Here is a 72089-nt window from a genome sequence, read left to right as displayed (position 1 = left end):
ATGTCGTTACCATCGTTTCGGTAATGACTAAGAAGATTGTTGTTATTCCGACCCTAGTGGTCATATCGAATTGAGTCCGACTAAGACGAGTATGTTACATGGTTCAGAGAACCAAGTCCGATGTAGCATCTGACTTAAGCTAGAAGATTGAAGTGAAAGACAATCAAAGCGATCGGTAGATGTATCGTGATAGTTGCTTGTAGCTAGAAATGCTACCATTTAAGATATGATTAGAACATGAAGGAAGGTATAGTCTATTCTGGAATTTGACTCTAAAAGACCTGAGTCCAAGCAATGCATCATACGATGAGAGGTCATTAGAACATGACCCATCGGTCTATTATGATAATCGAAGGAAGAAACTTATCTCAAGTTTGTTAAAGAAGGAGTCTCCAATAAAGATCGAGATCGTGACATGAAGATCATGATTGAAAGTCTAACATGAGATAGAGAGCGGGTCCAAGATCGGGCACCGCCTGCAGTCAGGAAGTCTTAGAGTTAGATACTCGTTCGAAGAAACATCAAAGTTACAGTTATTACTTAGGTTGAAGAGATAACGTATGGAGTCATCATGTGAGCCCTGTTTCGTTGATGATTCCGGGACGTAATCATCTTAAGGGGGAGATAATTGTAACGCCCGTAGATCTGGGTTAGTCAATTTAGAGATAATAGGGGTCGAAAACGACTTTTTGACAAAAGATTATTTAGAATAAATAATCTTAACTAAGTTGTAGAATATGTCTCAAGGGTTTCGTACATATAAAGAACGCCGAAATCCGAGTTATAACGAAGAAGTTATGGCCCGTCGAAGTTTTTTGGCAAAACCGGCACGGCACCGGGAGACGTAAATAGTGAATTTACGATAGAGCGACTTTTAGCCTTAGTGATCTAAACAAAAGTTGTAGAATATGTTAAACCGAGAACATCCATTAAAACAACGCCCAAATCTGACTTCGTATGATGAAGTTATGAATTTTCTAAGATTTGGTATAGCAGTGCATGGCCCGAAACTCAAATTTTAGTTCAAGCGGTTTTTGGCCTACGCAACCTAAATGAGAGTTGAATATCTCATTAATAGGAACTCAACGACAAAAAGATAGACGAAAACGGAGTCCGTATGTAGAAGTTATGAATTTTACGCGGACATTTAACAGTGTAGTCACCTTCTACTGTTAAATTTAAGATCAGTCGAGAATTAGCCAACAGAGTCAAAAGGAAAGTTGTAGATCTTATTTTTACCTACGCATGGATATAAAGAACGTCAAAAACGGAGGTCGTATGCGAAAGTTACGGATTTTAGAAGTCGGAAGTGTGTTGTGCGAAAATAGGTGATGTGGCACAATCTTGGCCATTGCTTTCTCCCCAAGGCTTGCCACCATATGGTGACATGTGGCACCAGTTCAGCCATATTTCACCCTATAAATAGAACCTCTCCCACTCTCATTTTCTTCACACCTTTCCCATTCTTTCTTCTCTCTACACTCTCTCTAAACCTCCCAAAAACTCCCCTAGCACTAAAAGAAAGCCCCAGAGCGCTCGACGGCTCCGAGAAGAAGAGCTTTCGGCTCGGAAGTCCTGCCCCTGCAGAGCCCGGCTTCTAGCCAAACCCCCTCGTAGGTAAGATACGCCTACCTAATTTTTAATATAGCTTTTATTTAAATATAGTAACGTTATTAGGACCTTATAATAATTATTTGAGCTATTATTATGGGTTATATAAGTGTTGTTATAATATCTTTTTAACCACTTGCGGTACGGGAAATCCAGTTTGAAGGGCCACCTGGGTTGTTGGATTTTAGAAGTGCTATATGCCAAAATGATCATGCTCTCCGGTGTTTCATGTCTGGCCCCTGTGTGTACATAGTGGGTGAAGAGTATTGTTTTAACGCTTATATAATAGTAATAATAGCAAGACTATTAATTAGTCTCGTTGAACATTAGACTAAACTCTAATGGTAATGATACTAGGTTTCCTCGAGGGAAATTGTTTTAAGACAACGAAGTGTTGTCCGAGTACCGAGTCACCACCGTATCAGGTGAGTGCATAGTTACTTTCATCTTACACATAGATATGAAGTATTTGATATAAATTACGTGTTATGTGTGCATATTATCTGTATACTTGCTATCTATGCTAGAGGAACGATTTTATACAAGTTTTATATGATTTAAACTGTATATGTATTTATATCTACATAATATGTTGGGTAAAACATGTGTAGATAAAATATGAGTTGGATGATGAGTTGAGAGGTGTTATAGACCATGAGGTAAGGGTGAGAGGTGGACGATGTGAGAAGTCTTTTTCCCAAATGATGTCCCCGTCATCTAGCAGAGTATGGATGACAACCATGAACGATTCTAGACAGTCCAGTGGAACACTAGCAGGCTCGCAACATGTAGGTGTTGTGAACGATGTGTTCACCCGGTGTACTCTAAACCCTGGCGATCATGCAGACTTGGTGCCTAAACCTTGGTGATCATGCAGACTTGGTGCCAAAACCGTGGCGACTATGCGGACTTAGTGCCTGTTGTATAAACACTGGCGACTATGCAGACTTTGTGCCTAAACCCTGGCGACTATGCGGACTTAGTGCCTGTTGTATAAACCCTGGCGGCTATGCAGACTTAGTGCCTAAAACCCCCGGTGACGATGGACTTCGTGCCGATTCCTTAGGATGATCCTTAGGAATGAATGAACGAGGAATAGTTGATTCTTAGGGTAGATCCTTAATAGTAAAGAAGATAATGGGGATGGGTAATTGGGTTGATTGTTTGATGTTTAAACATAATAATTATATTATTGTGGGTTGAAAACCCTATGTACTCACCAGGTTTTCCAACCTGACCCTCTCCAGCTTATTTCTATCACATGTGTCGATATGAAGTTACATTGCACTGAGAGATTTAAAAGAGATGTAGATCACTAGTGTAAATGAATGTAAGTTCTGTTTATGCTTATGTTTCTGTATTGACGATGACATCCCTAATGTTTTAAAAATGAATAAAAATACATTTCTTCGGAAATGTTTTGATAACGTATTTATAATGTTTTACTGGGAACAAATTCCGCAACATTTTTATTAAAAGAAGTACTCTGATTTTTATAAAGCATAAACAAAATCGGTCTTTTCTGGCCGTGAAAATAGGGATTTCACAGTATTTTTTGGAGCATTATATAACATAACACGATTTACCACATCACATCGATCATCTAACCATTGTAAAAGTACAAGAAAGTTACATTTATTATCTGAGTCGTCTGTCTCGTCACGACCATGAAATGTCAATCCTTGACGCAATAAGAATCTAACACAATCAATTGAAGCATTCAAACGAAGGGACAGAGGGCTCGTGGTACCTGCTGCCCACCCTTCCTCCTCTGCTTTGAACGATATTCTTTTTCTTGCAAAGTGATTTGTTTATCAAAAGCAGTAGTTATGGATTGCCTTTGGTTCATCAAATTTTGACACTTTTGGATAGTAATAATATGTGGAGTTCCAGCTTTATGATCATCTAGTCCTGATTTCCTATTCCAAGCTTTAAAACCAGATTTCACAAAATGATCTGATCTACCTTGGTTTGGTATATCGGATTTAAATAGATAACAACATAAACAAAATGCGGAATTATCTTTTATACTATATTTTAACCAATATTTATTGTCATCAAACCAAGATATATTGAATCTTCATTGTTTACCCTCAAAAACACCTTGTGAAAACTTATAGTTTTGAGGTTGGAAAGGTCCTTTTTGCAAGTATGCTCTTCTAATTTCATCTTTTTGATTCACATGATAATATTCCATACCTGGTTGTTCTGTCAGGTCAATAGGTAGTGAACTTAAATCAACTATCATATGTTTATGCTGCTCGTTATCTTCTTCAACTGTATTTTTATCACCATTTTTTAAAATACTTGAATAAAGACATTCTTGATTTTAATTTATGAAACAAACAACAATTCACAAACAACAATCAAATATTCAAACAAATGAACAACAATCCAATAATCAATTGACACTGAAAATTAGAAACAATAAAAAAAGCCTATTTAGAAATTAGAATCATGGAATAATGCAATCAAAAGTAACAATTGAGAAAAAAAAACCACGATATTATTAAAATAGTTGTAATCGGCAGTTAAGTAATTAACAATCCTAAAAGTGGAGCAATTCATGGGATTTGTGAAGATTTTTGATTTGGGAATTGTAAATCACCGATTAACCATTTGTGGTATTAGAATTCCAAAACTAAAAAAATTAATATATTATTCACAATTCAAAAAATGACAAAATTAATAAAATTGAGTAATCGAGTAATATACCTATGGTGGGCAAATGCCAAATGGGTATAATATGAATATATGATCGCCCCTTTGATTGAAGTTTAAGCCTTCATGCGTCTGTGAAAACTCTTCGGCTGTTCGTGAGGCACCTTAACCTTTTTTTTTTTTTTTTTTTTTAAATTTAATTTGTAATGGGCTATGCACATTGGATTATACCCTAAAAACATTGGGCTACTAAAACATAGAACAAATGCTCTAAATATCTAATTTATTATTATATACATTTTTGTCAAAAGTATTTAGATGGTTCACTCATATTTTTTAAGGTATGTCCCACTAATTTATTATATATAACTTGTAATATAAAAAAAAGGTGGGTCAAGCTACCCACCAAATATGTATACCGGGCTATTGAAATCTTAGTGACTTAACCGGAACAAAAAATAACGGTGTCAAAATCGCAAAAAAATAGGGGTGAATTTTGAAATAGATATTTGAAAGACAAAAGATAAAATTTTGAAATACGTAATCAAATAGAAGGGTTATAAATGCATATTATGTAAAAGGTTTGTTGAAATCTAAAAGTAAAATTTGACAAAATAAACAGAATCAAATCACCTCCTCACAGTTCAATTGGAATTTTTTTATCTAGAATATAGAGAAAAAAAAAGGTAAAAGAATCTCACTTTATGTAAGATAGGGAGCGCCGTTGTATTTTTTTCTCGCCATGCATGTTGTTTCCCGAAGTGTTTCTCGCAGGGAATGCTTATCTATCTTTAGTTTATGTTCTAAATTTGGAAGAGGGCAAATTTGCGTCAGTACATTAAGGTGAGTTCATAGATGGATGCGGGTCATACTGGCTATATTTGTGAAGTCTCTTTTTAAATTTAGGTAATTAGTAAGTAAAGGTAGACGACTATGAATCGAATGTGGGGATTTCTGGTGGTTTTGGTTTTCTTCAATGGATGTTTCCTTGACGATGTGCAGAGGCAGACATGCGTCCAAGCTCGGGTACAGGCTTCAAACTTCTGTTTTGGCATAAAGAATTAATGATTTCCTTTTGTTAACGTTGTGGAAACCCAGTATTTTATTATTTCAGATTTCTGCATCCAACAAGCTCAGGGATACTAATGTTCACTCGAGACCAAAAGTTGTAAAAATCGGGTCTGTTTTGGCCTTCGACTCGATTGTAGGCAAAGCTGCAAAAATTGCAGTACAAACTGCAGTAAAAGATGTGAATTCTGATCCAAGTGTTCTTAATGGAACCAAGTTGGAACTAATTATTCATGACTCCGGTTCTAGTGGCTTTGTGAGTATTATAGAGGGTATGGCTTCTAAATATTTTGCCCATGTACTTTTTCGCTAATGTTTCTATTTGTATTGGGATTCATAGACACAAAAGATACCGGAAAATGACTTACGAGGGTTGTGAGGCTAATGAACTTTTGATTTTGTTCATATTTAGTTACATTTTATCCTTGTGACCTTGTGACTGCTACCATAGGTAAAAGGATAATAATATCTTCAACAAGTCGAAAAGTATATATATACAATCATGATCCTTTTTTTTTTTTTTTTTTCTGTAATTGTAGAATTTTGTTTTTATATTTTCATAGATATTTACCGGATAACTAACTAAAATCAACTTCAAAACTTTGTTTTATTAATATGATGAAGAAGTACACGAAATTAGGAGATTTATAACACTTCCATTACGTATAAAATATCCATAACCAAAAAGGCAAATACATGAAATTAGGAATGGCAACAGCATCAAACGGGGCGAAAATAATCCCCCACCCCTGCCCTCTCCCTCGCCCCCGCCCCCGAATTCGCCTGTTTCCTCCTTTGACTCTAAATTCCCGGGTTTCCCTTCCCCCTACTACACCCTCGAATTTCAAAACCACCCCTTATGCCGATCCAGCCCCTGTTCCCCCGAATCCCCTATTAACCGTGTTTGGCCTCAAATCCTCTGTTTAATCTAATTTTCCATACTTTTAACTCGTTAATTTCATTTAGCTTTACATATTAAACTAATTATTCAAATACGGAACATATATTACACAATGACTACTTTAAGCTTAATATTTATTCTTTTAAATAAAATAGTTAAACCGTGGTAAAACTCGCGGGCGAACCCGAAAACATTGTAAAAGTACCCCGATACAGAAATGGGGTAACGCGGGGTAGGGGTCCCAAGGGGGCTTGAGATCGAGTCTGGAAATCAATTCCTAATCCACTGGTGATTATTGTTCATGTCCTCAAATTGTTTTCATTAATTTTGTTCATCTACACATTCAGCAACAATATTTACTTTAAAAGTTCTAACCTTATTTCCATTTGATGCAACAGCTTTGCACTTCATGGCGAGTGAAACTGTGGCGTTAATAGGACCAGAATCATCGGATTTGACTCTTATGATATCCTACATCGTGAAAGAGCTCCAAGTTCCTCTACTATCTTTCAGAGCCACTGACCCTACATTGTCTTCGCTTCAATGTCCGTTCTTTATCCGAACAACTCACAGTGACTTTTTCCAAATGGCCGCCATAGCAGACATAGTCGGGTATTATGGATGGAGACGAGTGATCGCCATTTACATAGACGATGATCATGGTAGGAATGGAATAACTTCATTAGCAGATCAATTCGCATCCAAAAGGGGTAAAATCTCCCACAAAGCGCCTATCAAACCCAATGCTACACGTAAAGACATACAAGATGTTTTGCTTCAGGTTTCGTTCATGGAATCAAAAGTTCTTGTTCTTCACACTAGCACGAACTGGGGATTAGATATACTTGATGTTGCTAAAGATCTTGGTATGATGGAGAGTGGGTACGTTTGGATCACAACCGATTGGCTTTCTACGATCATGGACATAAGCTCGCCATACCCTAGGAAATCTTTTGCTTCTATGCAGGGAGTTATAACATTGCGATCATACATAAAAGATTCAGAACATAAAAGAAAATTTATTACCAAATGGAAAAACTTAACTACGTATGGCGTGAGTACGTATTCTCTGTACGCATACGACACTATTTGGCTCCTTGCTCGTGCTCTTGATGATTTCTTTGATCAGGGTGGAAAACTTTCCTTCTCCAAAGGTCCTAATCAAACGAAGGACTCACAAGGTGGATTACTGAATATCGATTCATTGAGTGTATTTAATGGTGGGAAAATCTTGCTTGAAGACATCTTAAAAGTCAAAATGAACGGATTAACAGGACCAATGGAATTCACTTCCGATAGAATGCTGGTTTTTCCTGCATTTGAAGTTATTAATGTGATGCGTAATGGGTTTAGGAACGTTGGGTATTGGTCAAACTCCTCACGTCTATCCATTTCTCCTCCAAAACCACCCAAAACGAACCAATCTAATTCCACGCAGCTGCTGAATAACGTAATTTGGCCAGGTGAAACAGTTGATAAGCCTCGCGGATGGATGCTTCCACAGAATGGAAAACAAACGAAAATTGGGGTTCCAGTTCGAATCAGTTTTCAGGACATTGTGAAAGAAGTCCAGGGGACTAATAGGTACATGGGATACAGCATCGATGTGTTTGTTGCTGCAATAAACTTGCTACCATATGCTGTTCCATATCAGTTCTATCCGTACGGAGATGGTCGTCAGAACCCTAGTTACACTGATCTCGTGAATTTGGTCAATGCTGGTGTGAGTGCTCTTTTCTTCTTCAATCTTTTGTATTTAAAGCTATTATTTTTTTGGGACTTTACGCTAATGACTGTATAGGTTTATGATGCTGCGGTGGGTGACATTGCCATCATCACTAACAGGACAAGCATGGTGGATTTTACTCAGCCGTATATTGAGTCTGGGTTAGTTGTGGTGACACCGGTGAAGAAGCTAAGCTCTGGAACTTGGGCAATTTTCAAGCCATTCACTGTTGAATTGTGGGGCGTTATTTTGATATCTTTTCTAGTTGTGGGAGCAGTTGTTTGGATTCTAGAACATCGCAGAAACAATGATTTTCGTGGTACTCCTAAACAACAGTTTGGCACAACCCAATGGTAAATGTGTGTGTGTGTGTGTGTGTGTGATTGGTCTACACAAGTCAGCATACGTCCTTCTTTTGATTCTCTTCTCCCACAACCAAGCTGGAAAGATGAACATGCATACCCCTTGATTAAACACACTTCCAAAAAAGCAAGCTCCCCACTAATATGATCCATTAATGCAAATCATGTTTTGAAACATTATTCAACCGCATTAGCATTTGTATACTGCATACTTTGTTAATTTTTCACTAACAATTTGTGTTTTGTTCCTGTAGGTTTATCTTTTCTACCCTATTTTTCACCCACAGTAAGTAACTCTACATGAAACCAACTAAGGTGTAATTTATTTTTGACTTGATGGATTTAACTTATGAACGGGTGTTTCTATTTTACTTATGCGCTACATGCAAGGAATAACCACCTACTTTTACTTATTTGTTTCTTATAGCATCCTACTTCTATTTCTTATTACATAATTGTACCTTGAAACAAACTCTCCAATGATAGAAACATCATCCAAATACAAAGCAATTTTCATTGTTATACAGTTGGGAGATCTTTTAAAGTACAATGCCCTGATAGAATAAGAAACTAAAAGTGCAATGATATAATTTGGTAAATTTTTCAAAGTACAATGCCTTACATAAGAAAAATATAAAATATAATGTTGTAGCATAACAAATAAAAGGTTGATGTTTTTTATAAAATAAATGAAATTGCCTTGTTGTTTCTTGCATTTAGCCCTTGACTTAAATCTTTTGCAGAAATAATGACTTAAAAGAGAATGCCAAGGAAAAGTGGTTTTTCTGTTAACTCCTATTTTTTTACAAAATTTCCATCATTTATTGTTTTCATTCCATTTACCCAAGTGTTCCATAATTTTCTCAAATTCTTTTACACGTCATTTATCCAGAAGAACACTTGGGGGGTTTTTGAAAAGCCAATAAGTCAAAAAAATGTTTGATAAACTCAAAAACGTTTTTCAAAATATCTTTTCCATTATCTTCAAAAATGAGACTTTAAAAAGCAATGTAAAACCTTACTTTTTGAAACTCTTCATAACTTTTAAACCACAATAACTTCAAAAAAGTGATTTTAAACCAAACACTTTTGAACTTCTCAATTTATTGGCTTTTGCCACCACAAAAACTAATCCAAACATTTTTTCTAAAAACTTTTACCATAAGTCAATAAGCACTTTTGCCTAAAAACATTTTTAGAGATTAAAAAGCAATCCCAAACACCCTTTTAATTAATGGGGGAAAAGAAGCACATTGGCCTTAATAATCTTTCCTCCTCCCACGAGGGGCATTTTACCCCTTTTGACACACATTTTACTTCCTTTCACGATTTACTTCTATATGTTATGAACTTAACCATGGTTGATGCAGAACAAAACATGAAGAGTACTCTTGGTCGTTTGGTAGTCATTCTATGGTTATTTGTGGTACTAATAATCAGCCAGAGTTATACCGCAAGTCTCAGCTCAATATTGACTGTTCAAAAACTTTCTTCTCCTATTGATGGAATTGATAGTCTAATACCAAGAAAAGATCGTATTGGATATGGAGCACGTTCATTTGTCCGAGACTATTTAGTCAAAGAAATTGGCATTTCCGAAGCTAGACTTGTTCCTCTTGAGTTGCCAGAAGACTATGAAAAAGCTTTAATCGATGGTCCTAACAATGATGGTGTCATTGCAATTGTTGATGAACGTCCGTATATCGAACTTTTCCTTTCGACCCGTTGCCAGTTCAGCATTGTTGGTCCAGAATTCACCAAAAATGGATGGGGATTTGTAAGTAAAATTCTCATTTTCATGTTATATGATGTGTTTGACTTCTATAGTTAAACCGGATCATTTTTACACTTTAAGTTTCATATGAAGAAGTTGATAGTCCCGAAATCTTTTCTACAAGTTCAATTTCGTAAAAGTAACATATTTATTCATAAATGTTAACTTTCAAATCAGAATTGTTTTATGTTTAATCTCCATAGTCACACCCATGTATGTTTACCCATTTCATTTATTTGTATATTATAGCATCCTAATTTCATTTCTTTCTGTTACATCCCTTTATGTTCATTTTTTTTTTTAATTTGGCTATGTACTATGAAAATTCTATCAAATTATAGTGTTATATTTCCATTTTTTTCTTAAGAATTTAAACTTTGAAAAATCTACCCAATTGTAATGGTGGAAGTTGGTTTCTATTTTTATGACATTGGTATAAATAGGTAGATTGTTCAAAATAGGGTCCTTTAATAACTTCAATTTTGATATGAACTAGTTGATTTCCCACCATCAAATATCTCCATTTTTTGACCAATATTAGATTCAAATCATAATTTTTTTGTGTTTATGGTTCTTTATAGGCCTTTCAACAGGATTCTCATCTTGCAACGGATGTATCAAATGCCATTCTCAAACTATCTGAAACCGGAGAGTTACAAAGGATCCACAATAAATGGCTATTACGAAGTGCTTGCAGTTCACAAGGAGCAGAGTTATCAGTAGACAGGTTGGAGCTAAAGAGTTTCAAAGGCCTATTCCTTATAATTGGTTTAGCTTGTGTTCTTTCTCTTCTTGTATACTTAGTGCCCACCATATATCAGTATACTAAACGCAAACCAGACACATCTGTATCATCTGGACCAAGACACATGCAAACGTTCATTTCATCCATTGATGAAAAAGAAGATTTGGTTATTGCCCATTCCAATAAAAGGCTTAGAGGGGCAAGTTCACTTGGGAGCAACAGAGATGACGCATCTGTGAATGCCTATTGAATTTCTGGGAAAGAATCATCTTCAAACACAGTAAATTAGTCAAAACAAGGGCATTTATTTTATATACAATAAATGTGTTCATTCCACCTATGATGATTATAGGCCATGTCGGCGTCCAATTGGCACGAGTCAGGAAAGTTCCTTTCCAATGTATAAGTTGAGTAATTTCAGTAATAATAAACGTTTTATCATTCATATTGTTTATTGATTTAAAGTTCATAATATATATGGTTCGTGCACCATGGTTTGTGACGGTAAACTATAAGCCGTATGAACCTTAACGCCTTGTTCCCCAGTTTTTTTATGTAAATTCATTAAAGGAAAGGGAAGGAAAATTTTGACCGAAAGAAAGGGAGGGGAAGGAAAATATTCGTTATACCGTGTTCCCGAGTTCGAAGGAAATGAAAAGAAATGAAAGGAAAATTTTAAGTTTTTGTGTTCCCGAGTTAAGAGGAAAAAGAAAATAAAACTTGAAATTTTCCTTCCCCTCACTTCTTCCCAAATCCGCCCAATTTGGGAGGAAAATTTGGAAAGAAAATATGACTCCAAAATCTTTCTCATCCCCTCACTTTCCTTCCATTAATGAAACTCAGGAACACGATTTTCTTTCGACACCCCTCACTTTCCCTCCGTATCCTCCCATTTCCCACCTTAAGTAGAACTCGGGAATGGCAGAGGTTTTGAAATTTTGAGGTTAACATGAAATAAAATTGTCAAAAAAACCCTTAAGTTTACAATTTTTTTTACCCTAAATATATTTTTGAGTAAATTACACGAATGGTCTCTATGGTTTAGGGTAATTTGCGCGTTTGGTCCCTAACTTATTTTTTTAACTCGGAAGATCCCTACTATTTGTTTTTGTTACGCGCTTGGTCCCTGTCTTACCTAAAAGACTATTTTTTTTCTTGATTTTTTTTAATTTATTTAAATAAACACACCCCCAAACCCACCCCTCACCTTACCATACATACCCCACCATTTTTCTCTATTTAAATAATAATCTTTTTAGGTAAGACAGGGACCAAACGTGTAACAAAAACAAACAGTAGAGACCAAGCGTATAACAAAAACAAACAGTAGACCTTCCGAGTTAAAAAAATAAGTTAGGGACCAAACGCCCAAATTACCCCTAACCATAGGGACCATTCGTGTAATTTACTCTTTATTTTTTTATATTAAAGGTATTAATGCAGAAAAAAAAAGATATTTATACACGAAAAAAATGTTTAATTAAACATTCAATTTATGTTCTTTTTAAATGATATTTCTTTATACGCAAAAACTTTTCCTGTTTATACGATTTGAAATGTAAACATATATTTTTAGAAATATAAATACATATTTAAAAGTATATCAATTAAAAATGTGTTTATATTAAAAAAAAAGTATTAATACTTCTATAAACGTAAAAATACGTATTTATACTTCTATGTCAATACTTCCATAAACATAAAGGTATGTGTGTGTGTGTGTATATATATATATATATATATATACACACACACACTAGTGGCGTACCCGCGCGATGCGGCGATGCCAGATAGTTTCAATGATGTTATTTATTTCCTTTTCATGTAAGATAGTTCTTTTCAGTCTTTTGGCAGATTGTTTTGTGTCGAATAGTTCTTTCGACGAATAGTTTCTAGCTAAGCGTGTAGTCGTGGGAGCGAAAAGTTTCCTTTTCGCTATCATCTATTGCTATAATTTTTCATTTATGATTATTTAGTAGGGGCATGCCTAAAGCAAAAATGATATATATATATATATATATATATATATATATATATATATATATATATATATATATATATATATATATATATACACACACACACACACGATATGTTTTTTAAAACCAACGACCTTGTGTGGTTATGGGTGTGCAATGTGGCAGTGACAGTTAGTTTCATTTTGAAGAATAATTTACAAGCAACGATTACTCTCTCTTCCTTTTTTAGTAGGGGGGGGGGGGTTAGGGCAAGGGGTATTGTCCGGCCGTTGATTCGTTTCTTTTTTGTGGACAACAAAATGTTTGTCTTTTAGTGAAAACTTCGCTTCCGATTTTCGATTTGAGATCGGTTCATCCAGTTTTTTAGACCAGTTTAATTGGTCGGACCACTTGAACCATTGAACTGGTAAGATGCCCGACCTGATTTTAAAAACTTTGGTAAATATGATTTACAACTATCTGATTCTATTTAGAGTATATACCAACTCTAAAAAATCATCGGACATGAAAATGATAAATAAGAATGCCCCCAAAAGTGATTCTCATGCCACGAAAATATATTTAAAGTTATGTTTATATTAAAATGTATTTATTATATAATATTACTAATTCTAAGTTCCTCTTTAAACAGTTTTATGTTGTTATTGGTGGATTTTTTTTTTCAATGGGGTCCTTTTTTTTAATCTTTTTTTTATCTTTACCTACTGTTTACTATTGACGGCATAACCAACACACGTGTGTTTTCCTTTGTTGATCAGTGGCTTCAAAAATGACACATCATCGGGTTGGACGATACGTGTTGTGCCTCCATTCTTAGTCATTGTGACGCTGCCTCCCCCCACCCAATTACACCGTCAATCGAGTCCAAGATAAACACACACGCACACTTCCAGCTTCCTCCATCATTTCACTACCTCTCTCAGCAAAACACGAAGCCACCGATACTACCTCTGGCGGTCTCTCTCATCTGTCTGCTCTATTTATCATCTCCCTCTCTCTCTCTCTCAAATGCAATTCATGAAGCCACAGTCTGTCCTATCTCTCTGCTCACTCCGACGTACGAAATCAGGTAGCCACCCAACCACCTTCGACGATATTCCTGAGCGCTCTTTTGGTGCTCCGATCTCTACTGCTCTCTTCCCGTTTTGTCGCCTCCGGTCAAAAGTAACCGTCTCTCTCCCATGTTCCTTAATCTATGTCAAACACACACTCCCATACTCCATTTATGAATTTGTCAACTGAATAAAACCTCAAGTGTCGTTTTCAAATGTCAAAATTGGAATCATTTTCCCCATATAGTCAGATTAGGTTTTCCTTTTTCACAATCCATTCCTACATAGAATCTATAACTCGAACGGACTTTTGCTTATTTGGAATTCCGATTATTTGGAATTAACAATGGGTTCTTGAAGTGTTATTGCAGGATATGAAATTTGGAAGTTGATTTGATTTCTCTTACTTGATGGTTGTGGATTGAACAACTTATAAAGTTGAACCCTATGAGATACATGCCTATAAGGCGTTCAATGAAATGCCAAAGCCAATTAAGGTATTCATTCCACTTTACCTCATTCATTACTTTATTATATTTCATTTGGATTATCATAATTTCAAAATGTTCTTTAATTATTTCATTGAGATTTGTAACTACTTTATATTCTAGGATCTTGCATTTAATCTATCTCTATCTGCATTATTAGGAGACACCATGGGAGGAGAGGTCTGTACATAAGCATGAAAGAAACAAACTTTGGAGGAAAAGAAAGAGACAACGAATAAGTGAAATGCTTGCAAAAGTGATAGTGATTCCTCTAATTTTAATTTCATTTTTTTTCCTATTTTTTTATATTCATTTCTTACAAGGAACTCAATAAATTAGAGAAAGATGATCGAGAAAAAGGAGATTGCAAAGCGAAGGATAATATTGGAATTTGAGAGTAATCGTTAACTTAAGATTCAAAATCCAAATCTTAACCTTTATACAGTTATGTCATTATAATCTTAAATAAGTGGTTGAAATTAGAACATTTGTATCAGAATAGGGACATACTTTTGGAAATGAACATGATTAAGCCGAATTACGATGATTTTTTCAGTCGAAGTTGAGTTGATGCGTCATCCAGGAAAACAGGCCGGCAAATTGTTTTATGTGGTTTTTTTTTGTGTTCATCGATATCACCTAATGTGGCTTGCTTATTGTTATTGAACTATGACAGAATAACAAAATAAAGGGGAGATTGGAGTTTTTACTGCAACAAAAATAACCATTTGCTCATTTTGCCAAAAGTAACGCATCTTGAAAAAAGTAAAGAGAAAAATTGTATATCTTGGTGACTTCATTATCCAAGATATATGAGCTGCAGTACCTGCATCTTCATGTGCAGGTAACTATGTTAGTGCTAACTCATTGTTTTTTATTGCTTAGATAATAAACTTTACGCATGAATTTTGATTTTAATACTTATAATACTTGTATTAGGTTAAGGATGTGGAAGACTAATTGGCGAAATTACAGGGAGGGGTCACTTTGTTGAGCCGAAAAGTTGCTGACAAAACTTTTCCAGATGCAATCAGTCATTGGAGAAAAAAGAAACAAAATGTTTAAAGATGTGTGGGATACTATTACTGAACATTCACCCAAAAACCCAAACTAATTCAAGGTTTTGTATCTGTAAAAAGATATAAACAATACCCTTTTATGGTAGATGTAACATCCAGGATTTTTCCAGGTATTATGAGTATTTGCCTTAATTAATTTATGGGTTGTTTTGGTTGGGCTTTGACTTTGGGCCCTTAAGGGTGGGCTGAGGAACCTCGTACGCGAGGCGTACATTGCTATGTACGCTCAGCGTACTCAGGAAAAGGAAACGCGGAAGCCATGCACGTACACCCAACGTGCCAGGAGTACGCCCAACGTACGTATGCAGATCCTTAAACCCTAAAATTAGAGTTTGCTCCCTATATAAAGAACATAACCCCTGTTGGTTCAGCCTCCCTTCACTCTTACCCAGCCACCACGAAAAACCCTAGCTCCCTTTGTGTGCCTTTGTGTTCTAGAAGCCATTTGAGAGTGTTTGTGTGTTGTTTTAATGAGAAAAGAAGAAAGGAGCTTGAAGAAGAAGCAAGGATCCACCAAGAGCTTGTAGATCCAGAGGATTGACACCATTTCTGACTCCTTTGAGGTATCAAGTTCCATACTTGGCAATTGTACGCTTAGATTTGTTTATTTGGGGGTTTTTATGTCCTTTTGACTCCATTGTTGGGAGTGCTTGAGTATTCTTGGTTCCAGAGCATAAGAGTTGTCCTTTTGGACTCTTAAAAGCACGTAGGGTCATAAAAATCGGAGTTTCTATAAGGGTTAGATGGTCTTAAAGTTTGTATAATGGACCAAAATCATGTTTTGACTCCAACCATGCATGCAAGCACCTAAAGTTCGTAACTTTATGGCTTGGGAGGCCTTAAAGGACCTGGATCTACATTTTGAACGTAAAGACTTAATGGATTAAGTCAGAAGTGAAGTCCCAAGGAAACTGGGTAGTACGTTAAGCGTAAACCCTGGTACACAGTGCGTACTGGGGTGGTTCACGACCAGTTACCGGTTACGGTCAACCTCCGTTTGTGGCCAAGAGTACGCTGGGCATACTTGCCAGATACGTCGCGCGTACGTGTGCAGAATGGCAACCATGGGCCTTTGGGCCTTTGGATTGGGCCTTGAGCTTGAATCAAGCTAAGATGGGGGTAAGGTAGTCTTTACCCCAATCATGGAATTATGATTTTTGTGTTGGGACCCAATTATTAATTGGGTGATGTTTGATATTGACAGTTCGAGAATCTGTCAACCAGCAGTTGGGATTGTGTCTACGGGACTTCAGCAGTGTGAGGTGAGTTACCTTCCAGTAACGGTGGGTCTACGGCCACAATGCCAGCCCACTAGTAGGAGTTGTATGTTAGATGATTGTCTTTGTAATATTCATCTAGGTTTGCTACTACCTGATATGTTTATGTGCTAGCATGATATGTTATATGTGATAGTGGTAGTAGGAGGGGAATAGTCCCCAAGTTCGGTTGTTAGGACCGAAGGGTAGGTCGGGCACCCCAGATATGTCTGACAGTATGTTTATGCTATGATATTATGTGGTAGTAGTAGGAGGTGAAATAGTCCTCGTATCTCGCTCGTAAGGACCGAAGGGTAGGTCGGGCACTCCAGATATGCCTGACAATATGATTATGTTATGATATGTGTGGTAGTAGTAGTAGGGGGTGAAATAGTCCTCGGATTTCGGTTGTTAGGACCGAAGGATAGGTCAGCACCCCAGAATGGTTTGACACGGGTAGGTCAGCACCCCAGAATGGCTTGACACGGGTAGGTCGGCACCCCAGAATGGTCGGACCGTGTAGGGCGGGCACCCCAGAATTGCCCGGCAATATGTATGTTATGTGATTGAATGGTATGTGGTATGATGGGGGAACTCACTAAGCTTCGTGCTTACGGTTTTCAGTTTTGGTTTCAGGTACTTCGTTTTCAAAGGAAATGAGTCGGTTCGATCGCAGCGCATCACATTATGGCTTTCCGCACATGAGGTCTTTGGGATTACACTCTGATATTGTTTCATGATAACATGTTTTGATTATTTCTACTTTGTTTTTGACATGTCATGATATTATGGATGTTTTCTTATACTGTTGGCTTTATAATAACTTATTTAAAAATGAAATTTTTGGCCTTGAATTTTGGGATGTTACAAGTTGGTATCAGAGCCTTGGTTTGAGGGATTCGGGCACACTCTCGAGTGTGTCTGAACTCAAACTAAGGACTTGGTATGAAATTTTTCAAAAAGTAAAATAATTTTATAAAAGGCAGTTTGAAAAGAATTCGAAAAGAGAAAAGAACTTTGAAAAGAACAAGGTGTGTGATGCGTGAAATCAGCCGAGCTCAAGTAAGTTTTCCCCTAGATACCCATACATGTTATGATATGATATGATTATGAGAACAACATGCTATATTAGGGCTAAGGATCTAGGAAGGATGCCTTATATGCCTATTGTATGTGCTTGTAGACTTGAATGCTAGTACTGATCAGTCAGTGATAGGATAGCCTGCTTAGGTTATGCCTGATTATATGAGCCTTTAAATTGCATGTACAGATTCCTGATTAGAGGATAAAATGATTTGATTGGAATATGATGGTTAGATTTCCCATTGTCTGAATGTTGCATGCTTTGTGCTTTGTAGGACTTTTAGTGATGTGAGTTAGCTATTAAGTGAATATGCTAAGTCACATGTGGCACAGGCTAGATAATCTCAGAGTGATAGATTTGACCCTATTGCGCAGCTCTTGTTTGAGTCCAACCGTTCTAGGGATGGGTCTTTTACTCGAAGGATTATCTGATCTCTGTTGCATGTGGCTATATTCATGATGTAGCTAGTTGACGTTACTGGGAAACTTTCAACAGCTGAGGACTGAGTGGGTACGGGAACCTAGGAAAGCCTAGGATATGTTTCAGTGGGTTAGTAGTGAGGTTCAGTGAGACTTGGGGGTACCAGTTTGAGGAAGTGACTTGGAGGATTCGGGAGGATTGTTGAGGAAAGTATGGATAGGTGTGGAAGGTAGTATTGGGCCCGTACTACTGGAAGCACAAGATCCATACTCGAATCGGTGAGAGTCTTGGAGAATCTGAGAAGCTTCGGGGAGGAGTTTGTGACCCGGTTTGGGGACAGAGGATGTTCCAGTTGTTGCAGCTTAGCTATGGGCAAGTGAGCTAGTGAGCGTGACAAGGTGTCAGACCCTGAAGGATATGACTTCCAAGAGTTTGTAGACGCGAGATTGGTTTGGAGCGTCGTGGGAAGAGAGGGTCGTGCCAGGTGTGTATAGTAGAGGGTCCTGGGAAGAGACCCATGACTTCTGATTATCGGGGGAAAGGCCAGCGAGGCCGGAGTCAGTGCAGCATGTACAGGAAAGTGCACAAGAGAGTTGTCGCTCCAAGGGTTTAGGCTACTACAAGGTAGTGGGATTGGTCATGTCAGCAAAAGGTGATAAGGATTCTTGGGTATATTTGAATCCTTGGAATGTCAGTTCAGTATGGTGTTAAGCACCCAAGAATAACATTTAGATTCTGGTTCCGACTCAGGAGCAGGGCCTGGACCAGTCGATGCGCGATCGCAGAAGTTCATCTCATCGGAGATTACTTGCAGAGTTATGGGAATGGACCTCAGTGGTCTTTCGTTCAGCCAGGGAAAGGACTTTGGGAGTTCTCGGTAGTCGTATCGGGGCCTTTCGGGCCCGATTTGTCGCGGGGTAGTTAGGGGTTCATTTCAAACCCAAGGTCTGTGGAACCTTAGAATCCTTTGGGAAGGAAGATTCTATAATTGGTTCCTGTCATTAAGACCAGGATTTCGTCAGATGTTCGCTGGTATGTCATCTTCTGCTACTAGATGGATGTTGGGAATACGTACCACTTTGGAATTCTGATTGAGTTTGGGCAAGTTAGATCTCGGGTCGGTTCTCTGTCATTTTTTGGGTTATCAAGGATCATATATGCCATCCTGCATGCCGAAAAGTCCTTGATGAACCCACAGAGGGACGCATCTTGCGAAGTGGGTTCCGCGTGTACCGTTATCATTCTGGATCTTTGTCGGGATCGGTGTAGGAGTAATATGTAGAGGATACTCGGCCAGGGTTAGAACGATAGCTCTCTAGTGAAGTCAGCGTTTAGTGGTTCTATCATGGTTCGGGTGTGGTCGACAATTGTCTATGGATGAACTTTGGAGTTCAAGGCACTACTGTTTCTAGGAAAGGATCGGTAGCATGAAGATGGTAATGTCAGTTGTGGGTGTTAGATGCATAAGTGGTTGGTCATTGGATGTTCAAGAGAATTGTATTTTCGCATGGGTTGTGTTCGGTTAGAGTTCAGTGGTGCTGCAAGGTTGGAAGTGGGAATGAGGATTCGTCAGCCAGAGTGAAGATTAAGGCCTTCAATTGACAACAAGGTAGATGGACTAAGGTGTCAGACTGGACCAGACTTCAAGAGTACTCTTCGAGATTTCAAAGGATGGGCCGATCTTAAGGTTTGACTGGTAATTGATCGTTCACATTGGTAAGCTCAGATTGTCAGCAATAGACTATTAGGAAGTAAGAAGGATTGGGAATCCTTCAATTCTCACGTACCGTGAAGACTTATTTGAATCTAAGTGGGGGAGAGACTTTTTGTAAAGTTCTCCAAATGTGATTTTTGGTTGCGCGAGGTGCGATCTCTTGGGCACCTTGTCAACCAGAAGGGTATTCTGGTCGATCCGGCCAGGATAGAGGCCGAGATGTAGTGGGAGATGTAGTCAGATAGTGTTCGAGTGTTGTAAGTCTGCGGGTGTAGCCATAGCATTCACTAGCAGTCATATAGTATTAGAGTGTTGTAAGTCTATGGGTGTAGCCGTAGCATTCACTAACATCCAGATAGTGTTCAAGTGTTGTAAGTCTGCGGGTGTATCCGTAGCATTCACTAGCAGTCAGATAGTATTAGAGTGTTGTAAGTCTGCGGGTGTAGCCGTAGCATTCACTAGCAGCTAGATAGTGTTAGAGTGTTGTAAGTTTGCGGGTGTAGCCGTAGCATTCACTAGCAGTCAGATAGTATTAGAGTGTTATAAGTCTGCGGGTGTAGTCGTAGCATACACTAGCAGCCAGATAGTGATAGAGTGTTGTAAGTCTGCGGGTGTAGCCGTAGCATCCACTAGGTTGGTATATGGCATGAGTGTGATGTTAGAACGCGGAAGGAACAGTAGTAACCACCAGTTCGGGTGCAACAGTGAGGATAAGGAAATCCACGGGTTGGATTTCGGAATTACCCAGATGGATTAGATCTGGTTGAGCCAGTGATAAGGCCGTGGGAGCGCCACTGCAGTTATGGGATCAGGAAAGAAATGGACCGTATAAGATTCCTTGTGATGTAAGGCTACCATCGGTTAGGTGGCAATCAATTTTAGCCTTGGATTTGATGATGACAGGATTCAACGCATGAACCCGATCGGTTAGATCGGGAGGTTGTTAGAGCCACAGTGGCATGATAACTAGTGGCAACTAGTTCCAGGGAAGTATTTCGTTCAGAAGTCGTGTGATGCAACTAAGTGGGGAGTCCTTTGTCCCCGCAGCCGGGCCGGAACCCGGCATTTCAGATGATTGGTGAATAAATCGAGACCAGGAAGGTCTCGGTAGATTCTGGAAAGCAGCCGTGTGGCAACATACTGCTTCAGGAAGTTCATTGTTCGGACAGTTTTATCGTTTGGGCAATGTTAGTATTTGCGTTTCAGGTTGCAAATACAGACGGAATAATTGGTTGATTGGGAAGTGGCACGTCACTCACAGCGGGATTATTTGAGCCTTAGCCGAGTATAAGTGATATGAAGAGATAATTTGGCTTGTGGTCCTGATTTATAGTGGGAACCTCGAGTTATCAGAAGTTGGGTAGTCAGATGAGAGATGCCTGACCTACAGGAAGGTCAAGGACGAACACCAGAGGCCTAACGGCAAGACTCAGCCGTTGGATATCCCGCTGTGGAAATGGGAAGATATCACCATGGATTTTATCACGAAGCTTCCCAGGACCGCGCGGGGAGTGGACTCGATTTGGGTCATCGTGGATCGGTTGACCAAGAGCGCCCATTTCATCCCGATTCAGGAGAGCATTTCGGCCAAAAGGTTGGCCGACATCTATATCAGAGAGGTAGTAGCTCGGCACAGGGTGCCAGTCTCGGTGATTTCCGACAGGGATGTGCGGTTCACTTCCAGGTTCCTGAACAAGTTTCACGACGAGCTGGGTACTCGTCTGCACTTTAGCACCGCTTTCCACCCGTAGACGGATGGTCAGAGTGAGCGGACCATCCAGACTCTGGAGGATATGCTGCGGGCGTGTGTTCTGGACTTCGGAGGTAGTTGGGATACTTACCTTCCTATGGCAGAATTCTCTTATAATAACAGCTATCATGCGAGTATCGACCGTCCTCCCTTCGAGATGTTGTATGGGAGGAAGTGCAGAACCCCAATATGCTGGGGTGAGGTTTGTCAGAGGGTCATGGGGAGTACCTAGGTGGTACTCAAGACCACAGAAAGGATCCAGCAGGTTCGGAGCAGGCTCCAGACTGCTCATAGTCGGCAGAAAAGCTATGCCGACAAGCGTCGTGCGGACCTGGAGTTCCAGGTCAGGGACATGGTTCTCTTGAAGGTGTCGCCTTGGAAAGGTGTCATTCGGTTCAGGAAGCGGGGCAAGGTGGGCCCCAGGTACATTGGACCTTTCAGGGTTATAGCCCGGGTGGGCAAGGTAGCATATCGGCTGGACCTGTCATCCAAAATCAGTCAGATTCACAGTACTTTTCACGTCTCCCAGTTACGGAAGTGCCTGGTGGACGACTCGGCAGTGGTTCCTTTGGAGGATATTCAGGTGGATGACAGCTTGAACTACATTGAGCGGCCAGTGGCGATCCTCGACAGGAAGTCGAAGGACTTGAGGAAAAAGAGGGTGGAGCTGGTAAGGTGCAATGGCAGCACCGCAAGGGCTCGGAATGGACATGGGAGCCGGAAGATGAGATGAGAGAGCACTACCCTGAGCTGTTTTCAGCAGCAGCAGCGGACTTCGAGGACGAAGTCTAATTCAAGTGGGGGAGATTTGTAACATCCAGGATTTTTCCAGGTATTATGAGTATTTGCCTTAATTAATTTATGGGTTGTTTTGGTTGGGCTTTGACTTTGGGCCCTTAAGGGTGGGCTGAGGAACCTCGTACCCGGGGCGTACATTGCTATGTACGCTCAGCATACTCAGGAAAAGGAAACGCGGAAGCCATGCACGTACGCGCAGCGTACCAGGAGTACGCCCAGCGTACGTGTGCAGATCCTTAAACCCTAAAATTAGAGTTTGCTCCCTATATAAAGAACATAACCCTTGTTGGTTGAGCATCCCTTCACTCTTACCCAGCCACCACGAAAAACCCTAGCTCCCTTTGTGTTCTAGAATCCATTTGAGAGTGTTTGTGTGTTGTTTTAGTGAGAAAAGAAGAAAAGAGCGTGAAGAAGAAGCAAGGATCCACCAAGAGCTTATAGATCCAGAGGATTGACACCATTTTTGACTCCTTTGAGGTATCAAGTTCCATACTTGTCCATTGTATGCTTAGATTTGTTTATTTGGGAGTTTTTATGTCCTTTTGACCCCATTCTTGGTTCCAGAGCATAAGAGCTGTCCTTTTGGACTCTTAGAAGCACCTAGGGTCATAAAAATCGGATCTTGGTGGTTAAGCCAAAACCATGCAAGGGTTTGATGGGCTTAAAGTTTGTATAATGGACCAAAATCATGTTTTGACCCAACCATGCATGCAAGCACCTAAAGTTTGTAACTTTATGGCTTGGGAGGCCTTAAATGACCTGGATCTACATTTTGGACGTAAAGACTTAATGGATTAAGTCAGAAGTGAAGTCCTAAGGAAACTAGGTAGTACGCTGAGCGTAAACCCTGGTACGCTGCGCGTACTGGGGTGGTTCACGGCCAGTTGCCGTTTACGGTCAACCTCCGTTTGCGGCCAAGAGTACGTTGGGCGTACTTGCCAGGTACGTCGCGCGTACGTGTGCAGAATGGCAACCATGGGCCTTTGGATTGGGCCTTGAGCTTGAATCATGATAAGATGGGGATAAAGTAGTCTTTTACCCCAAACATGGACTTATGATTTTTGTGTTGGGACCAAATTATTAATTGGGTGATGTTTGATATTGACAGTTCGAGAATCTGTCAATCAGCAGCTGGGATTGTGTTTACGGGACTTCAGCAGTGTGAGGTGAGTTACCCTCCAGTAGCGGTGGGTCTACGGCCACAATGTCGGCCCACTAGTAGGAGTTGTATGTTAGATGATTGTCTTTGTGATATTCATCTAGGTTTGCTACTACCTGATATGTTTATGTGCTAGCATGATATGTTATATGTGATAGTGGTAGTAGGAGGGGAATAGTCCCCAAGTTCGGTTGCTAGGACCGAAGGGTAGGTCGGGCACCCTAGATATGTCTGACAGTATGTTTATGCTATGATATTATGTGGTAGTAGTAGGAGGTGAAATAGTCCTCGTATCTCGGTCGTAAGGACCGAAGGGTAGGTCGGGCACCCCGGATATGCCTGACAATATGATTATGTTATGATATGTGTGGTAGTAGTAGTAGGGGGTGAAATAGTCCCCAGAGTTCGGTTGTTAGGACCGAAGGGTAGGTCAGCACCCCATAATGGCTTGACACGGGTAGGTCAGCACCCCAGAATGGCTTGACACGGGTAGGTCGGCACCCCAGAATGGTCGGACCGGGTAGGTCGGGCGCCCCAGAATTTCCCGGCAGTATGTATGCTATGTGATTGTATGGTATGTGGTTTGATGGGGGAACTCACTAAGCTTCGTGCTTACGGTTTTCAATTTTGGTTTCAGGTACTTCGTTTTCAAAGGAAATGAGCCAGTTCGATCGCAGCGCATCACACTATGGTTTTCCGCACATGAGATCTTTGGGATTACACTCTGATATTGTTTCATGATAACATGTTTTGATTATGTCTACTTTGGTTTTGACATGCCATGATATTATGGATGTTTTCTTATAATGTTGGTTTTATAATAACTTATTTAAAAATTAAATTTTTAGCCTTGAATTTTGGGATGTTACAGTAGATGTGAATATTATTTATTAATGTGATTTTTATTTGTGTAGGAACATTTAAAATATAGCAACATTCATCCTGTCTTCCACGTGTCGAACCTTAAAAAGTGTCTATCCGACGAAACCCTTGTGATCCCTCTTGATGAGATCGAGATCAACGAGAACCTTAATTTCGTGGAAGAACCAATCGAAATCATGGATCGGGAAGTCAAACGAACGAAACAAAGTTGCATACCGATAGTGAAGGTCCGCTGGAATGCCAAGTGATATTGCCAAATTTATACAAAGTTTTAGGCAATATTGATCTACATTTTATTTAATATTTTGGTTATTTGCATAGAATTATGGTACTTATGAGGATAAAATGTTATTTGCAGCCAAAATAAAGCATTTTAGAAGAAAGGTACCAGAAGTGACAATACTTGGAACTTTGGGGGACTTGAAGAAAAGAAGAACGAAAAAACACCCAAAAGACGTGCTCACGACGTGAACAGTTGATGGTTCACGACGTGAGTAGAAAGAGTTATAAGATAAGCATCCGGGTGAAGGAATCCTTGCCGAATACGATTATCTCGAGTTCACGACGTGAGACTTAAATTCTCACGACGTGAACGGTAAATTTAAAAGATATTATAAATACCTTTGCCCATTACGATTTGGGAGACTTTTGGCTGAAGGAAGAGGTTCCAGGAGGCGATTTACAGTAGAAGCAAGGTCCTGGAAAAGGGTTTTCAACACCAAAAGAGTAAAAGTTCATAATTAAGTTATTTGTTTGATCCTTATAGACATGTTTTCTTATTTGAGTTGTGTTTACATGTTAGTTGCTACTATGAGCAGCTGAATCTAGCTACTCTTATCTAGCTAGATGAAGCTTCAAAGTTATGAATAGCATAATTTTATATGGATTTTTTTAGTTGGTGAATTGCTTGTGTTTGATTTATTGTTACCTAGCATGCTTATGTTGTTGCTTTAGTTGCTTAAATTCATGTTACGTGTAGCTTAGTGACCATTAACTGCATGAACTTCATAACCTAGTAATTTAGTGAACATTGAATTGCTAGAGCTAGGATCAACCAAAATCTTAGTTAGTAATTGAAGTAATTAACTTTGTTGTGCTAGAGAACATAGATTATGACCATAATTGTGTTTGCATGATAAATCTTACATAGCATATTCATAAACATAATTGGTTCTGTGTTTAATTGTGTGTGACCATACATAGTTTTACCTGAATTAATTAACTATTGGTAAATTTAGACCTAAATTACTAATATAATAATAACCAACTTAATAATCCATAATTATTAGCTAGCCATAAGGACGAAGTGGATTCGAACTAGATAAGAGTGTCTTTTAATTATTGATTGAATTTGAGTTAAGTTAGTCTGATCTTGCAAAATCAGATAAAAACCCTTTTTAGCTTGTTAATAATTAGATTAATTTAGTAGTAAATAGATTAATTAATAACACCGTTCCCTGTGATCGACACCCAACTTACCTAAGGTATATTGTAATCTGACTAGGTACACTGCCTACAAGTGCATAGTTAGTCTAAGTTTGTTAGGTTATAAATATTAAAATTAGTGGGTACTTCCGTGCACATCAAGTTTTTGGCGCCGATGCTGGGGAACGGCTTAGTTAATTATTAGTTTGTTGCTTTAAATTAATCGATCCTTTTTGTAGGATAAAACCTGCAAAAAGTTACTTTTATGTTTTAATTTTTTCTGCATTACAGGACTCACGACGTGAAGCTTAAAGATTCACGACGTGAGAACTGTGATTCTTAGTTTTCTTTAGTTTTTAGTTTATTTTTCTATTTTAGTTCAGTTTTACGTTTTTATTTTGTTTAGTTTGCAGGAGTTCATGACCAGAGGCTCTAACACACCTTTGGTGCCACCACTTGAAGATCCGGAGTCAGCCCTTCACAAAAATAAGAACAAGAACGCGAAGGAAGATCAAACGCCAAAGAAGACACCCTTGCAAGAACTAAAATCAGCCTTTTCAAGGAAGTCGGGGAAGAAGACTAAGACAGTGGAATCGAGTTCAGCCTCAAAGGATAAGGGCAAAGTTGAAGAACTTGGTCCAATTCCTATTCCACACGAATCAGAATACGAATCCGACACAGAATTTGGACTTTATACGAGTGAACCCGAGGACGAGCCGGAGAACGAGATGGCAAATATAGATGAGATGGCCATGGGGGACTACAAGAAGCGCATTCGAGATGATGTGGGGCCGGGTTTAGTACATCCTACGATTCCTGCCAATGCCACATTCGAGTTGAAGGGACATATCCTTACTGCACTTAAGGATATCCCATTTTACGGGAAGGATCACGAGGATGCTTTCAAACACTTAGACGAGGTGAACGATATTGCGGATTATTTTAATACTCCCAATATCCCAAGGGAGACAGCTTTGCTAAGGATGCTACCAGTCACTTTCAAGGGAGCAGCAAAAGACTGGTTAAAGGCACTCCCACCTGGTACAATCACCACATGGGCCCAATTGCGTGAGAGATTTCTAGATCAGTTTTGCCCACCCTCCAAAATCTCTAAACTCAAGAAGGCGATTGCCAAATTTGAGCAAAACCCGGGGGAGTCATTATACGAGGCATGGGAGCGCTACAAGGGGTTGTTAAGGAATTGTCCTCAACATGACCTAAATCTTCAGCAAGAAATGTCGATATTTTATGATGGGGTGAATGTCATGACTAGACAACTCCTTGATTCACAAGGACCCCTAACAAAGAAGAACCCAATTCAGGCCAAGGAGCTGGTTGAAGAATTTTCAAAGCACTCTCGTGAGTATCACAACCCAGGACGCGATGGAATGAAAGGCAGTGGAGATACACAAACTGAAGAGATGGTTGCTGTGATGGCAATGCTTAGCACTATGGATAGGAGATTAACTCAAATGGACAAATCAATTCATGCAATTCGAGTTGGTTGCGAGAGATGTAGTGGTCCACACTTGACAAAGGATTGCAATATGGATGAATATGGAAACAAGAAAGCTCAAGTATGTTACTCGAGTGGGGACAAGTATGAAGAAGATTGGAGAAAACCAAAGAAGGAGTGGCTGCCTTACAAAGAATACAAGAAGCAAAAAGAAGAGAAATTTAGGCAAACTGGCCGGGGCTTCTACCAAAGAGAGCAACCACTAGCTGAGAAGAAATCAGAATTAGAGACCATGTTGATGAAATTCATGGAAGCTTCAGAAAAAAGACATGATGTTACTGACGCTGCAATGGAAGAACAAAGAAATATAATGAAGAATCATCATGCCACGATGATAGATCAGCAAGCATTGATAAAGAATCAGCGAGCCTCCATCAATAACCTTGAAGTACAACTTGGTCAACTTACCGCTTTGGTTAATGAGAAGATGTTCCCGAAAAATCCTGAAAACAACACCCAATCTCACGTAATGGCCATAGATATTGAAGAAGAGGCGATTTCTGAGTTCCTAGAAGCCTTAGAAGTGGAGCCACAACAACCCGATCCAAAGCCAAAGAAGCCAAAGCTCGAAATTGAAGAATCTGCTGGAACACCCAGTTCACGTCGTGAGCCCGCTATGCTCACGTCGTGGGCTCGGTCTGAACAGAAAAAATTAGTTTCTGTTCCAGCTTATAAACCACCTTTGCCATTCCCGTCTAGAGCTAATCTCAGTCCACTAGAGATAGAGAACATCTGGAGTTTATCAAGCAATTAAAGGGTATTCCTATCAATACTCCTTTTATTGGTTCACTTACAAAAGTTCCAGAATATGCTAAGTTCTTACAAGACTTGTTAGACACTCGTCAGCAATTAAAGGAGAATTCTAAGGTGATTCTAAGTGAGCAAAGCTCAAAAGCTGTGTTGGGAGAAGTACCTAAGAAGATGGGGGATCCTGGACGACTCACTCTCCCATGTGAGTTTGGGAATAATATAAAGATTTATGCTTTAGCCGATTCTGGGGCTAGCATAAATTTGATGCCTTATTCGTTTTATCAAAAATTAAATATTCAGAAGTGGAAGGCTACAAAGATGACTATTCACATGGCGAACCGTTCAGTGACGCAACCCCGGGGCATTATGGAAGATATTTTAGTAAAAATTGGGAAATTCGTTTTTCCAATAGACTTTGTGGTATTGGATATGAAAGAAGATCCAAATGTACCGATTATTCTTGGTCGGCCGCTACTAAACACTGCTGGAGCTCTTGTTGATATTCAGGAGTCTAAGCTCACATTGAGGGTTGGTGATGAAAAGGAAATTTTTGGGATAGAAGATGGCTTTCAAGGGAATCATGCTCAAGAAGAGGTTTTCAACATTATGAAGAAAATGAACTTGAAGAATTAGAGAAGCTCATGGAATAAGAAATCAAAACAATTCAACAAGTTAAAAGAACAAAACCGAGAGCATATGTTCCATTTTTAGTTGAAGTCATTGCCTACACGAATCCAACTTCTTGGGTGAGCAAGGAAGACGATGAGATGACGAGTGATGAAGAGGAGGATACATAAAAAATAACAAGTCCAGTGGTAAAGGAAGAAAAAGATACTATGGAGTGTAAGTATGAAGACAAGATAGAGACTAAAGGGACCAAACGCAAGCTTGATGGAGACGAGGTCAAGGCTAAGAAGGAAAATTCGAAAAAAGCGTATAAAAGACGAGTTCAAGCTTACAAGAGGCGTTTCAAGGAACAAAAGATCTTAGTGGTGGACTCTTCAGATGACTCAACGTAGGAGGCAAGGAGTCCAGCTCAAGACTCCTCAAAAAGAAGCGCTTCTCGGGAGGCAACCCTAGTTTGGTTTGCATTTTCTTTCTTTTTCTTTTTAGTTTTTAGCGTATTTTTAGTTCTTAGGAAGTCGATCATGTCATCCGAATTATTATCTGCATAAGGAGCCATTAAAATCAAGTAGTAACACTTATTGAATATCTTACAAAAATTAAAATTGGAGAAATTAATAAATTTCATGATCAGATAGGACTCACGACGTGAACCATTTCGGGTTCACGACGTGAATTCAGATGAGATATGGGCATAGTTATTCTATATGATAACTATATTTTTTTAAGCCTGCCCACTTTCAGTAATGACCCAATATATGCCTTAGCCCACTTCCTATTTAATTGGCCCAATTTTAGAGTCCAAACAGAACTCACGACGTGAACCATTATGGATTTACGACGTGAGTGGTAAACCACTCGGGACCATAGATTAAAAGATAAAGAATCAGTTTGAGCAAACCACTTTCCCAACCTCACGAAGTGAAGATCGTTCTCTGGTCCCCCACCCGATTTTGGCATAGTTTTACTTAATTTAATCTTTTTGCTTACGTAATCTTCATCACAAAGGTAAATATCTCTTATTTCTTTTGTTAATTTTCACTAATTTGTTGATTTAGGGGCTGTGGTTTTTCATGTGTCAATGTCGAAATTTGGCCCGAATTGTGTTATTTATCCATCATATTTTACTTGATTATGCTTAGAAATGGTTTATGAGTAAACCCTATCAACAAGATTTAGTCACGACTTTGATTTTTGAGACCCTTTCTCGCTGTGTATAGCGACCTCACGACGTGAGTTTCATATGACTCACGACGTGAGTCCTGTGCATCAACAAAACTGTTCTGTGGTTATCTAAATTATTGGATATTTGGTTTTGTGTTTGTTGCTTGTTTTTGCAAAAATGGGTCCTAGAAGGGAGGCACCTCTTGGAGTTGCGGGTTTACACCCGTTTTACAATTTTCCCACAACGATGTCCCGCGACATCTTAACCCGATGGAACAACAAATTAGGGTGGCTCTACAACCGAGAGATTGCAGTTTCCCCTACAATTAATTGGACGCGGTTAAGGGAAGCCGGGCTCGTGGAAAGGTTGTCCCCGTTTTTAACAAAAATATTTATTGGAGATGGGTATTCCTTCATTTGCTCGGGTTGGCTCAACCTATTTCGGATCCAAGAACGGGTGTATAAGGAATTCTGTGTTGAGTTTTTCTCAACAGTGACATTCCAGGAGACTGTCCAAGACCCACATTGGCCGCAAGCTTTGGTATTCCGGTTAGGGGGTGAGTATCGGGAGTGCAGCCTCGTTGAATTCGCTTGGAGGGTTGGTCTATACGATCGACGAGAGGCAATGACTCTCGAATTTGGTATGTTCTTGAGCGAGGCAGCTAGAGGATACACGGAGGGTGTCAGTGGATATGCTTTCTGGCATAATATTGCATCCGGGATTTTTAATTCCGGAGTGTCTCCCGAGAGTAGTATTCGGTCCCCTATCCACCGCTTACTCCACCGTTTCATCACATTCTCCATCAATTATACGAGGCATGGAGACAAAGTAACAAAGCAAAATCTATTCTTCTTATGGTGTATCTTGCAGCCCGGAGTGTGTTGCAACATTCCTTATTTTCTGGCACGTTTTCCGGCCGGGTCTGCAGCTAGTTCTCGCTCGGGGAGCCCTATTTGTGGAGGGCAATTTATTACGCGTTTGGTCCGCTCGTATCATTTGGTTGTCCCTGATATTATTCGTTCCATGACTTGTGTGGATGAGCATGAGTTTGGCATGGGGTATTTGGAGACCATGCGGGTTGTCAGAAACTTTGGGTCGCATTGGGGAATAGTACCTTCAGATGATGAGGGTAATGAGGGTGATGAGCAGCCTGATACACAACCAGAACAACAACCACAGCCACGACTGAGGAGAAGGAACGTGAGAGGAAGAGGAGAGAGAGGACAACCAATGCATCCACCCGCGCCCATGGTAGGAGCACCTTTTGGGAATGATATGGCTGGGTATTTTGACCAGTTATCTTTGAGTGTCAACTGGATTGGGGGTACCATGGAGAACGTGGTTCAACACCTTGGGGTGGAGCACCCGCCTCATTTGGGGTATCATTACCCAATTTGCCCGAGGTGGACGGAGTATCGAGGACATGGAGGCGACGGGGCGGGCACTAGTGGAGCAAACGAGGAGGATGAAGATGATTGATCAATTAGTTTTATTTTGTTTATTTTAGACTTGTTTGGTTTGTTTTTATTTTGTTTTTAAATTTGTTTGGATTGTAAGACTTTAAGATATTATGTTACTTTGCTCTTCTTTGGTTGTTACCTTTCAGTTTGCTAAGGAGTCTTGGGGAAAGAGTAAGGTCAAGTCAAGAGTCGTGTTCGTTTAAGCGAGTGTCGTTCAAGTTTAGAAGTTGGAAGTCGAAACCCACAATTGGAAATAAGTGTGGGGTGGGTCGAGAGAGAGGTTATAGTTAGAAGAGTCGTCATAATACACTGCATTTAGAAGGATCTTAATTCGTTAAGATGTTGAGTGGAGCATATATATTTACAAGGAAGGAGGCATTTTTAATTCTGGCTTACCCAAGATTCACGTCGTGACCCCATATTTCTCACGTCGTGAGTACGGTTTCAAGGAAAATCAGAATGCGCGCTTCAGCAATTTCACGTCGTGAGCCTGTACTCATTCACGTCATGAGTTGTGAATTTCCACCATATTCATTTCGTTCCACGGAATTACTACCATTCCTTATGACACTTTTGTGACGATTCGATGGGCTGTTTTTTTTAATATACAATGTGGCATGTGCTTTCCCACATTGTCTACATGATTTGGAGGCTTGCACCATTCTTTTTGAAGATTGAAGTTTTGATTGATGGCTGGTTTCGCAAGTTCAAGTCCGAGTTCTTATTTTAAAGAGGTCCATATTCGAGATGCACGTTTTTCCACACTTTTGGAGATGCTCACGCCACTATCCCAGGGGAGTCTGTTCTTTTTTCTCCCTTCTCTTAATTTTTATATTATTTTAAGCATACAATGAGGGCATTGTATGAAATAAGTGTGGGGTAGGGGGTAGAAAAAGTAAATTGCTAGATAATTTGGTAAATTTTAAAATTTTTTAATTAGATCTAGTAGTAATAATTTGAACTGTACTTGCTAGTGGAATGATCCGATAAGAGCTCAAATGTTTAGTTGAGCCAATATACGTTATAATGCATTTGTGGCCTCCCTTATTTTAGTGAAATCATGGAACAAAAACATAACCCTGCTTAGTTTGAGGAATGCAACATGTTTAGCAGCCTAAACTTGAAATGTATCCAGGAAAGATATGTCTTAACCAATAAAGGTTGAAGTTAAGCGCCCCTGCTTAAGCATGTAGGTTTTTGAGTGATATAAAAAAGTGAGTTATACATGAAAAAAAAAAGAGAGAAATTACCAAAAAGTAAAAATTCTTGAAGAATTTTGGAGCTATCAAAGTATGAAGATCAAAGATCAAAGTTCTAAAGAATCAAAAGTCAAAGATGCCAAAAATCATGAAAGAAGTGAATTCAATGAAGTGAAAGATCAAACATTAAAGAAAAGAAGAATTCAAGAGCTCCAAGTTGTGGTATCTTCTAAAAAGTTGTAATTCTCTAGTTTATGTATGCGTGGGTAGCTTTACAAAAATACTTTGAGGTTAAGTAGGATTTCGGATTCGGAGGGTTGCATAAAATGAGCATTGTTCGAAAGAAGTGGGCGAGTGTTTATGAAGATTGTGAGTATTTAAAGTATGGGGGATTACTTAGGAAAAATTTTAGACACAAATGCATGCGTTGAGGTCTTGGCATAATGGCTGAGCTGGAATTGGATTGTTCTATGTAATGCTAGTGATGAAGGTTTAAGTTTAAATAAGTAGATTTGCTTGAGGGCAAGCAAAGCCTAAGTGTGGGGTATTTTGATATTGCCAAATTTATACAAAGTTTTAGGCAATATTGATCTACATTTTATTTAATATTTTGGTTATTTGCATAGAATTATGGTACTTATGAGGATAAAATGTTATTTGCAGCCAAAATAAAGCATTTTAGAAGAAATGGACCAAAAGTGACAATACTTGGAACTTTGGGGGACTTGAAGAAAAGAAGAACGAAAAAACACCCAAAAGACGTGCTCACGACGTGAACAGTTGATGGTTCACGACGTGAGTAGAAAGAGTTAGAAGATAAGCATCCGGGTGAAGGAATCCTTGCCGAATACGATTATCTCGAGTTCACGACGTGAGACTTAAATTCTCACGACGTGAACGGTAAATTTGAAAGATATTATAAATACCTTTGCCCATTACGATTTGGGAGACTTTTGGCTGAAGGAAGAGGTTCCAGGAGGCGATTTACAGCAGAAGCAAGGTCCTGGAAAAGGGTTTTCAACACCAAAAGAGTAAAAGTTCATAATTAAGTTATTTGTTTGATCCTTATAGACATGTTTTCTTATTTGAGTTGTGTTTACATGTTAGTTGCTACTATGAGTTAGGATCAACCAAAATCTTAGTTAGTAATTGAAGTAATTAACTTTGTTGTGCTAGAGAACATAGATTATGACCATAATTGTGTTTGCATGATAAATCTTACATAGCATATTCATAAACATAATTGGTTCTGTGTTTAATTGTGTGTGACCATACATAGTTTTACATGAATTAATTAACTATTGGTAAATTTAGACCCAAATTACTAATATAATAATAACCAACTTAATAATCCATAATTATTAGCTAGCCATAAGGACGAAGTGGATTCGAACTAGATAAGAGTGTCTTTTAATTATTGATTGAATTTGAGTTAAGTTAGTCTGATCTTGCAAAATCAGATAAAAACCTTTTTTAGCTTGTTAATAATTAGATTGATTTAGTAGTAAATAGATTTATTAATAACACCGTTCCCTGTGATCGACACCCAACTTACCTAAGCTATACTGTAATCTGACTAGGTACACTGCCTACAAGTGCATAGTTAGTCTAAGTTTGTTAGGTTATAAATATTAAAATTAGTAGGTACTTCCGTGCACATCAAGTTTTTGACAAGCGGGGACCTGAATTCACCTGGGAAGCGCGAAGATCAGATGAAACAGAAGTACCCGCACCCCATATTCCAGTGGGGTGCGCATGACGTGAGGCGGAGGACGGACGAAGACTGCTTGTGTTATTTTACATAACATGATAATAGAAGAAGAGGGTAGGACTATTTGCTCATATACCACAAACGATATACTTAATCCACCTGCAGTAATACAAGTTGGCAGCCCGGCATACTTCTCAAGGGTTTTGGAAATACAAAACCTTGAAACACATCACAATCTACAACATGATTTGACCGAATACATATGAGAAAGACAATTTCAAGGGCAAAATGACGGTGAAGACGAGGAGGATGACAATGGTGATGGCGAAGAGGATGATGGCGGTGACGACGAGGAGGGTGACGATGGTGACAACGAGGTGGATGATGTCGGTGACGACAACGACAACGATTAGAATTTTTCTATGTTTTTTTTTTATGTTTTTTAATTTTTATTTTATTTAGATAATGTAATGTTTAATTTTAGTAATTTAAGTTTTAAATTTCTATGTTTTTAATTAATGAAATGTGGTTTTATGTTTTTATGTTTTAAAAAATTAATTTATGTTAAAAATTATGCTTTTTAATTAATATAATGTTCAAAAAAAAAAATTTTAAAAAAATTTGTAGAGTGGTAACCATTTCCAATATTTAGTGGGTTGAGTGTGAAGCTGATGTAGCGTACATATGACAGCACTTTTTCGATGGGTTGGGTGTGACTACTCCCCAAAGCCTAATAATCTTTGAAGTTCAAATAATTCCCATCGTCACATTTGTATAATTCCAACCCAATATTTGAAAATGCTTAACAAACTTTACCTTACCAATGTAGGAAATCCTTTAATGTATTTTACCTTCCCATTAAAAATATTTTACATGCTATATAAGACTTTGCTATGCTTTAATCGTCACATTCAGAATACTTATAACATATTTTTTTATTAGTTAACAATAGTTGTACGTCTCAATGAAAAAAATACGTTCTAAAATTTGATTTTTTTATATTTTAATAAAAATAATTAAATAAAATTTATTAAAAATTCATTATTAAAAAATAATTGATTATCATTTTTTGTTAACCATGGCAATAATTTTTCTTAATCATAACAAATGGATTTCAAGATAACGATTTACTTGATAACTTTAATAATAAATAAAGAAAATGCTCAAAAAATGACATACCTAGGGACGGATGCTCGAAAAAATCCACCAACTCTTCATCTTTTACTCATCAAATGTAATCAAAATCTATTACAAAAAATATAAAATAAAACATCTTGTCTTTTTATATTCCAATTTGTCCCATCTTCTATAAAACAAAGATTATTAGTTCTTCCCGGGATATTGACTTTAACAAACTAAGTAATTAAACTAATATAAACATAAAAAAAATTATTAATTCAAGTGTTGGCATTTATCAAAAAATTCTATTGAAATACTAATTAAAAATCAACGATCATCAAAAAGACAAAGTGGAAATAAATAATTAAAACGATAAAAGACAAATAAAAAACGAAAATCATTAATATATTTGAAATAAGGATAAAGATTTACACTACTCACTTCAACTTTAAAACTATGAATCTATTAAAAATCATAATTTATAAATCAACAGAATTTAAATATAAAATATCGTGAAAAGCATCAATGTCAAAAAAAACACACCACAAAAAATTAAATTAATATACTAACTAAAAAAATATCAAAAAATATCATTATTATATAAAAGAAAAATGTTTTCGTTCGTTATTTTTAGACAAAATTGCAAAAATGGTCCCTGTGGTATGTATTTTTTTTGGGGTTTTAGTCCAAACCACGACTTTTTTGGATTGATGGTCCTTTTGAGGTAGTTTGTATGTGAAAATAGTCCCTCCGAAAATTGAAATGACTATAATACCCTTAGGGTATTTATTTTTCATTTTTCTTTCATTTTTTTAAAATTAAATATTTATTTATTTATTTTAACAATTAAAAAATAATGGAGGACCCTCTCTCTCTCTCTCTCTCTCTCTCTCTCTCTCTCTTACCAGCCACACCTTTCAGTGAAGCTACCACCAAACACCATCATCGGTTTCTATTATTCATCTTCTTCCCCTTTCACCAAATATCATATCCAGATCTGATGAACACCCAAAAACAAAAATCGTATCCAGATCTGATGAACCCAAAGCAAAAATCGTATCAATTTTGATTTTGTTCTTGAAGAGAAGAAAGAGAGTTCGATTTCACACACCCACACACAACTACGATTTCATCTGAAGAGAGAGAAAAGAGCTCAAGAACATACCAACATATCTGCAACCAAAAGTTCATATTTGCTTAAGTTTTTAGATTCAAGTTCCTATTTGATTTCGGGGTTTATTCTTGAGAGTTAAAAGTAAGAAAACCCAACCCCACATATCTGCAACTATCGATTTGTGTGTGTGTGTGTATGTGCGAGTTCGTTTATGAACAAAAAAAACCATGATTCACCTGAAGAAGAAGAAAATATGGTGATACAGGTGTGAGTTCTTTGAAGACGAAGATGGAATCAAGGTGGGTTTTTTTTTTTTTTACTTTTATATCTGTTGAGAGATGAGAAGGAGGGGATTGTTGGATCAGACTCCTCAATAAACACAGACACACAATATGGAGAGTTTAGAGATGGAGGAATAATCTTCCCTGCTTTTATCTTTTATTCACTGACTAAAAAAACGAGAACAAGTACATCAATTTAAAAAAAAAAAGAAATAACTAAACAGGCGAAAAACTAGCATCTGCATGTGCTCCACGAACTGGGTGACCACTAAGTCACTTATTTCCTCCAAACTTGGTCAACCCAAGACCAAGTCAGAATTATTTTCCCACATTTTCCCCCTTAATTCTGAGTTGTGTCTTCAAGCCTCTCGATTCCCAGAAGATCTCTCATCTTAGTGAACTTAACTCTGGGCAATGCTTTTGTCAGGGGGTCAGCTCTCTGCTCTTCTCCTCTGATGTGCTCTACTTCAATTTGTTCTCTCTCAATGCATTCTCGTATGAAATGGTATCTTGTGTCAATATGCTTGCTCCTTTCGTGGAATACAGGGTTCTGCATAAGAGCTATTGTTGCATTGTTATCCACATATAACTTGACTCTTTCTTGCTTCCAACCAGTCAATTCCTTTAGCAGGCTTCTCAACCACAGTGCTTGGCACGCCGCCATAGTTGCTGCTATAAACTCAGCCTCACAAGAAGATAGTGACACAGTGTGTTGTTTTTGGGATGACCATGTGATCGGTTTTCCAGAAAAATAGAACACTGTCCCTGTTGTACCCTTCCGATCATCTAGATCCATACCATTGCTACTGTCACTGAACCCAACCAGCTTTCTATCTCCACCTTTTCTGTACACCAACCCATATTTGATTGTACCCTTTATGTATCTAAGAATGTGCTTGACTGCTTTGAGATGGCTTTCTTTTGGTGACTCCATATACCTGCTAACTACTCCAACCGAGTAGCCCATATCTGGTCTCGTGTGGGTTAAGTAGCGTAAGCTGCCAACAAGACTCCGGTATTCAGTAGCATTAACCGGGACACCACCTTCATCCTTTGTTAAACCAAAACCTGGTTCTATGGGATATTTTGCAGAATTGCAATCTCCCATTCCAGCTGCTTGTAGTATCTTCTTTGCGTAACCGGATTGACTGATCGTGATGCTTTCTTTGTCTTGCAGTACCTCTATCCCAAATAATAGGATAGTTTTCCCAGGCCAGTCATATCAAACACCTTTTCATTTGCTTCTTAAAAACAGCTACTTGTTCTTCACTTGTACCTGTTACAATTAAGTCGTCTACGTACACACCGACTATCAGTACCGAGTTAAGCTTTTGCCGTTTGTATACTGCATATTCTTGTGGGCATCTCTGAAACCCCAGTTCCTTGAGTGCTTTATCGAGGCGAACATTCCAGGCTCTTGGAGCCTGGCGTAATCCATACAGAGCTTTGTTTAGCTTGTAAACCATATGCTCTTTTCCTGCGATGACAAATCCATTTGGTTGAGAGACATAGACATATTCCTGTAAGACTCCATTCAAGAACGCAGATTTCACGTCCATGTGATGAACTTTCCAACCTTCGTTTGCTGCTAATGCCAACAACATTCGAATAGTTTCCAAACGAGCCACCGGTGCAAAGACTTCATCAAAGTCGATGCCTTTCCGTTGCACATAACCTTTTGCAACAATTCTAGCCTTGTGTTTTGTGACTCTTCCATCTGCATTCTTTTTTAACTTAAATACCCACTTCAATCCGATTGCTTTTTGACCCTTTGGAAGGTTCGTCAGCCTCCATGTATTGTTTTTCTCAATTGACTCCAGTTCATTCTTCATTGCAGCTCTCCATTCATGTTTGCCTGTTGCTTCTTCAAACGTTGTGGGTTCTTCACCAGCGTACATCAGTTCATCTGATTCATCTTCTAAATGTTGGGTTTCATTGTATATATCTGACAATAACCGAAACCCACGTACAGGTGTGTCATCGTATGTGGACCTGTCTACTTCTGGATCTTCTTCTGATGTAGGAGTCACTGTACTCCCTGTATGAGGAAGAGTACTAGATGATTCAATCGTACTGTTGTTTGTCGGTGCTGGGAATAACGGAGGTGATTGCTGGTCGTTTTCATTCTGTTGTGATGTAGGGCTCAGAATTTCATCTTGGACTGGGTCGTTGAAACCCACATTATTTTGCTCAGTTATCACACTTGGAAATTTTGTCCAGGTGTTGCTGAGAATTGGCCCTACCTCTTGGACCTCAGCCCAATTCCATTTAGCGTTTTCTTCAAACACCACGTCCCTAGCCACACATATTCGATTAGTTTTAGGGTTGAGCAACCGATATGCCTTGCTTCCTTGTTCGTTTCCCAGGTAGACAAGTGCTATGCTTCTGTCGCTCAGTTTTGTAAGCTGATTTGATGGGATCTTTGTATGCGCAACACATCCAAAGACCCGAAAGTGTCCCAGTGATGGCTTTCTTCCGTGTATCCCTTCATATGGAGTCATATCTTTCACTCCTTTTGTTGGAACTCGGTTTAGGATTTGAACTGCATGTCGGACAGCTTCCTCCCACAATCTTTCTGGGATACTCATGGCTTTCAATAGTGATCTAGTAACTCCAAGGATAGTCCGGTTACGTCGTTCTACTACCCCATTTTGCTGAGGGGAGTAGAGTGACGTTAACTGCCTTTTGATTCCCTCATTGTTGCAGTAATTTGTGAATTCTGTAGACATGAATTCACCCCCACGATCTGTACGTAATGTCTTTAGTTTGTATTGACCTTCACTTTCAACTTGCATCTTGAATTTCTTGAAGGTCTGAAACACCTCATCCTTGGTTTTTATCATGAACACCCACATGTACCTCCTGTAATCATCGACAAATAAAAGAAAATATCGATTTCCTGCGGAAGTTTGTGGTGTTATGGGACCAGAGAGATCCGCATGCACCAACTCCAGTGGATTACCAGCTTGCCATTGAGCTTCCTGTGGGTAAGATTAGCGTGTCTGCTTGGCAACCAAGCATCCCTCACAGACCTGTGTGGGATGATGAATCTTGGGTACTCCTTGTACCATACCCTTCTCGACCATTGATTCAATGACACGAAAATTCACATGCCTCAATCTTGCATGCCACAGCCATGATGTGTCGTCTAACCTTGCACTAAGACAAACAGGTTGTGTGGTGTGTAGAACTATCTTGTACAATCGATTTTTTGATCGTTGTACCTTCATTATTAGCCTGTTCCTTTCATCATGCATACGTAGAAATTCATGCAGCATCTCAACCCTATAACCTTCCTCAGTCATTTGTCCTAAGCTAAGTATATTACTTCGTAAAGCAGGGATATAATATACCTCAGGAATGACTAATTGCTCCTTATTCTTACATTCCACCAAAATTGTTCCTTTGCCTTTGATTTGAACTCTGGACCCATCTCCAAAACGTACCAGACCGGTTACATTTTCATCCAACTCAGCAAAGTATTCTTGTACTCCCGTCATGTGGTTGCTTGCACCATTATCTAGGTACCACGTGTCTTCTTCATTTCCTTTTGATACCGGAAAAACTTTGTCTTCATTGAGTAACACCCAATCATCAGACTTTTTTGGATTGGGATTAGCTTTTTCTTCAATCTGCTTGGGATTGGGACACTCTGATGCATAGTGTCCATGTTTTTCACAATTCAAACACTTTATGTGACTTTTGTCTCTTCCCTTCCAATGGTTATTGTTGTTATCTCGTGGTGATGAGTGATTGCCACGACCGCCCCTGCCCTGTGTGCTTCCTCTTCCTCTACCACCACTTCTTCCACCTCTCTCCTGTTGATACGAGCCACGTCCTCTTCCACCCACAGATGAAGTTCCACCATGAGATTTGTGAGGTGATTTACCTTCTGAACGAGTAAGTAACAGGCCCGCTTCACCACGCGAGTTCTCGCTGCGGAGTCGTAGCCGGTCCTCATAAGCTTTTAATCTGCCTATCGCCTCTTCAAATGGCATGGTATCAATATCTGAGTACTGTTCGATTGAAGCCACGAGTTGAAGATATTTGTCTGGGACAGAATCCAACAGCTTCCTTACCAGAACGCTGTCATCAAGAGTCAATCCAAGGCTGTTGTACTTTGAGTTTAAACCACTTAATTTTCCTGCAAACTCGTCTATTGTTTCTCCTTCTTTCATCCGAAGAGCTTCAAAATCACTTTTAATCGTGTGCAATCTTGCCTTTTGCACTCGATCAGCACCAAGGTAACGAGTCTTCAATGATTCCCACACCTCTTTTGCTGTTTTCTTCTTGGCAACTTGTAGGAGGATGTCCTCCGGTATCGCCTGGAAGATGTAAGCTTTCGCCATCTTGCTCTTCTTCTCATCCACAGCCTCTCCAACTTGTGTTTTGATGGACTCCCATACCCCTTGAGCGTCCATAATAGCCTCCATCTTAATTGCCCATGTGGTGTAGTTCGTCGGCGTCAACATCGGGCATTGAAACGAAACACCACCACTCTCTTTTCCTTGTTGTGCATCTGTCGACATCTTGTTGAGTCTTAGGTACTTGGGCATGAACTGGGCGCTCTGATACTAAATGTTGGATCAGACTCCTCAATAAACACATAGACACACAGTATGGAGAGTTTAGAGATGGAGGAATAATCTTCCCTGCTTTTATCTTTTATTCACTGACTAAAAAACGAGAACAAGTACATCAATTTAAAAAAAAAAAAGAAATAACTAAACAGGTGAAAAACTAGCATTTGCATGTGCTCCACGAACTGGGTGACCACTAAGTCACTTATTTCCTCCAAACTTGGTCAACCCAAGACCAAGTCAGAATTATTTTCCCACAGGGATGAGTGGTGATTTTTGTGTGTTTCTTATCTGTTACAATGTCAGATACACAGGTATGTGTGAACATTCATGTGACCAACCTAGGATTTAAACAGATACGAGATGAACAAATTTGAGAAGGGTTTTTCAGATCCATAAACGGGGAGGGAGAGTCTTCAGATCTGGCGATGGATGGGAAGTGGTAGAAAAAATTTAGGTGGAGATGGAAGTAGCAGAAGGTGGTGGTGGCGGACGGTGGTCGAACGGTGGTGGTGGCGGAAGATGTTCTTCAGTTCATGAATATGTTCTTGACGTGATGAAGATGTTCTTGGGTGATTATCAGAGAGAGAGAGAGAAAGAGAGAGAGGTGGGCCCTCCATTATTTTTTAAATGTTAAAATAAATAAATAAATATTAAATTTAAAAAAAATGAAAGAAAAATGAAAAACAAATACCGTAAGGGTATTATAGTCTTTTCAATTTTCGGAGGGACTATTTTCACATACAAACTACCTCAAAAGGACCACCAATCCAAAAAAGTCGTGGTTTGGACTAAAACCCCAAAAAAAATACATACCACAGGGACCATTTTTGCAAATTTGTCTTATTTTTACCAATATTCAACTAAACATATAAATAATATAATAAATTCTTCGTAAAGACCCTCTGATCTTCTGATCTTCTGCATGTCCCAATTTATCTTTTCTCTTCACCTCCTACAACATTCTTAATGCAAACAACTAAAAACTTTCCAAAATAAAACAACCATACTATGATTTACGAACCCATATAGACACATAAACATTCAAATCTACATATAATAATTTACAACTCAGATATATACATATACAGATCTATCCAAATATGACTCATATCTTGTGACAAAGACAAAGTAAGATGGTTATGGTGGCAGATCGGTGGTGATGACAATGACCGTGTTGACAGCGGTGGTGAGTGGTGATGTTGTGAGCGGTGGGGAGTGGTTTGATGTTGGTGTAATGGAGATAAATGTGGATGTGGTTGTTACTTGACCATAATGAAGTTACAAAGCTGTTTGGTGGTAGAAAACCAATAGGGGTGCCGGTCATGGAGTGTTGTTTTCGGTGATTGGAGGGGGCGACGGAGGTGCTGGTCGGGGGCCTGTGAAACAGTCTTGGTCTATGACATAGAGCTGATCTTAAGGTTTATTAGAGAAGAAGAGCACAAATTGGGTTTCTAGAGACAAAAATATTAGTAAAAAAATAAGAGTGTTGATGGTTAGTGGTGATGCGATGTTGCCTGTGGTGGAGGAGCTTAGGATGGATGCTGTATTGTGTTGGGCGTTGATTTAAAAAAAATCGACGAGGTGATTTTGTATATGATTAGGGTTTAGAGGAATACAAGCTAGATAAAGAGGTGGAGGCTGATGAAATTTAAAATGGGGATTGAGTTTTGTAGAGGGGCTTTTTATATCTACAATTGAAAAAAAATATTTCATTTTGATTGGTCATTTTTGGTTTACATGGTTCATGGTTTTATACCATTAGATGTATTTCATGTAAAATTAATGGTTACGATTTAAGCTCCTTAGTTTTAAGACTTTGGTCTTAAAACTTTTAAACTTCCTGTTATCTATGCATTATAAAGTAGTATAGATATCTTTATACCTTAATAAGCATTTAACATTAAATTCTAAATTTTAAGAGGTATAATCCTTAATGCATCATATACATCAACTTTATGCATTCCAGAAAATAAGATCTTATCGGTCAAAAAAAAATAAGATGATAAGATTTTGAATGAGTCAAAGTTTGACCAAGTGTTCCTCATATCCAATTGAATCGATCCAACAAACTCCCCATTATATCTCCTTATTTTCCTTGAATTATAGCCCTTAAATTTGACCTTGCCTTTCCCTTCATCCGATTTTCAGTTTAAAACACTACTTCGATTCCAAAAACTGAAAATATTCTCTCTACAAACATTGGCATCAACATTACTCTTGATGTGGGTTTCTTCGAACCTCTATCTATTCACTTCTACTCTTCTTTCCCAACTCAAGTTTTGGGTTTTTGTTGCTTAAAATCTCGATAGTTTTCTTTTAGTTGCAGGTTATGGAGGTGGTGCTTAACACCACCGTCAATCACCACACACACGTATTTCTTTCATCTTTCTCTCCACAAACCCTTTTCCTTTATATGTGTGTATGTAAAATTATGTGCATGTGTGTGTTTACCAGGTTCTGAAATGGGTTGGTATGAACTGATATAACGTTGTATTGGTAATAAGCTTCCATTGTAATTTTATATTTTTCTAATTTGTATCGGAGTCCTATTAACCTACAAGAGTTATTTTTCTCTAATCTGAAGCATAGTCTCAAAATTTCGTGGTTGTGATAAAAACCTCAAAGTATACACTAGGAAAAAGACAAGAGTCAAAGCAGCAGATCAGGAGCAATTCAATATTATTTTCGGATTTTGGTTGGACCCATTGGGTCAACAAACTACCGAGAAAACTGAAGGGAGAGGTTCACTTCAGGAGCAGTTAACATCAGTTTCTAATATTTTAGCAGACTTTGTTTTTGAAATTAGTTGTTCAATTATTCAGTTTTTGTTATCTTGTTTGTACTGGAGACCTGTCATCTTGAATTTGGCTTTAATTTTATAAAAGTGTGAATCATTTGCCTGCTTAATTTTCTGCTTCTTATCATTGGTTCCATTGCCGGGAAACGAAAGCATGGTACAGACCCAGAGCAATTCAGAGAAGGCAATCAACCACCAGATTCAGTGGCCATGCAATTGGCTGCCATAGTTAAGAAATTGGAGTCTATAGATACCTTACAGAAGGATGTTGCAGCTCTTAAATCACAATCACACAATAGGGATAGATCAGGTAACAGTTATGGAAAGCAGGACGAAGGGGAGTCATCATGGCGTCACCAAAGGCATCATCCAAATAATAAAATTCCCTTTCCCACCTTTAGTGATGGTGATCCTCGAGGATGGATCCTTAAGGCTGAGAAGTATTTCCGTTATTATGACATACTTAAAGAAGAGAAAGTAGATGTTGCTTCACTGCACTTGGAAGGAGATGTTTTAGATTTTTATTCTTGGCTTTCTACAGATCAAAAGATAGAGTTTTGGGAAGAACTAGTTCATGCTTTAGCAGAAAAAATTTGGGCCTACTGAGTTTCAAAACCTAGACGAGCATTTGTGCAATATAAAACAAACAGGGACGATACAAGAATATCGACAAGAATTTGCTAAACGTTCTTCTCGGGTTTCTAATTGGCCTGAACATTGCCTCCTAGGGGTGTTTCTTAATGATCTCAAAGAAGAACTAAAAGTGGATGTAATAATTCAGAAACCAAGAACGGTATACAAAGCTGTGAGTATTGCCTTGGAATTCGAATCAAAACTCAGTCATACTCGTCCCATGAAAGGGCAAACCTGGACAACACCTTCAAAACGCATCCAATCGGAACCCAAAACTTCAACTTTCACCCAGTTTCATCCAACAACAATTCCAAAACACCCTCACGAATCACAAATGCTGAAAAATAATCCCGTTATCTCAGGGGTGAATGTTTTCGGTGTGGGGGAAAAATATGGGATGGGTCAGCGATGTAAAACTGGCACTCTTAAGGTGCTGGAAGTGGAGGAAGCTCTGGATGAAACACCAACTAACAAAGTCAGTCACGTTGAAGGGGACACTAACGAAATTGTCGAGATTAGTTTGCATGCTATTTTTGGTAAACCACAGCCCGAAACAATGAAGGTACAAGTATGCATAATTCTATCTCAGATGTATTGGTAACTGAGTTGAAAATCAAGACCCAAGCAGTAGCACCTTTTGGCGTTCAAATAGGAAATGGAGATGTAATCAAGTGCAACAATGTATGCAAGAATATGTTGGATAATTATGGGACCACTTCATAAATATGTACGATATATTATTAAATCTAATTATTATGGTAAGAATATAAATTGTTGATGGACCGATTTATAGAATATTAACTTACATTGTGAGTTGAGTTCCCGGTTTGACTCAAGATCCTCAAGATCTCTTCCACCTCTCACATTATGGCATATCTCCATCTATATATACATGTGATGAGGAGCAATCAAGACCACGAAAATGCACATGTAAATTCGTTTAGGGTTTGCTGAGGGATTTTAGAGAGAGCTCTTGAGATCAACTGGAAAACTCAACCCTAGTTCTTCAAATCCAAAGATTATAATGAAATCAGGTATGTAATCATTTTTTAATGTTTAAGTTTTCTTTTAATCAGATTCGATATTAAAGATCCAATATTTATGTTTCCGCGTTTATGTTTTGGTTATCAAAATCTCCAACAATTGGTATCAGAGCCCACTCGAATCTGTTACTAGAAATTTTGGATTAATATTTTGATTATAACATACCTGTTTGTTGAACAACTAGTTTGAAAATTCCAAAGATTAATCTTCTGTTTTTTCTTGTTAACCTCGTTGAAAAGTAAGCGGAGGGTTTTCTGGTTTCTTTTTATCTTCTGTTTTTTGTTGTTGTGAGTTAGTAAAGAAATCGTACTGATGGAAAACAATTAAATATTTTATATTACTGTCTTCCAATTTGAATTGTGACTGCTCACTTTATTTGCTTTTCAATTCAAACGGCTATAGTACTTCTCTAAGCCATCATGACCTCTATATCAAATTTAATAATAATAAACCATGTGCATGAGTACCTATGGTATATTAAATTATACCACATTTAAAATTTTCCAAGAATTGACATATTGTCTTTGTTAATTTACTGCCTTTGGTTTTATTTTGTATTATTTGCTTCATTCTGGTCATATGTTAAATTATGATAATCATAATAAAGTTAATGCGGTATTAGAATAAATTTGTTTAGTATGGTCATCTTATGGGTTAATTTAGCAAAAGGAAAAGGATGTAATTTTGTTTTCCTTTACGATGAATTTTTTTTTTGGGTTTTCAATAAATTCAGTTATGACATTATTTATTTATTTAGCAAATTTATTTTCACACTATATCGTCAATATGATCCCTTTTGTGAAAATTAATTATCTAAGAATCTAAATATTATTGCGGTTTATGTGTTTATTATTGCGGATATCAATCGACCCAAAGGTAGGTTGATATTTTTCCGCATAAACACATATATAATAATAAACATGCGACAATTTTTAGGTTACCTGTCATTAATAAGTCAATCCAAAGAATAGCTTGTTAATTGACATGCTTTATTGCCGATGTTTATTATTAGATTTTATGGTTTATGTGTTAATTAATGCAGATATTAATCGGCCCAAAGGTAGGTTAATATTTGGCTGGATAAACACATATTTGATGATAAATATATGACAATTTTTAGGTTATATGTCATTACTAAGTCAATCCAAAGACGAGCTTATTAATTGACATGATAAATTGTCAATTCTTATTATCAAAAATTATAGTTTATGTGTTTATTAATGCAGGTATTAGCTGACCCAAAGGTAGACTGATATTTGGCCGAATAAACATATATGTGGTGATTTTTTGGTTCCATGTGATTAATAAGTCAATCCAAAGAGGGGCTTGTTAATTGACATGATTTATTGTCAATGTTTATCTCTAAAACAAGGTTATCTCTTGCAAGTTAGTATTACTGTCCAAAGACTTGATAATAATGTTGTGTCGATACCTTGTAAAGATGTCATAAATTGAATTTATTGATTACAGTTTATGGATTAATGAGCATAAAAATAGATTTGCTCATGTTTGAATTATGGTATTATATCTGCTAACACTGATTATATTTATGAGCCATGTAATCAATGAGATTAACTTTAAGGAATGGAATGAGGGCATTATGTTAGTTATCAGTTGCATGGATATTGACCTTGCATTTTGGATAAAGCAACATTCTTTGAGGATGTTGAGTTTGGGGGAGAAACAAGGTTAAAACATTGTCCTTAAGGAGGAATCAATCTTGATTCCTATTATTGCTTTCGATAGTATGCAGATTATGAATTAGTGAAAGACAATGTTATTCAATCTCCTATTCTGAATACACAAACTCAACAACCTCAACTTTGGATATCCTATGCGTGGTACCATATTTTTCATCAATTTATTATCTCTTTTGGTTTTGAGGTAAATACAGTAAATGATTTTGTGTATCACAGATTATGTGGGAGTAAATTTATCTTTCTGGTTTTGGGTATATATCTACACAACCCAAGTTTGGATCATAAGAAAGCAACCACGTTGTTTTTGAGATATCTATATATAACAAAAGGATATATGCTCAACTATAGGAAATCAGATGTTTTGGAGATCATTTTTATTAAGAATCTGATTTTATTAGATGCCAAAATGGTTACCGATCCATATCGGGATACTTTTACATTTTAGCATGATGAGCCATTTCATGGAATAGACTTCGGTAGCTTCTTCCATAATGGCATCATAATTTGTAGCATGAAATATGGTTGCGGAAATTTGTCACGAGGCCACACATTATTGGTATTGAATGACCAATAAAGTTGTGATAATAAGTCAACAATGTTATATTCCAATAACATATGTTCTATTAAGTCTAAGCATATTGACATCAAGTTTCCTTCTGTTAATACAATAGTGCAAAATGGAAATATATATAGCACATATGAACAAACTCCATAAAAGCGGATCCGCTCATAAAAGGGATTACCTCCCTAGGTCTTTCATGAGCATACTACACACGTTGGTGTGATATTTGGCTTTAGTGGGAGTTTTATGGTGCTTTATGTGTTGATTAAACAACAAGTATGTTTTTCTGTACAGAATTAAGAATTCAGTTAACTCCATTATTAGTTGCACTTATTTGAAGTTTGATCTCACTTCAAGGTAAAAAGGAACTCGTTGGAAATCTATTTAGATTTTAAAACCACACATCATATTTAATCTATGTCGTTAGTTATATATGTATATGTGACCATTGATAGGTTTAGTTACGTAAATTGTAACGAAGGCCGCTTTGATCCTATACTATTATGATTAGTGGACGAGATTGTTTAAGGATACCAATGTTATAATAACATTCATTAAAGCGCTTATACAGTTATACGTACATTTATATATTTATGGTCTAGTGGGAGATTATTGGATAATCATGGGACCACTTCATAAATATGTACGATATATTATTAAATCCAATTATTATGGTAAGAATATAAATTGTTGATGGACCGATTTATAGAATATTAACTTACCTTATGGGTTAAGTTCCCAGTTTGACTCAAGATCCTCAAGATCCCTTCCATCTCTCACACTAGGGTATATCTCCATCTATATATACATGTGACGAGGAGCAATCAAGACCACGAAAATACACATGTAAATTCGTTTAGGGTTTGCTGAGGGATTTTAGAGAGAGCTCTTGAGATCAACTGGAAAACCCAACCCTAGTTATTCAGATCCAAAGATTATAATGAAATCAGGTATGTAATCGTTCTTTAATGTTTAAGTTTTCTTTTAATCAGATTCGAGATTAAAGATCCAATATTTATGTTTCCGCGTTTATGTTTTGGTTATCAAAATCTCCAACAGAATACTCCACTTCAAGTTGATGAATTGAAGATTATTCAAGACTTTTATCATTTTTCAATTGGTGGAGCAAATGTGGTGTTGGGGGTTCAATGGTTGGCAACATTAAGCACAGTTCAAGCTAATTGGAAGGAAATGTTTATGATCTTTATTGTAGATGGTAAACGTTACAAATGGCAGGGTATTTCAACGGGGCCTCAAAAGTCGGATAGTTTTTAACATTTGGTTGTTGAATCAGGTACTAACCTAGAAATTCCACTTATATTACAGCCTATTGTAAACCGATACAACCCTGTCTTTGAAGAACCTAAAACCCTACCTCCAAACCGCTTACAAAACCACTTTATTCCCCTACTCCCAAACTCAACTCCACCTAACATACGACCCTACCAATACCCCTGCTCAATTTGGGTCAGACCTGGATGTTGCGACTCAGGCATTACTCAATAGAGGTGCAATAGTTTCATTTTATTTATTTATTTTTATAGTTTATTTTAGCACATTTCATTCACATTTTAGTTAATTTTCATGCATATTTTCCTTTTTGTTATTTTATAACCATTTCCTGAGCATAATTGCAGATTTTTTGGAGACTAGCGGAGCGCAATCTCTGGGAGGCGATCGGACTTGGAGGACAACGAGGATTTTGGGCTTGATGGCTATGGAGGTGATTCATGGAGTGGGTTTATCAATTGCTTAAAGGCTTGGAAGAATTAAACTTTAAATTTTCGAGTGTGCGAAGAGCGATGATCGAGTGTTTGCGGAAGCTACGAGTGATTTGGAGAAGGCAAATTGGGCTCAAATTGAAGAAAACTTGAAGAAAAATAGCCTAGAAGCTTATTAGACTCGAATTGGGCCAACTGTTGAAGAAGCCCAAAAATCCGTCACAGTCACGCGGCCCGCATGGATTCCTGCAGGGGCATTTTCAGGATTTTGTTTGGAGCTCTATATTGGGAAGGTTGGTGTGCCTCTTTAGCCTTATCTTGGACATCCGATTTTGACACATTCTCTCTGGAGTTTAGAAGACTTTTGAAGGCCAAGAACACCTCAAGCACATCATCTTTTCATCTCTTGATTCTTGTTTAATGTTGTGTACAATCTTTACTAACTTTGTTTTCTTAAGTTTAGCCATGCTTGGCTAGACAAATCTTGGTTGACTTTGGTGAAATCCTTTGACTTTTTGGTTGAATGTTGAAGACTCCATGAACTTGTGTTTGAATCTTTATGAGAATGTTTTGTGTTTTAACATCTTATCACTACTTGTATGTTTTTATTCATGAGTTTAAATATGTTTGTGGTGATTAGTTGGCTAATTTCTTAATTAATTAAAAGATCTTCAAATTAGCAAGCAATAAGTGATTTTGGTGTTAGTTTTACTTCACACACTCATAAAAACATTTTCTCCAACATGGTAGTGAAAGCATTTGACTCCTCTTGGATTTTGTGACTTTTTGATTCTTAATGCTAGTTGACTTTCACTAATTACATGCTTAATGGGAATTATGACTTTGACTAAGGAAATTGTTATGAGCTTCTCTAACAATTTCAATAATTAAGAAGAGTCTAGGTAATCTCAAGCTTCTTGGATTACTATAGCCAAATTAAGGATTTAAAACAAGTATTGCACCATTGGATTCTAATTATATGTTCATCAAAAGTCAAAGTGAGGAAACCTTAAGTCAACCATCTTTCCGTTATTGATTTTACATCAAATTCTTATTTTGTTGAATTGTTCATTTAAACCTTAGTTTAAATCTAGTTTTATTACAAGTATTTTAAAAGACCAAACCCCCCATTTTTAATTTATTGTCATTTTACAAGTAGTTTTACAAAGAGATTTTTCATAGAGTTATAAAATTGAACCAATCTCCGTGGATTCGATCCCTTTACCACTATACACTATTTTAGTGTGTAAGATTTAGGGTTATTAATTTTGTTGGCCTCGACAACTACCAAATTTTGGCGCCGTTGCCGGGGATCGAACCCGGGTCACCCGCATGACAGGCGGGAATACTTACCACTATACTACAACGACATAGCAAGACATAGGAAGCTTCAACTCCACTATTGATAAGGCATAAGAAGTATTCCCACGTGATATGCGGAAATACTTACCACTATACTTACCAATATTGATGAGGCAGGAAGACATAGGAAGCTTCAACTCCAGGAGTTAGAAGAATTGAGAAATGACTCCTATGAAAACTCAAGGATTTATAAGGAGAAAACGAAACTCTTCCACGAAAAGTCCATCACCCGGAAGCATTTTGAACCGGGGCATAGGGTCTTACTTTACCATTCACGATTGAAGTTATTCCCGGGCAAGCTGAGCTCAAGATGAATTGGGCCCTTTATTGTGATAAAGACCTTTGACAATGGGGCGGTGGAAATTCAAAGCGAAAAGACGGGACAAAATTTTAAAGTCAATGGGCACAGTTTGAAGCTATTCTATGAAGGTTTCAATGCTAATGCTCTTGAAATCATCCATTTGGATGTCCCGAGGTGTTGAAGCAAGCAAGGAAGTCGTCTCGCCAAAGATGTTAAAGAAGGGCATTTTTGGAAAGCTATGCTTTCATCCTTTTTTCGAATCCAATAAAGTATTTTAAAAGCGTTTTTGGGATTTTGAAAAATAAATTTTTGAAAATTTCACCCTTCGTTCCCCGTTTTATACCAAACTTTTGTCAAATTTTTCGAAACTGGGCCCTCTCGCCTTGACATTAACGCACTCCGGCGGATACAAATCATCCGTAAATCAGTTGGTGTTCATATATGGAACCTTGATGATCAGACATACCTCATTCTTCCTCACGAGTATATAGGGTCTTTCGAACCAATCGACCCCGAATAATGGGTCATTCCATCCGACTACCCTCCTCCTGTGGATTATGAAGATGACCAGTTTCAGCCTCCAAAACATTTTTTTCCAGCCTCAGTATCAGCCACAGCAGCAACAAGGGGGACACGAGATCCACCATATTTCCCCCTGCCTTCTTCGACCAGTTTGCCACAATGTTCTCCACCATTCCGCGCATCGATACTTAGACGTAGGAGAACACCCTAGCCATCCAGGATGTAGCGACCCGTGTCGAGCGAATGGAGCAGTCATTCCCACCTACTTCCCGCTAGGTCCAGGATATGTGGGATTACCACTACTGCCACGGACACTTTCCGCCGCCCGACCCTCCGATTTAGGTCATTTCCGCCCTATCCTTAAGCATTGAGGATAATGCTTGTTCTTAAGCTTGGGATGGGCCATTTCCCTTTCTTTTTAATTTTTCATGCATTTTTTTAGTTAGGTTGCATAACATTTTAGTTTTAAGCTAATTTGCATTCATTTATTTATTTTTTTTTAAATTCCAAAAAGATTTTATTTTCTTCTTTTTCACCTTTTTATTTTTGCATAGCATTTAGCTTAGAGCATTAGCATTCATGCATTTTTGTTGTCTGTTTATTCTCACCCCCTTGGATGCCATGGAACAGGTTCACGGTTATTGTATCATTATTGGTCCAGGATCTTGTTGCTATCTCACCCATCGAACCGGGACCACTAGCTGCAGCTTGGGACTTCATACTTGGGATCAGATGCTGGAAGCTTAAAGGGGTAAGTGATCATCGCCAGGTAGTTTCATGAAGAATTATGCATTTATCATGTTATTTGGATATAAAATACATTATATTATTTTGTTATGATATAAGCCTCCTTTATTATGATTTTGAATTGTATATGTTTTTCCTATTTTACCCGTTCTATATTATTTGGTTGACTCAAAGCACATCTTCTTATTGTAACAACGTTTCATCCTCCATCGTCTACTCTGTAAATGACGATTTCCTTCATAACTTTGATTTTCATGCTATTGCTGACCTCGAACATATAGATGAGGTTATATACTTCAATTGCATTTATGAAATATATATTATATCAAATAGTTTTTGGATTATTTTTACCCTCATATTTCATTTTACTTTTTTATTATATAATGTAAACTTACATCAATATTTTTCAGGAAAACACTTTGATTATTGTCGGTATGATTAAGCATGTGTGTATTGATGTGAAATGGTACTATTTGGCTTGTACTAAATGTCAAAAGAAAGCCATAAAAATCGTTTTAATGAATGAGAATCAAAATCAGGATAAATAAGTTTTTAATTGTTACACTTGAACTTGCATGAACAATATATATATATATATATATATATATATATATATATATATATATATATATATATATATATATATATATATGTTGTTCCAAGGTTATCCATAATTCTTTTATAAATATTGTTATAATCTTCGGTTAAATTTTCAAATTTTATATTACTGAATTTATTTATATCAATGGTTTTAGTTTCAAAATCACCATTAGAGTACAAGACTTTACTGGTTTGGTGTCACTTACTTTATTTGATCGAGACGCAACGATACTTCTTGAAAAAACTGCACAAGAGTTGCTTTAAATTTTCTATGAGGTTATCGATGTTAAGATCATTTACATAAAACTAATTTTTAATTTTTGTAGATCTATTTTTATAACCGTTGATTTTTTTAGGAGGGTAACATGGAAATTTATCCATCTGCTTTGAATGTACTTTTAGATAAAAAGTTGGCGTTTAGAATTCAAATTTCAAATTTCAAATTTGAAGAACAAAGTTGATGTATGAAATCTCAAAGTTTACTGCTGATAATACAATCATTGCTGAATTGGAAAAAAAATTAACATCAAACAGATAACATATGATTTTATTTCTACATTTAGAATTATTTCTACATATAGGATGCTCTTTTGCTTATTGGTTTTTTGTTTTATAGTTCTCATCATTGGACTATAAGATGATTATTGAAATTCTTTCAAGAATATCATTACAAACATTTCATAGTTTACGTTGTACAACTAAATATTGTGAAAAACTAACGTACAACAAGCATGTTCTTGATTTCAACAAGAGGAGAAATAATGTGGTTTTTGGAGTTATTGTTCAACAAAAAAAAACCATGGGGAACTGTGGAGCGTCAGTTTGTTTCGTCACGTGGTGATAAAAGTTTTGACATCAGCTGTATACCAAATTCGTGTATAATTCTAGCATCTTACTTGTATGGACTGATTGTTGGTGAATGTGATAATGGAGCTGAATATCCAGAAAAGTTTTTATTTGTTTGTAAAACAACGACTTTAGATTGCAAATCGTTACTGTTTCCAATCTCTAAATATACTGCGGTAAAGTTTGCTATGGTGGTTATGAGTTGGAAGCCGTTGTATTTGAAGATCATTCGATTATAATACGCAACGTCATCGTAAGACTTTATCTGTATTCTATTTTAGGTATATTATGTTATATTATTTTATTCCTTATATGTTATTTTCTTTGTAGTTATCTGCTTAAGGATCAGGCGGACTGTGATAACTTCCACCTAGAATTGTTTGCCTCTAATACATCGAAATGGAGGGAGCTTTGTAATATCCGATTACCATCTTCTGTTTATCCTGTTTCGGATGAGGTAATTATAAGCGAATGTGTGGTTTACTTCTTATTGTCTAACTATGACATTTTGCGATTCGATGTATATTCGAAAGAATATTTAGTGAAATATGCACCTTCTATTACTAATGATATCAACTCTTATACATCGAGACTTATCAAGTTTGATGAAAAATTGGGATAATTTTCTATAAGTGGAGATCGTTCGTGGACTATTTGGGTTTTCAATCAGAATCGGTGGGTTAATTAGATGTTACTAATTACAATGTCGGTGAAAAAGAATGGTGATGTTATCGAAACAATGTCCTTTATTTTGTTTAAAGGAAATACGATTCAGCATGTCCTTCCGGCACATCATTCGCATGAAGTATTTTCATTTTGTTCAGATTTTGAGATTGTTAATATGTCAAGTAGAAATATGTGATTGTATTTATTTCAAATTGCATTCGAAAACCGTTGTTTTAAATACTCATGCAGATATTTTAATATATTATATTGGTTTATGATTAAATATTTTGTTTTTTTATTTATAGTTTTAATTTTCAACTCATTTTTATTTTGTTTTATGATATTAATTTTTTTAATATATGTAATCAAGAGTTTAATAAATTCATTTTAAGAGTTATGTGGACATTTGTATGTTTTTATATGCGTTTCCTCGTGTTTAACACGGGTCATAATCTAGTTATCTCTATTAAAATAACAAAACAATCAATTTTATATACAATTTATTAATTTAAAAAACTGGAAACCCTAAAAAATTCAGCAGACCGCCGTAGTGCCTTCTCCGGTTTCAATCCAAACGGGGTTGTCAAAGAGTTCACAACACGAAAGCTCACTGGAAAAAAGATTTGACGAAGTCTTCTTGACTTCCTCTCCGTCGGACTACTCCTTGCTCCTCCTCTCCTCCATGTGTAGGTACGACTGTGATTATCTTGTTAGTATTTTATATTTGTCTCTCTTTCAAAGTCTCACACTCTCATTTATTGTTTATATTAGAGAAGTAATAATGTGATCATGTGATAGTCTAAAAAACAACAAAACCATGAGTACCAGCTATATAAAAGTGCCTGCTATTATTTTGACACATCAAAGACATATCAAAAATTGTTTCTTGTTTTTATCGATAAAAACTCATTTACTTTTTATAATCTCCCTATTATAATAAAAGAATAGTTTTATTCTCCTTTTGACATGTGTCACCTTATTAGACCTCTTAATTAATGCATATTTTATTATTTTTTTTGCCATGTGTCACCCTATTATGTTTTCTAATTAATACCTGCCACTTGTCAACCTATTGATTATTCATTTTAAATTTTAAATTTTAAATTTCCCACTTTATCTACATTAAATTAATAGCATTAAAATAAAAATTAAAATAAAATTAATACAACTTATAAAGTGATATAATTTCACATATTTATTTAAATCAATTATTATAATTTTATATAACTAAAAAAACCTCTTAATTAATAATTTATTTAAAATAATTAATTAATAACTTTGAATTTTACTATAAAAGTTTAATTAATTTTATAACCGTGGTTCCCACGGGTTATAAACTAATATTTGATAAAGACAATAGTTAGTTTTTGATACATTGTAGATGGTACGCTGGTAATTTTTTTTAGACAAATAGACACAATTGCTTATTTTAGAAGAAATTTATCCTCCCTAATAAATAAAGAACTTTTTGTCACATATCTTCTTCTCCTTCATTTAGATACATGACATTTTCTAAAATTTTTGAATTTTCTATTTTCCACTTGTCATTTTATTGTATTTTTCATTTTATTAAATTAAAATTTCACATTTAATATGTAAGGTAATATATATGTAAGATATTTATTAGAAAAAGTTTATATATGTAATGTATTCAATACATTAAAACCTCATTAATTTTAATAATTCAAAATTTTTCTCATTTTTCTTATAAATTCAAACTTTTCAAATTGTTAAAATTTCATATTTAATTTTTTTTAAATAAACTCATGTAATATATGGGTCTCACACCTATTATAGTACCATACGAACTACGAAGTAGGAATTTTTTTTTCCTTTTACTTTAAGTTGTATATTTGGCATAATAAACATCTGTTTGTTAAAATTTATTAATTAATTGAATTTGTTTCGTAGTGTGTTGATACGAACAAAAATCCAATTTCATGTATAATTTGTTTAAGTTTTATTTTTGGCCCCTCTATTTATTGGGCCCATGTTAATTCTAACACAAACAATTTTGGATTAATACGATTCTCTTCAACATGGTGCTGAAAGATCTAGATAGAGCCTAGAATTTCCACTGAAATTGATCCATGATGCTCACATCCACCTGAAAAGCATTTGCCAAAAGATCATCGGGATTATCAGGTTTTGCTCCAAACACAGCATTTCCAACTGTATTAACACCCGGGTTTTCGCTACTTAGACCTGCAATCCCAATAGCATTGCCATTTCCGACATTTCTCTGAAAGTGAACAAGACCTTGTGGGAAAACAAAAACATCACCCTTCTCAAGTACTTTGGTGATTAGACGATTTTCAGGGCTGGATGTGATGAACCCAACTTGAACGGTGCCTTCAAGAATAGTCAAGATTTCAGTAGCACGAGGATGCGTGTGAGGGGGATTAATACCCCATGGAGCAAAGTCTACACGTGCCATTGAGATGTCAAGAGTGTTAAGACCTGGTAGTTGGGCAACAGTCACTAGAGTCCCTTCAGCTCCCATGGCATTTGAGGTGTTTCCCATTAAGTGCAGTCCACTAAAGAAGAAATCGTTTGCCTGTACAAGCTTTGGATCTTTGCAAGTGAAACCATTCACTAGAACTGTGAAAGATGTAAATTTATTTTATTATTAAACGGGTTAGATGCAAGAAATAGCAAAATACTTTCATTTATTTTATTATTTTATCATCCTAGCTCGATAAAAACCTACCCAGGCCAATTTTTGCAATATCACTCAAATACAAGGCAAATTTTACTGCTATAATATGAAATTAATGAAAATACAATGTTATAATTTGGTACATTTTGTGAAGTATAATGCCTTTACCAGAAAGCAACTGAAAGTACAACAGGGTAATAAAAATAACGAGTAAGTTACAGAGTTGGTCCCTGTTCGTTACTCAAAATCACAAGTTTGGTCCCCTTTTGAATTCATTCGGATTTAATTACTCCAAGTTCCTTAACCAAAATCGCAAGTTTTGTCCAGTGTTATTTCTTTAAGGCTTGCATTTTATTTCCAGAAGAACTAACTTGACAACGAAAGCAGACATCAAAAAGATTTAAAAAATTTGGACCATATATAGGATGTTACAATGACGTAAATGTATGAAGTTCATTGCTAATTCTTGCATTTTTCCTTTTATTTAAATGTAACTTTAAAATCTTTTCTAGCTTTCCAATCTTTGCTTTCTAAGCTTTGGTTCCCTACAAATTAAAACGTATTGTAATTAATATTACTAACCTGGACCATTAAAGTCTGCAACACAAAAATCTTGAAGAGGGCTACTGTCGGATGCAAAGGCAATTGTACAAGTTATCATGATAACCCCTAGAAGGAGAATTTGAGAAGCCATTTTTTAGTTGGTTGTTATATGAGTCTGGTCTTGATTGCTTTTATAGCATAATTGGGAATAGTTTTGCCGACCCACCATCAAAGCACCAACAAAGTTCAACAAAGTTTGATATCATAAATAATCAAATATAACATTCTTTAGAGGTAAATATATAACTATGTGCATGATTCCTAGTGGGTTTGATCAAGAAACTGCAATTCTTTGTAAAACATCTAGATTGTTTGACTTTTTCTCATTAGATTGTTTTAATGGAGAACCTTTCTCAAGGGCTTATCGGTGAGATGTGAAAAACAAAAGTTGGTCACTAGAAAGGTAACCCATTTGTAAATACTAGTTGCAAAAGGAAAGTTTTACTTTTAAATCCGTTAAATGAAGCATAAGAGCATCCATATAATGGATTGCTACATAGCATTTCATTTTCATGTAAATTTGTTATTTAACTAGAGGTAGCTTCAAACGTTGTAACGCGAAGCTGTTTAAAATATGTATATGTAGAATATATAAAAGGGTACATGTATGATTATGTTTAACTATACGTAAGAGTGCATCTCTGGCTTGTTAAATTAATATGAAATAACAATTTGTAATACATTCTTACAACTTTACATGCTTGAAAACAAATATTTACAAAAAAACAATTTTAAAAATGGAAAAAAAAAATCTGTAAAAAATGTAATTTTATTTAAAAAAAAAGTAACAGTTTTTTTAAATGAATTAGTAAAAAGAAAGTTGAAAAAAAAAACTATTAACAATAAATCTTAAAAAAAACTAAGTCTTGAAAAACATATAAAACAAAACTGAAAAAAAAAAAGTCGGGCAAAGTTAGTAAAAATGATTTGGAACAAATTCATAAAAAAAATATTAAAATTTAAGCCAATATTGTAAAAAGGGAAAAATTAAAAGGGGCGGATTTTAAAAAAATGGAGAGAAGTTGTAGAAAAAGTTTGGATCAAATTTGATTAAACATTAACTGTTGAGGCAAAGTTGTAAAATAATAAAAGTTAGGTATGACAAACTTGCTTCCGTCAATGCAGGCGAGTCATCAGTTCATCCGTTATACCCACCACCAACAACTAAAAGGATGGTATAGTCACTACTATATCTCTCTTATTTTTTGATTATATATATATATATATATATATATATATATATATATATATATATATATATATATATATATATATATATATATATATTATTGTAGAGAGAGATAGAGAGAAGAACCACTAAGGTCCGGGGTGGTGTGCACTAACCACGGTCGTGGCCACCTAGAGCACGACCCATTTCGTGGTATGCATACCAGGCGGTCTTAGGTTTCGGCATTGTGACTCGTGTACCAATAAAAGGGTAGGTGAGATGTGGACCCGCAACTAAAGCAAGTTGCTTATCATCGATTGAGGCGAACATATCTTTGTATAAGACAACTTTACAACTTGTAATTCTTACGATTGTACAACCATTTACATAAATAATCAAGTGCGTCTTTTTTTCCATCCAACATTTTAATGTGTATTCAACTTCTAATACGTTATATGTCATGTCAGCTTAACATATCATTATTCATTGTACGTTAATTTGGTGCTTCACCTCACTCACTCAACCATTATATTGAGTTGTATATTACGAGGATATTGACGATGCATTAATTTTATAAGGTTTAATAATTGTCACATCAATATTTTACTTATAATATAACTTTGTGATTTAATTTCTTCAATTAGTTGAACTCTATAAATTTTAAGGTATTATATTTTCAAAAATATATATTATATTTTTTGAACCATTTTCACGTTCAATAGTTCATCCAGCATTCAAATTCATTTCATACCAACTTGGCATCCCATTACAGTTAGATTTTCCTCGTGATGTCTGGTGGTTGAGGTATGGAATTCATATAGGATATCCATGATTCAAACAATGGCATGCTTAAAATATTATTATTGTTCTACGATTAACATCTCATATTAATTATGAGGTGGGAGGCCGCTTGAATAATAAGGTTTACCGTTTTTCATCATGGTTAGTGTAACACCAAATACTTTTTACATATTTTTAATATTATTTTCTGGAAATTTATTAGAGGTTTATACAACATCATTCAAAAACCAGAGTTTCAAAAACCATATAATTTTTTTTCCTATTAAATTGGCAGGTATACAAAGCATATTTTTTAGAAACGGCAAACTAACTAATCTACTCCTAAATAACCACCTATGTATATAAAGCATATCACAACCATAATTAAAGCAACACGATTATACAGTACAAACATCTAAATCCAGCATGTCTTATTACTGTTATCGCCACTCATGCTAAAGCTTGCTACCTGAACCTGGAATACATAGCAAAATAATATTTATCAGACAATAAGTCTGGTGAGTTATAATTCAAGACAATAATTAAATTACTATAAACCATAGTGACTGAAATATGGTCTTATTAATATCTACGGCTATCCATACTATGACCCCTTCAATGATTTACGGCTATCCATAACTGCCCCTCGGGCCCACAACTTATCTTTGGTTTGCTCCCAGGTTTATTGGCTTTCGCACAAAGCAACATCGCCTATCCCCCATAATATAATGTTGAGATATACATAACAGATAACATACATCCAATAAACAGATAATCATACAACCAGTTAATAGACTCATAGACAGGTCTACATATAGCTATCGCATAACAACATCCTATATGTCAGGACTCCATTCTAACAGATCAATACAACATACCAACATCCTCTAAACCAGGATACATAACCCAGTAGGTCGACATTGGTGCCTTCGACCTACAAGTACAGTGAGGAAAACTCACCTCTCAGTCTGAAAAGATAGCTAAATAGGACACTGCTCCGAATATCAGCTTAACCGGTCACCTCCAAGTGGTGTCAAATGATGATGTGTTTCTGGATGCAAAGTGCTTCACTCCTCTAAGATAGTCTCCTATTCCTTCTTCCTCCTTCAAGACCACCAAAATATACACTCAAGGCTCAAAGATGCTCTAAAAATGGATTAGGGTTTGTAAGGATCGTATATGAGGCTGGAGGCTGATTAATGAAGGGATCCTTGAGAGTTAAGGATGCATAAATAGTGTATAAACCCTAAATATTAGGTTTTTGGTCCAAGCCATGTATGTCCAACATACTCTTGGGTACGCCCAGCGTATGCAAGTAGCTCCCAAAAGTTACAAAATGCCACGTGGGGCCAAATTTCCAAACAATACTTATACATGTAAAATACCTGGAAATCGAGATGTTACAATTCCCCCCCCCCCTACTTGAATCAGACTTCTTCCTCGAAGTCCGCTATTATGAACAACTCAGGGTAATGATCTTGCATCTCTGCCGTGGGTTCCCAAGTCCATTCGAAACCCTTCTGATGTTGCCACTAGACCTTGGCCAAAGATACTACTGTTGCTCAAGGCATTCATCTTCCTATCCAAAATCGCCACTGGTCTCTCAACATAATTCAAACGATCATCAACCTGGATACCATCCAAAGGAACAATTGTTGAATCAGCAGTCACACACTTTCGAAGATGGGAAACATGGAAGGTGTTGTGGGTCTGACTGAACTCCTATGGAATCCAACTGATAAGCTACTTTTCCAACCCTGGCATTCACTCGAAACGGCCCAATAAACCGGGCCCCAACTTGCCCCTCTTCTTGAAGCGTATTACACCCTTCAAGGGTGATGCCTTCAGTAGAACCATATCGTTAACTTGGAACTCCAACTCCAATAGGCGTTTGTCGGCATAATTCTTCTGCCGACTCTGAGTTGTCTTCAACCTCTGTCTGATCTGCTGAATAAGCTCTGTCGTCTGAAGGACTACTTTGGTCTTTCCCATAACCCTATGACCGACCTCACCCCAGTAGACTGGGGTACGACACTTCCTCCCATAGAAAAGCTCGAAAGGCGGTACACCGATATTGTAGTGATAGTTTTTGTTCTATGAAAACTCAAATAAGGGAAGGTAGGAGTCCCAACCCCCACCGAAATCAATCACACAGGCTCACAACATGTCCTCAAGTGTCTGAATGGTCCTCTCCCTCTGACCATCAGTTTGTGGATGGTAAACAGTGCTAAAGTGTAGTCTCGTACCCAGTTCCTTGTGGAATCTCTGCCAAAACCGCAAAGTGAACCAAACATCCTAATCAGATACAATAGAAACCGGAACACCATGTCGAGCGACAATCTTGTGCACATAAACATCGTTCAATTTCTCGGCCAACGAGCTCTCACGGATAGCTAAGAAGTGGGCACTCTTAGTCAAACGATCAACTATCACCGAAATCGCATCAAACCCCTTATCTATTCGATGTAACTTTGTGATAAAGTCCATGGTGATCTGCTCTCATTTCCACAAAGGAACCTCCAAAGGCTGAGGCTTGCCATGCGGCCTTTAGTGCTCAGCCTTGACCATCCGACAGGTCAAGCACCTCTCAACATACCAAGCTATCTCCCTCTTCCTACATGGCCATAGTAGCTAAGTCGAAAATTCTAATACATCTTTGTGGCTCCAAGGTGTATCGAAAATATGGACTTGTGTGCCTCCTCCAGCACAGTCTATCTGATCCCACCAAAATACGGTACCCAAACCCGACCACATCGGGTCAACAATCCACTATTATTGATGGAAAACCTGTCAATCTCACCCCTGATCCTCTCTTGTTTCCAATGCTTCTTCTTGAACCCCTCAGCATGTGCCTCCTTAATCAAATCCATAAGTGGCGAAACAATCGAAATCCTCAGACGTAAACTCCCAACCGAGGAACTAGCCGAATTGCGACTCAAAGCATCAGTGATCACATTCACTTTTCCCAGGTGGTACAGAATCTCGCATTCATAATCCTTGACCATGTTCAGCCACCTACGTTGTCTCGTGTTCAGATTCGGCTGATCCATGAGATATATCAAACACTTATGATCCATGTAGATAGTACATCGGACCCCATACAAATAATGCCGCCAAATCTTGATAGCAAACATCACTGCTCCCAACTACAAGCAATGAGTCGGATAACGAACCTCATGCGGTTTCAGCTGTCGAGAAGAATAAGAATAACCCTCCCTCACGCTATAAAAGTTGCCCCCAAGCTGGTGATGGATGCGTGACAAAATATCACAAAATCCTCAATACCCTCAGGGAGGTTCACTACTGGGGCCTCACATAACTTTTTCCTTAGTGTCTCGAATGCAGCTTGTTGATCAGGGCCCCAGCGGAAATCCACACCCTTGTCAGACGAGTGAGGAGTACAAGAATCTTGGAGAAATCCTGAATAAATATTCAATAATACCTGGCTAATCCCAGAAAACTCCTGATCACTAAGGGGGACTTCAGAACCTCCCACTGCATAATCGCCTCGATCTTGTCCGGGTCGACCAAATTCCCATTCTGGTTAACGATGTATCCCAAGAAATGGACTTTCCGTAACAAAAACTCACACTTTGAGAACACGGCATATAGTTGTTCCCTCCTCAAAACGCGCAGAAGCACTCAAAGGTGCTCCTCATGTTGCTCCATGGTTTTGGAATAGACCAGGATATCATCAATGAAAACAATGACTAAATGATCGAGCATCGAAATACACACTCGATTCATAATCCATGAATGTTGTTGGCGCATTGGTGATCCCAAACGACATCACCACGAACTCGTAATGATCATAACGAGTACGAAAAACAGTCTTCTCTACGTCCTGCTCTCTAACCCTCATCTGATGATACCCTGACCTCAAATCGATCTTGGAAAACCAAGATGCACCCTCCACCTGATGGAATAGGTCATCAATATGCGGAAGTGGATATAGGTTCTTCATCGTCAACTTGTTCAAATCCCGGTAATTAATACACATGCGATGAGACCCATCATTCTTCTTCTTCACAAACAAGATCGGTGCTCCCTACAGCGAACTGCTCGATCTAATAATCTTCTTGCCCAACAGCTCGTAAAGCTGAGAGGACAACTCCTGCATCTCTGGTGGTGCCAAACAATACGACGCTTTAGCAATCGGGGCCTCAACGGGGACCAAATCGATCCTAAACTCCACCTGCCTCTCAGGAGGCACACCGGGTAATTCCTCCGGAAATACATCAGGAAACTCCCTAACTACAGACACATCCGAAACTGAAACCTCCTTCCCGACCCGAGTGTCGACCACATACGCGAGATAACCCACACACCCATGTTGTAGATACTGACGAGCCCTAGAAGCATAACAAAAGGCTGATCCAATCCTAGTATCCTCTCCATAAATAACCAGTTTCACCCTACTTGGGAATCGAACTACCACCCGCTGCCTCTCACAGTCAATCATCGCGCCAAGCCTACTCAGTAAGTCCATCCCTAAGATTATGCATACATCCCCCATGGGAATAGGGATCAGGTCAACCGAATAAGCAACCCCAAAAATCTCTAAGAAACAACCCCAATAAATGCTCGATGCAGAAACCCGATGTTCGTTGGCGATAGAAACCTGTAACGGACACTCCAACTCTCCCAGGGCCATAACAAAACTCCTTATGAAGGACTGAGATACAAAAGACCGACTCACACTCGAGTCAAAAAGCATTAGAGCAGGAAAGGAGTTTACTAAGAAGGTACCTAGCAGACTCATAAATTGAATCATACTATAAAATCATCGATACAATAGTAAATGAAAACATACAAGTAACGACATCTGACACTGCCCTAGCCTTAGATGCTGTGAGCCGGAAAGCGCGACCCAAGCCCTCTGGGGCTCCGCCCTACCCTGGCGTCCATCCATGATCCTCAAAGTGGCAAGTACTGGAGCCTGCACCGGCCTCGCAACAAGTAGGGGACAGTTGGCCTTCTCATGGCCAACCTAATCATAGTGATAGAAAATCCTAGTACTCGGCACTGGGGCCTGCTGATGACAATCCTTCGCATAATGCCTCATCATGCCATAATTTTGGTACCAAAAAGAAGAAGACTGACAGACACCCTCATGAAACTTATCGTACTTCCCACAAGTGTGGCCCCTCTGTCCCTAGAACGCGAATCAGCGCGCTTAAACCACTTCACCGTCGGTCATGAATGAATGGGAGCATTTCGATGCTTAAACCACTAGTCAAAAGATTTTTTTTCAAAAACCATTAAGTAACATTCGTTTGATTGGAACCATACATTATCAAAGTTAAGTTTACCAAACTGCAGAATAGAATATCCTGAGTGCGTGTGCATAGTCCCGTTGAGCTCTCCTCACAAACAACCTTGAAAAATGTTTAGTCCACAATTGTAATCATAAAGCTTAGTGATTTCCCCAATATACCACATATTCCATCATACATGCAATGCATCCACACAAGAGTTCAACTCTGGCACCAAACAGTCAGATCTCCTATCCACATAAACATACGTAGCAATCAAAAATGGGTGAATGTTATGGGTCGAATCATAGTGTTACATCTTGTCGTAGGCTACCCCATGGTATATCCTTGCAATGCCTAGGATACCCCATGGTCTTATAGGTAAGTTCCATGGGCTACCCCCATGGCCTTTTCCATGTAATGTCATAGGCTACCTCATGATCTTACAATCAAGTGTCACGGGCTACCCCATGGTCTTTTCCTTGCAATGTCATGGGCTACCCCATGGTCTTACAAGAAAGTGCCAAGGGCTACCCCTATGGTATTTCAAGCAAGTTCCATGGGCTACCCCCCATTATCTTTCAAACAATACACAAAGTCATATGTAGTAAGGAATCAGATAGATAATCAAACAGACTATCCACCTGAGAGCGAACAATCAGACAAGAACATCATAATCAGGCATTAGACCAAGAGTTCTCAGGCTATCCAACATAGACAACATAGAACCCAAGCTATTACTACCACATAACCATATATCGTAAACTCATATCATAAACTAACATAGTATATTTCCTTGGCAACTAGCCTTCCCTAGTTACCCTACCCTTGACCACTTCTCAATGGAGTCCTTCGCTAGTCAAACATACACAATCCTAATAATTAGCCTTCCCCAGTTACCCTAAGCAATCATAACTACTAACAATATCAAACGATCAAAAGACAATACCTTATCAGTCTAGCATACCAAGACACAAAGTCTCCTAAATTGCACATGCATAACAAGGAGTCATCCTAGTCAACTAGCATACTTGTAATCTAATAGTAACACTATCCTAACATACAAAGGATATACCACGGGATATATGGCATAGTGAGAAGACTCACCTGAAAACCAGAATCGGAGAAACACTGCTACACTCGTAGCTCCTCACACTGATAAGTCCTGCAAACCATCACAAAATAAAGATCAAATAACTGGAGTGGCTAGGTTGAACTTCCTCTCTTCGGCTTTAGGGTTTTTTAAGGAAAAATCGAGATAAAAAAATGTTGTTTTCTTCATCCTAGACTTCGAAACAAAACCAATAAAGGTTAAGGGAGTCAAGTCTTACTCCAAGCAACCGATAAAAGATGTGTGAAACTGATCCAAGAGGATAGAAAAAGAATTGGACTTAGATATTACAAAAATATTAAAGGAAGTTTAACAAGAAGTTTTCAAAATTAAAACATTTACTTAATTTTTTTATGTTATGAACCCAAGAGTTACACCTTTTAAAAAAACTTTTCAAATTACTTAAGTCTTAAAATTCAATGCTTCATAATTTGAGACTTTTCAAATACCAAAACTTGAGGGCAACTTTGTAACTTTTGAAAACTTTTGGATTCCATAACTTATGGAGCTAATGTTTAATGAATGAGACTTTTCATGTTCCATAACTTGAGGACAAGTTATGAAACTCTTCAAAAAAAACGTTTGATCTCCAAAACAAGTTGTAACTCAAAAAACTTTTAGAATTCCAAAACTTAAAGACAAGTTTTGTAAATCTACAAAAAAGATTTAGATCAAATTTAAAACTTATAAAATAACCATTTTATCTTTTATCAATTTGATCGTAATACAACTCTTGTAGTAAGATAATTTCAAATCAAAAATTTCAAATAATTAGCTTTATCATATAAATTTGTAATTATCTTAAATTTGAAAATTTATCTTTTAATTGGATGAGACTAATCACTACCATATCAGAAAAATCAGTTTTCATGATGTAAAATAGTTTGTGGTAATGATTCTAATCCAATTTAGGCCAAAAAACCCAAAAAAATGAAAACAGGTGATCCAACTCGTCGAGTCGGATAATGGACTCGTCGAGTTCATCACTGATGAACATGGACTCGTCGAGTTCATGTATGGACTCGTCGAGTCCTATTGTCAGAGTGCAAATTTTCAACTTTTTCAACTTTGAACAATTAATCTATGCATCTATATAATAGAAAACACTCGTGTCTCTGATACCACTGTTGGGTTTTTATGTACTATAACACTCCTATGGTGCACATACAACCCTAATAGCTTTGGATCTAAGTTTTCTCTAGTTATACATGCAACAAAAATTATCCAAACCATGAAGCCTACAAATAGCATACAATTTGACATATGAATCATAAAAATAAGTTAGAAGATTACCTCTTGTTGTAGCTTGTTGAATTTGGCCTTTAAGAGCTTAGCACCCCAAGTGTTGTGCCTCAAACAAGTCACAAACACCATGAACAATTGGAGAATAATGAGGGAGGTTATGGAGCACACAAAATCGTCCATCTCTTAGAATAATCCACCCTTTGTCCAATTTTTGGCTTTAGTGGGTTACATATATAGTGTAGAATTCCAAGAGTTATACGTAACCCTAATTCTTACACTTAGGCTTATGATCCATAACTTATTTGGACTAATAATTCATGGACTTTCACATAATCTTAGCCCATTACAAATTAATAATGGATGATTAGCCCAAACGATCTGTCTCACTGATTTACATAATCAGTCCCCGTTAATTTAATTAGTCTCTTTTGATCACTAAATTAATTCTAAATTAACTCTTGCTCAATACTAATTAAATAATATGATTTCTCAAATATCCAACCTATCAGATTGTTCTGGTGAAGGCAACCCGAGATGGACCATACTACTCTCAGATTAAGTACATACCAATTATAGTTATGGGCTTAGACTCCTAATCCAACACTTTCAATGAACCCATGCCAACAATCATACCTCTTTCTCCCCCTTGCACCCCTGTACGAACGGGCGGGGCATCAGTTGGCATCAAATTAATCCACTTCAGCAACAGAACCATTTCAGCTTTGATCGAAGCTTCAAAGGATGAAACAATGTGGGCAACGAATGTATAGTAACAGAAGACTGTGGTAAATAACCAAGCTTCGAAACAACCTCTTTCTGATTCCCCATGAGCTCTTCAAGTTTTGCAAATCTTTGACCATCAGAACCATACTTCGAATTCATGGAATCAAAGTGTTGTATAACTCAACCACTCGAGTGACAGCATCAACAATAATATCCACCTTCTTGTTAAGTGATGAATAGTTGTGATCTAGCTGAGCAACCTCCTTTGCCATATCAGATCGAAGTTCTTCAATCTTCAGATTGACATTTTCACAAACTGTCTTAACATGTTGAACAAAAAACTCATGGCGTTCTTTGGCAACTGCTTGTAATTCCTTTAATGCAAGATTAAAAGAATCATATTGAGACTTCACACGCAATTAATTGCTTTTATCTAGTTGATCCAACACATTTTTCAGTCGAAGCTCTTGTGCCTTAAGCATTACATCCACTTCAATCCTATAAACATGATCTCTACTCCCAGTATCAGCTTGAAGTTGAAATAAGGAATTGAGCTTTCTGTTGTGAATTTTAAATTGATTACTAGACATAAGCATATGATCGGGTATATTCTCATCTTCTGTATCAATTGAATCTTGGCAAAAGAAACTATTTCATCATCTCCTTCGGTGGTATCATCCGGAATAGATTTAGGTCCTTCAGTAGATTGAGAAGGAAATAAAGAAGTAATGGGTTGATCAAGGATGTGTTGATAAGTTGGTGAAGTAGTGGATTGAGGTAATGTGGTAGAAATAGGAGTATGAAAGGGTGGTAGAGAAGTATTGGTGTCAATGGTAGAGGTTTCGAAGGTAAATGAAGTGATAATAGTAGAAGTACCTTGGGCTTCGTTAGTCGACACCCCATCACCCTTGTTGACATGTGCGTCCATATCAGATATGTTCGCAGGGATGCCTGAAGTTCGAACCTCCTCAGAAACTTATTCGACAGTCGAAACTCCGGTGGTATGACTGTAGTCTGCTCATGGATGGATACTTGCGAAGGATCACCTTGATTGGTGGTTGTATCCACATGAGATGCTTCCACATTGCCACCAGGACCTCCAGTCTCCTCGAAATTCGACTTGAGTGGAGAGCCCCTCGACGGTGATGGAAAGCCCATATCAATATCACGAAGTGGTGATTGAGACTTATCACTATCTTCAAAGTCAGATTCATGAACAACTTTATCCAAAGGATCCTTCACCTGATTAAGCTTTTTCATTATACGCTTCACCATATCTTCAACCCTTCGCTTTTTAGAATCTAGAGAAATAGGGCCATGAATCTCGCGAATCACAACTCCCTTTCTGCTGAGTTGAGGTTTGTGAATCCTCTTGGATCGTGAAACTCATTTTGGTGACGAAACACCTGACGTCAAACCTTCAGGAATAGTCTCCAGACCAGACTTCGAAGAATGACGAGGCCTATGTGCCATTTTCTTCAATATTTTAATAACACCAGACTTTGAAGACATAGTCTCCTTGGTTGGTTGAGAATGATGGGTTTTCAGCATTCTAACACTCCTATGGTGTACATGCAACCCTAGCAACCTTGGATCTATGTTTGACTAAGATACATGCAAATAATTATTTTTCCAAGGTTCTTATCCTAACTAGCATGGCGTGGGGTACTTGAATCAAATAAAACTAGTAGAATTACTTACCTTGTAGTAGTAGTTGATTGCTTGGAGTTTGAGAGCCTAGCACCAATAATGTGGATGCCTCAAATGGAAGTCACAAATCACCACAAACTTGGAAACTTGAGAGAATAGTCACAAACTTCTTGAAATCGGCCCTCTTAGTTTACACACATCAACTTGTGCAATTTCAAGAACCAAAGCCTCCTTTATATAGTGTGGTGGATTAGGGTTACATCCATGTAAACCCTAATACCCATGTCTTTTCATTTCCATGAGATCCATGGGTTAAAGCTCCATGGAGTATCCATGGACTTTCCATGCAGGCCCAGCCCATTCTAAATAAGCATTAGCCCACACTATATAAATACAAGAGCCCATATTTAATTAGTCATACTTTTGATCTCTAAATTAATTCTAAATTAATTATAGATCAACACTAATTAAATAATATGATTTTATATTAATATATTAGAACTTATAATATATTAATAAATCATAACTTATACTATTCTCAAAAGATTATCCGTAAATTGTTCGGGTGAAGTGCAACCCAAATGGACCATGCCGGGTCGGGTCAAGTACATACCAAATATAGTTATGGACTTAGACACTATCTCCAACAGTCTCCCACTTGGATAAGTCTAATAACTATAGTTGCAAGTATGACTTCAGGAACCGATCAGCAATCGTAGCTCTTAAAACTCTGTTGAACTATGAAGCGCCATTTTAGATAGGTGATCATATAATCCTCTGTTCTAGATATCAGCCGGACAAATACATGGAACATGGTCTTGCTTATTGTCCAACATTTGTTTCCCGATTTCCGATTTGTTTGACATAGAACTTAACTGAACACATCAATTTAGTTCTGACCGGGCCCGGTACATAAGTCAAAACAAAATCATCGAGGGGCCCAGATATTGCTTCTAATCCTAGAAGGAACAGATAAACTTCGACTCATATGTTTGCTCTACTACTTGTTGAACTACACACAAAGGCACGGTTTATAACATCGAGTTACCAATGCGTTTTCGTGCAATCAATGCATAACCAACTCATAGGCAACAAATCATATCTCTAGGTTTGAAGACTTATATGATATTACCGTCTCACGATCACTCGAGATAAATTCCATGAAGTGATACAAGTGAGCGTGGGTTGAATCCAATACTCAGAACTTATGAGCACTCATGAGTGCTGTAACCCCGCTTTGTCTAACATCTTAGACCTCTACAAGCCAACCCATGACAGTCTTGATTCATATCTACTTCCAACATATGACCGACTGTGGAGAGTTTGAATAATATGATATAAACCATAACATAATTATTTTGGAAGTCAAAACATGCAAAAAGAAATAATAGTAAACGATTGACAAGAGATAGCAACACTTTACTCATAAATAACAGCTTTTATTTATCATCAAATGTCAATTACATTTTACAAATTTCAAGATTATCTAACTAGTAAAACTGATATCATCCTTCAGCCCTATGCTCCGAGCATGCTGGAGATGCTTAGCCCGAGTCAGTCCCTTCGTGAGGGGATCTGCTGGGTTCTCATCCGATGATACCCTCTTTGCCACAAGGATTCCTTCTTCTATTCGATGTCTAATGAAGTGATATTTTCTATCAATGTGTCTGGATCTCCCATGATCTCTTGGTTCCTTGGCTAAGGCAACCGCACTATTGCTGTCACAGAAAATCTCCATTGGCTCCTTTATAGCTGGTACAACTCCAAGGTCTCCGATGAAGTTCTTTAGCCATATAGTCTCCTTTGCTGTCTCGCTTGCTGCTATATACTCTGATTCACAAGTGGAATCAGCCACTGTCTCCTGCTTGGAACTTTTCCAAGTAATTTCCCCTCCGTTTAGAGTAAAGACCCAGCCCGACTGAGAGCGGAAATTATCCC

At 37.5% G+C, this 72089-nt stretch overlaps 2 protein-coding genes, 1 long non-coding RNA gene and 2 other non-coding genes across 7 annotated transcripts; 2 read left to right on the top strand and 3 right to left on the bottom strand.

Moving 5' to 3' along the window:
- Nucleotides 1-5025: 5025 nt before the first annotated feature.
- LOC145134173 (glutamate receptor 3.6-like) lies at nucleotides 5026-11289 on the top strand. 2 transcript variants are annotated; one of them, XM_079069061.1, is made up of 7 exons: nucleotides 5026-5298; nucleotides 5387-5612; nucleotides 6640-7964; nucleotides 8043-8320; nucleotides 8584-8615; nucleotides 9700-10106; nucleotides 10685-11289. In XM_079069061.1, the coding sequence occupies exons 1-7, from the start codon at nucleotides 5206-5208 to the stop codon at nucleotides 11096-11098; spliced, it is 2775 nt and encodes a 924-aa protein (XP_078925187.1). In that variant the 5' UTR covers nucleotides 5026-5205; the 3' UTR covers nucleotides 11099-11289. The 2 variants fall into 2 exon arrangements, with proteins under 2 accessions (XP_078925187.1, XP_078925188.1); XM_079069062.1 differs by having other exon boundaries at nucleotides 5371-5612.
- A 2388-nt stretch (nucleotides 11290-13677) lies between these two features.
- LOC145134076 (uncharacterized) lies at nucleotides 13678-15725 on the top strand. Of its 2 annotated transcripts, XR_013718888.1 has the most exons (4): nucleotides 13678-13896; nucleotides 14251-14376; nucleotides 14528-15211; nucleotides 15307-15725. It is a non-coding gene; the product is annotated as an uncharacterized LOC145134076 (long non-coding RNA). The 2 variants fall into 2 exon arrangements; XR_013718887.1 differs by having other exon boundaries at nucleotides 13678-14376.
- An 11321-nt stretch (nucleotides 15726-27046) lies between these two features.
- LOC145135246 (small nucleolar RNA R71) lies at nucleotides 27047-27153 on the bottom strand. The gene has a single exon (XR_013719707.1). It is a non-coding gene; the product is annotated as a small nucleolar RNA R71 (small nucleolar RNA).
- Nucleotides 27154-51211: 24058 nt separating this feature from the next.
- On the bottom strand, nucleotides 51212-51283 carry TRNAD-GUC (transfer RNA aspartic acid (anticodon GUC)). Its single transcript has one exon. It is a non-coding gene; the product is annotated as a tRNA-Asp (tRNA).
- A 5573-nt stretch (nucleotides 51284-56856) lies between these two features.
- LOC145133400 (putative germin-like protein 2-1) lies at nucleotides 56857-58310 on the bottom strand. The gene is made up of 2 exons (XM_079068345.1): nucleotides 58199-58310; nucleotides 56857-57558 (listed from the first exon to the last, which is right to left on the bottom strand). The coding sequence occupies exons 1-2, from the start codon at nucleotides 58308-58310 to the stop codon at nucleotides 57023-57025; spliced, it is 648 nt and encodes a 215-aa protein (XP_078924471.1). The 3' UTR covers nucleotides 56857-57022.
- Nucleotides 58311-72089: the final 13779 nt, after the last annotated feature.

This window comes from Lactuca virosa, chromosome 8, assembly GCF_052849685.1.
Source record: "Lactuca virosa cultivar CGN04683 chromosome 8, Lactuca_virosa_CGN04683_v6, whole genome shotgun sequence".
In the NCBI taxonomy this organism is placed as follows: domain Eukaryota; kingdom Viridiplantae; phylum Streptophyta; class Magnoliopsida; order Asterales; family Asteraceae; genus Lactuca; species Lactuca virosa.
The sequence above is the reverse complement of the archived record's forward strand: the minus strand, read 5'-3'. Positions and strand labels throughout refer to the sequence as shown.

What these genes read in the sequence shown, in the direction of transcription:
- LOC145133400 (XM_079068345.1), bottom strand. Translation starts at nt 58,310, where the DNA reads ATGGCTTCTCAAATTCTCCTTCTAGGGGTTATCATGATAACTTGTACA. An exon ending in TGCAGACTTTAATGGTCCAG is followed by an intron (nt 57,559 to 58,198) that starts GTTAGTAATATT and finishes CATCTTTCACAG; the next exon opens with TTCTAGTGAATGGTTTCACT.
- LOC145134173 (XM_079069061.1), top strand. Translation starts at nt 5,206, where the DNA reads ATGAATCGAATGTGGGGATTTCTGGTGGTTTTGGTTTTCTTCAATGGA. An exon ending in TGAATTTGGTCAATGCTGGT is followed by an intron (nt 7,965 to 8,042) that starts GTGAGTGCTCTT and finishes ATGACTGTATAG; the next exon opens with GTTTATGATGCTGCGGTGGG. An exon ending in TACCCTATTTTTCACCCACA is followed by an intron (nt 8,616 to 9,699) that starts GTAAGTAACTCT and finishes TGGTTGATGCAG; the next exon opens with AACAAAACATGAAGAGTACT.